The sequence below is a fragment of the Oncorhynchus nerka genome, linkage group LG24 (assembly GCF_034236695.1).
Source record: "Oncorhynchus nerka isolate Pitt River linkage group LG24, Oner_Uvic_2.0, whole genome shotgun sequence".
NCBI lineage: Eukaryota > Metazoa > Chordata > Actinopteri > Salmoniformes > Salmonidae > Oncorhynchus > Oncorhynchus nerka.
In genome coordinates, this window is record NC_088419.1 from 17,911,970 (window position 1) to 17,984,058 (window position 72,089).

Here is a 72,089-nt window from a genome sequence, read left to right on the forward strand (position 1 = left end):
AGTACATGTTCTGTTAGATCATAAGACGACCACTAGTACATGTTCTGTTAGATAAGGAGACGACCACTAGTACATGTTCTGTTAGATGTTAGTACATGTTCTGTTAGTTAAGGAGACGACCACTAGTACATGTTCTGTTAGATAAGGAGACGACCACTAGTACATGTTCTGTTAGATAAGGAGACGACCACTAGTACATGTTCTGTTAGATAAGGAGACGACCACTAGTACATGTTCTGTTAGATAAGGAGACGACCACTAGTACATGTTCTGTTAGATCATAAGACCACCACTAGTACATGTTCTGTTAGATAAGGAGACGACCACTAGTACATGTTCTGTTAGATAAGGAGACACCACTAGTACATGTTCTGTTAGATAAGGTTCTGTTAGATCGACCACTAGTACATGTTCTGTTAGATAAGGAGACGACCACTAGTACATGTTCTGTTAGATAAGGAGAGTCGACCACTAGTACATGTTCTGTTAGATAAGGAGACGACACTAGTACATGTTCTGTTAGATAAGGAGACGACCATGTACATGTTCTGTTAGATAAGGAGACGACCACTAGTACATGTTCTGTTAGATAAGGAGACGACCACTAGTACATGTTCTGTTAGATAAGGAGACGACCACTAGTACATGTTCTGTTAGATAAGGAGACGACCACTAGTACATGTTCTGTTAGATATAGGAGACGACCACTAGTACAGATAAGTTGTTCTGTTAGATAAGGAGACGACCACTAGTACATGTTCTGTTAGATAAGGAGACGACCACTAGTACATGTTCTGTTAGATAAGGAGACGACCACTAGTACATGTTCTGTTAGATAAGGAGACTAGTACATGTTCTGTTAGACTAGACATGTTCTGTTAGATAAGGAGACGACCACTAGTACATGTTCTGTTAGATAAGGAGACGACCACTAGTACATGTTCTGTTAGATGTTCTGTTAGATAAGGAGACGACCACTAGAACATGTTCTGTTAGATCATAAGAGACGACCACTAGTACATGTTCTGTTAGATAAGGAGACGACCACTAGTACATGTTCTGTTAGATAAGGAGAACATGTTCTGTTACGACCACTAGTACATGTTCTGTTAGATAAGGAGACGACCACTAGTACATGTTCTGTTAGATCATAGGAGTTCGACCACTAGTACATGTTCTGTTAGATCATAAGACGACCACTAGTACATGTTCTGTTAGATAAGGAGACGACCACTAGTACATGTTCTGTTAGATAAGGAGACGACCACTAGTACATGTTCTGTTAGATAAGTTCTGTTAGAGACGACCACTAGTACATGTTCTGTTAGATAAGGAGACGACCACTAGTACATGTTCTGTTAGATAAGGAGACGACCACTAGTACATGTTCTGTTAGATAAGGAGACGACCACTAGTACATGTTCTGTTAGATAAGGAGACGACCACTAGTACATGTTCTGTTAGATAAGGAGACGACCACTAGTACATGTTCTGTTAGATAAGGAGACGACCACTAGTACATGTTCTGTTAGATCATAAGACGACCACTAGTACATGTTCTGTTAGATAAGGAGACGACCACTAGTACATGTTCTGTTAGATAAGGAGACGAGACTAGTACATGTTCTGTTAGATAAGGAGACGACCACTAGTACATGTTCTGTTAGATAAGGAGACACCACTAGTACATGTTCTGTTAGATAAGGAGACGACCACTAGTACATGTTCTGTTAGATAAGGAGACGACCACTAGTACATGTTCTGTTAGATAAGGAGACTAGTAGTACATGTTCTGTTAGATAAGGAGACGACCACTAGTACATGTTCTGTTAGATAAGGAGACGACCACTAGTACATGTTCTGTTAGATAAGGAGACGACCACTAGTACATGTTCTGTTAGATAAGGAGACGACCACTAGTACATGTTCTGTTAGATAAGGAGACGACCACTAGTACATGTTCTGTTAGATAAGGAGACGACCACTAGTACATGTTCTGTTAGATAAGGAGACGACCACTAGTACATGTTCTGTTAGATAAGGAGACGACCACTAGTACATGTTCTGTTAGATAAGGAGACGACCACTAGTACATGTTCTGTTAGATCATAAGTCGACCACTAGTACATGTTCTGTTAGATAAGGAGACGACCACTAGTACATGTTCTGTTAGATAAGGAGATGACCACTAGTACATGTTCTGTTAGATAAGGAGACGACCACTAGTACATGTTCTGTTAGATAAGGAGACGACCACTAGTACATGTTCTGTTAGATAAGGAGACGACCACTAGTACATGTTCTGTTAGATAAGGAGACAACCACTAGTACATGTTCTGTTAGATAAGGAGACGACCACTAGTACATGTTCTGTTAGATAAGGAGACGACCACTAGTACATGTTCTGTTAGATATGTTCTGTTAGAGACGACCACTAGTACATGTTCTGTTAGATCATAAGTCGACCACTAGTACATGTTCTGTTAGATAAGGAGACGACTACTAGTACATGTTCTGTTAGATAAGGAGACGACTAGTACATGTTCTGTTAGATCAGTACATGTTCTGTTAGATAAGGAGACGACCACTAGTACATGTTCTGTTAGATAAGGAGACGACCACTAGTACATGTTCTGTTAGATAAGGAGACGACCACTAGTACATGTTCTGTTAGATAAGGAGACGACCACTAGTTCTGTTAGATAAGGAGACGACCACTAGTACATGTTCTGTTAGATAAGGAGACGACCACTAGTACATGTTCTGTTAGATAAGGAGACGACCACTAGTACATGTTCTGTTAGATAAGGAGACGACCACTAGTACATGTTCTGTTAGATAAGGAGACGACCACTAGTACATGTTCTGTTAGATAAGGAGACGACCACTAGTACATGTTCTGTTAGATAAGGAGACAGCCACTAGTACATGTTCTGTTAGATAAGGAGACGACCACTAGTACATGTTCTGTTAGATAAGGAGACGACCACTAGTACATGTTCTGTTAGATAAGGAGACGACCACTAGTACATGTTCTGTTAGATCATAAGTCGACCACTAGAACATGTTCTGTTAGATAAGGAGACGACCACTAGTACATGTTCTGTTAGATAAGGAGACGACCACTAGTACATGTTTCTGTTAGATCACCACTAGGTTCTGTTAGATACTAGTACATGTTCTGTTAGATAAGGAGACGACCACTAGTACATGTTCTGTTAGATAAGGAGACGACCACTAGTACATGTTCTGTTAGATAAGGAGACGACCACTAGTACATGTTCTGTTAGATAAGGAGACGACCACTAGTACATGTTCTGTTAGATAAGGAGACGACCACTAGAACATGTTCTGTTAGATAAGGAGACGACCACTAGTACATGTTCTGTTAGATAAGGAGACGACCACTAGTACATGTTCTGTTAGATAAGGAGACGACCACTAGTACATGTTCTGTTAGATAAGGAGACGACCACTAGTACATGTTCTGTTAGATATAAGGAGACATGTTCACTAGTACATGTTCTGTTAGATAAGGAGACGACCACTAGAACATGTTCTGTTAGATAAGGAGACGACCACTAGTACATGTTCTGTTAGATAAGGAGACGACCACTAGTACATGTTCTGTTAGATAAGGAGACGACCACTAGAACATGTTCTGTTAGATAGCTAGTACATGTTCTGTTAGACACCACTAGTACATGTTCTGTTAGATAAGGAGACGACCACTAGTACATGTTCTGTTAGATAAGAGACGACCACTAGTACATGTTCTGTTAGATAGTACATGTTCTGTTAGATAAGAGACGACCACTAGTACATGTTCTGTTAGATAAGGAGACGACCACTAGTACATGTTCTGTTAGATAAGGAGACGACCACTAGTACATGTTCTGTTAGATAACTAGAGATAAGGAGACGACCACTAGTACATGTTCTGTTAGATAAGGAGACCACTAGACGACCACTAGAACATGTTCTGTTAGATAAGGAGACGACCACTAGTACATGTTCTGTTAGATAAGGAGACGACCACTAGTACATGTTCTGTTAGATCATAAGACGACCACTAGTACATGTTCTGTTAGATAAGGAGACGACCACTAGTACATGTTCTGTTAGCTAAGGAGACGACCACTAGTACATGTTCTGTTAGATAAGGAGACGACCACTAGTACATGTTCTGTTAGATAAGGAGACGACCACTAGTACATGTTCTGTTAGATATAGACGACCACACATGTTCTGTTCTAAGGAGACGACCACTAGAACATGTTCTGTTAGATAAGGAGACGACCACTAGTACATGTTCTGTTAGATAAGGAGACGACCACTAGTACATGTTCTGTTAGATAAGGAGACGACCACTAGTACATGTTCTGTTAGATAAGGAGACGACCACTAGTACATGTTCTGTTAGATAAGGAGATGACCACTAGTACATGTTCTGTTAGATCATAAGTCGACCACTAGTACATGTTCTGTTAGATAAGGAGACGACTACTAGTACATGTTCTGTTAGATAAGGAGACGACTACTAGTACATGTTCTGTTAGATCATAAGTTGACTACTAGTACATGTTCTGTTAGATAAGGAGACGACTACTAGTACATGTTCTGTTAGATAAGGAGATGACCACTACTACATGTTCTGTTAGATCATAAGTCGAGCACTAGTACATGTTCTGTTAGCTAAGGAGACGACCACTAGTACATGTTCTGTTAGCTAAGGAGACGACCACTAGAACATGTTCTGTTAGATAAGGAGACGACCACTAGTACATGTTCTAGATACATGTTCTGTTAGATCACGACCACTAGTACATGTTCTGTTAGATAAGGAGACCCACTAGTACATGTTCTGTTAGATAAGGAGACGACCACTAGTACATGTTCTGTTAGATAAGGAGACGACCACTAGTACATGTTCTGTTAGATAAGGAGACGACCACTAGTACATGTTCTGTTAGATAAGGAGACGACCACTAGTACATGTTCTGTTAGATAAGGAGACGACCACTAGAACATGTTCTGTTAGATAAGGAGATAAGGAGACGAGTACATGTTCTGTTAGATACTAGTACATGTTCTGTTAGATAAGTTCTGTTAGATAAGGAGACCACTAGTACATGTTCTGTTAGATAAGGAGACGACCACTAGTACATGTTCTGTTAGATAAGGAGACGACCACTAGTACATGTTCTGTTAGATAAGGACATGTTCTGTTAGATAAGGAGACGACCACTAGTACATGTTCTGTTAGATAAGGAGACGACCACTAGTACATGTTCTGTTAGATAAGGAGACGACCACTAGTACATGTTCTGTTAGATAAGGAGACGACCACTAGTACATGTTCTGTTAGATAAGGAGACGACCACTAGTACATGTTCTGTTAGATAAGGAGACGACCACTAGTACATGTTCTGTTAGATCATAAGACCACACCTAGTACATGTTCTGTTAGATAAGGAGATGACCACTAGTACATGTTCTGTTAGATAAGGAGACGACCACTAGTACATGTTCTGTTAGATAAGGAGACGACCACTAGTACATGTTCTATTAGATAAGGAGACACTGTTACTAGTAGTACATGTTCTGTTAGATATAAGAGACACCACTAGTACATGTTCTGTTAGATAAGGAGACGACCACTAGTACATGTTCTGTTAGATAAGGAGACGACCACTAGTACATGTTCTGTTAGATAAGGAGACAACCACTAGTACATGTTCTGTTAGATAAGGAGACGACCACTAGTACATGTTCTGTTAGATAAGGAGACGACCACTAGTACATGTTCTGTTAGATAAGGAGACGACCACTAGTACATGTTCTGTTAGATAAGGAGATGACCACTAGTACATGTTCTGTTAGATCATAAGTCGACCACTAGTACATGTTCTGTTAGATAAGGAGACGACCACTAGTACATGTTCTGTTAGATAAGGAGACGACCACTAGTACATGTTCTGTTAGATCATAAGTCGACCACTAGTACATGTTCTGTTAGATAAGGAGACGACCACTAGTACATGTTCTGTTAGATAAGGAGATGACCACTACTACATGTTCTGTTAGATCATAAGTTCTGTTAGATAAGGAGACACTAGTACATGTTCTGTTAGATAAGGAGACGACCACTAGTACATGTTCTGTTAGATAAGGAGACGACCACTAGTACATGTTCTGTTAGATAAGGAGACGACCACTAGTACATGTTCTGTTAGATAAGGAGACGACCACTAGTACATGTTCTGTTAGATAAGGAGACGACCACTAGTACATGTTCTGTTAGATCATAAGTCGACCACTAGTACATGTTCTGTTAGATAAGGAGACGACCACTAGTACATGTTCTGTTAGATAAGGAGACGACCACTAGTACATGTTCTGTTAGATAAGGAGACATAGTGTTCTGTTAGATAAGGAGACGACCACTAGTACATGTTCTGTTAGATAAGGAGACGACCACTAGTACATGTTCTGTTAGATAAGGAGACGACCACTAGTACATGTTCTGTTAGATAAGGAGACGACCACTAGTACATGTTCTGTTAGATAAGGAGACGACTAGTACACCACTAGAACATGTTCTGTTAGATAAGGAGACGACCACTAGTACATGTTCTGTTAGATAAGGAGACGACCACTAGTACATGTTCTGTTAGATAAGGAGACGACCACTAGTACATGTTCTGTTAGATAAGGAGACGACCACTAGTACATGTTCTGTTAGATAAGGAGACGACCACTAGTACATGTTCTGTTAGATAAGATAAGAGGAGACATGACCACTTAGAGTACATGTTCTGTTAGATAAGGAGACTACTAGACCACTAGTACATGTTCTGTTAGATAAGGAGACGACCACTAGTACATGTTCTGTTAGATAAGGAGACGACCACTAGAACATGTTCTGTTAGATAGTACATGTTCTGTTAGATAAGACGACCACTAGTACATGTTCTGTTAGATAAGGAGACGACCACTAGAACATGTTCTGTTAGATAAGGAGACGACCACTAGTACATGTTCTGTTAGATAAGAAGACGACCACTAGTACATGTTCTGTTAGAAAAGGAGACGACCACTAGTACATGTTCTGTTAGATAAGGAGACGACCACTAGTACATGTTCTAGTACATGTTCTGTTAGATCATAAGACGACACTAGTACATGTTCTGTTAGATAAGGAGACGACCACTAGTACATGTTCTGTTAGATAAGGAGACAACCACTAGTACATGTTCTGTTAGATCAAAGACGAGGAGTTCTGTTATAGTACATGTTCTGTTAGATAAGGAGACGACCACTAGTACATGTTCTGTTAGATAAAGATAGAACATGTTCTGTTAGATCATAGGAGACGACGACCACTAGTACATGTTCTGTTAGATAAGGAGACGACCACTAGTACATGTTCTGTTAGATAAGGAGACGACCACTAGTACATGTTCTGTTAGATAAGGAGACGACCACTAGTACATGTTCTGTTAGATAGTACATGTTCTGTTAGATAAGGAGACGACCACTAGTACATGTTCTGTTAGATAAGGAGACGACCACTAGTACATGTTCTGTTAGATAAGGAGACGACCACTAGTACATGTTCTGTTAGATAAGGAGACGACCACTAGAACATGTTCTGTTAGATAAGGAGACGACCACTAGTACATGTTCTGTTAGATCATAAGTCGACCACTAGAACATGTTCTGTTAGATCATAAGACGACCACTAGTACATGTTCTGTTAGATAAGGAGACGACCACTAGTACATGTTCTGTTAGATAAGGAGACGACCACTAGTACATGTTCTGTTAGATAAGGAGACCACTAGTACATGTTCTGTTAGATAAGGAGACGACCACTAGTACATGTTCTGTTAGATAAGGAGACGACCACTAGTACATGTTCTGTTAGATAAGGAGACGACCACTAGTACATGTTCTGTTAGATAAGGAGACGACCACTAGTACATGTTCTGTTAGATAAGGAGACGACCACTAGTACATGTTCTAGTACATGTTCTGTTAGATAAGGAGACGACCACTAGTACATGTTCTGTTAGATAAGGAGACATAGTACATGTTCTGTTAGATAAGGAGATAAGTTCTGTTAGATAAGAGACCACTAGTACATGTTCTGTTAGATAAGGAGACGACCACTAGTACATGTTCTGTTAGATAAGGAGACGACCACTAGTACATGTTCTGTTAGATCATAAGACCACTAGTACATGTTCTGTTAGAGTACATGTTCTGTTAGCTAAGGAGACGACCACTAGTACATGTTCTGTTAGATAAGGAGACGACCACTAGTACATGTTCTGTTAGATAAGGAGACGACCACTAGAACATGTTCTGTTAGATAAGGAGACGACCACTAGTACATGTTCTGTTAGATAAGGAGACGACCACTAGTACATGTTCTGTTAGATAATGTTCTGTTAGATATAGAGACGACCACTAGAACATGTTCTGTTAGATAAGGAGACGACCACTAGTACATGTTCTGTTAGATAAGGAGACGACCACTAGTACATGTTCTGTTAGATAAGGAGACGACCACTAGTACATGTTCTGTTAGATAAGGAGACGACCACTAGTACATGTTCTGTTAGATAAGGAGACGACCACTAGTACATGTTCTGTTAGATAAGGAGACGACCACTAGTACATGTTCTGTTAGATAGCTACGACCACTAGTACATGTTCTGTTAGATAAGGAGACGACCACTAGTACATGTTCTGTTAGATAAGGAGACGACCACTAGTACATGTTCTGTTAGATAAGGAGACGACCACTAGTACATGTTCTGTTAGATAAGGAGACGACCACTAGTACATGTTCTGTTAGATAAGGAGACGACCACTAGTACATGTTCTGTTAGATAAGGAGACGACCACTAGTACATGTTCTGTTAGATAAGGAGACACCACTAGTACATGTTCTGTTAGATAAGGAGACGACCACTAGTACATGTTCTGTTAGATAAGTTCTGTTAGATAAGGAGACCACTAGTACATGTTCTGTTAGATAAGGAGACGACCACTAGTACATGTTCTGTTAGATAAGGAGACGACCACTAGTACATGTTCTGTTAGATAAGGAGACGACCACTAGTACATGTTCTGTTAGATGTTCTTAGTTAGATCATAGTACATGTTCTGACCACTAGTACATGTTCTGTTAGATCATAAGACGACCACTAGTACATGTTCTGTTAGATAAGGAGACGACCACTAGTACATGTTCTGTTAGATTAGTACATGTTCTGTTAGATCATGACGACCACTAGTACATGTTCTGTTAGATAAGGAGACGACCACTAGTACATGTTCTGTTAGATAAGGAGACGACCACTAGTACATGTTCTGTTAGATAAGGAGACGACCACTAGTACATGTTCTGTTAGATAAGGAGACGACCACTAGTACATGTTCTGTTAGATAAGGTTAGACGACCACTAGTACATGTTCTGTTAGATAAGGAGACGACCACTAGTACATGTTCTGTTAGATAAGGAGACGAGCACTAGTACATGTTTCTGTTAGATCATAAGACCACACCACTAGTACATGTTCTGTTAGATAAGGAGACGACCACTAGTACATGTTCTGTTAGATAAGGAGACGACACTAGTACATGTTCTGTTAGATAAGGAGACGACCACTAGTACATGTTCTGTTAGATAAGGAGACGACCACTAGTACATGTTCTGTTAGATAATAGGAGACGACCACTAGTACATGTTCTGTTAGATCATAAGACATGTTGTTCTGTTAGATATAAGGAGACGACCACTAGTACATGTTCTGTTAGATAAGGAGACCCACTAGTACATGTTCTGTTAGATACACCACTAGTGTTCTGTTAGATAAGGAGACGACCACCACTAGTACATGTTCTGTTAGATAAGGAGACTGTTAGATAAGGAGACACTAGTACATGTTCTGTTAGATAAGGAGACGACCACTAGTACATGTTCTGTTAGATAAAGAGACATGTTCTGTTAGATAAGGAGACACTAGTACATGTTCTGTTAGATAAGGAGACGACCACTAGTACATGTTCTGTTAGATAAGGAGACGACCACTAGTACATGTTCTGTTAGATAAGGAGACGACCACTAGTACATGTTCTGTTAGATAAGGAGACATGTTCTGTTACCACTAGAACATGTTCTGTTATAAGAGACCACTAGTACATGTTCTGTTAGATAAGGAGACTATACATGTTCTGTTAGACGACCACTAGTACATGTTCTGTTAGATAAGGAGACGACCACTAGTACATGTTCTGTTAGATAAGGAGACGACCACTAGTACATGTTCTGTTAGATAAGTTCTGAGACGACCACTAGTACATGTTCTGTTAGCATAAGGAGACGACCACTAGAACATGTTCTGTTAGATAAGGAGACGACCACTAGTACATAGTACATGTTCTGTTAGATAAGGAGACGACCACTAGTACATGTTCTGTTAGATAAGGAGACGACCACTAGAACATGTTCTGTTAGATAAGGAGACGACCACTAGTACATGTTCTGTTAGATAAGGAGACCACTAGACATGTTCACTAGTACATGTTCTGTTAGATAAGGAGACGACCACTAGTACATGTTCTGTTAGATAAGGAGACACCACTAGTACATGTTCTGTTAGATAAGGAGACGTACATGTTCTGTTAGATAAGGAGACGACCACTAGTACATGTTCTGTTAGATATAAGGAGACGACCACTAGAACATGTTCTGTTAGATAAGGAGAGTACATGTTCTGTTAGATAAGGAGACCACTAGTACATGTTCTGTTAGATAAGGAGACGACCACTAGAACATGTTCTGTTAGTTAAGGAGACTAGACATGTTCTGTTAGATAAGGAGACGACACTAGTACATGTTCTGTTAGATAAGGAGACGACCACTAGTACATGTTCTGTTAGATCATAAGACCACCACTAGTACATGTTCTGTTAGATAAGGAGACGACCACTAGTACATGTTCTGTTAGATAAGGAGACGACCACTAGTACATGTTCTGTTAGATCATAAGACGACCACTAGTACATGTTCTGTTAGATAAGGAGACGACCACTAGTACATGTTCTGTTAGATAAGGAGACGACCACTAGTACATGTTCTGTTAGATAAGGAGACGACCACTAGTACATGTTCTGTTAGATAAGGAGACCACTAGTACATGTTCTGTTAGATAAGATAGACCACTAGTACATGTTCTGTTAGATAAGGAGACGACCACTAGTACATGTTCTGTTAGATAAGGAGACGACCACTAGTACATGTTCTGTTAGATAAGGAGACGACCACTAGTACATGTTCTGTTAGATAAGTTCTGTTAGATAAGGAGACGACTACTAGTACATGTTCTGTTAGATCATAAGTTGACTACTAGTACATGTTCTGTTAGATAAGGAGACGACTACTAGTACATGTTCTGTTAGATAAGGAGACGACTACTAGTACATGTTCTGTTAGATAAGGAGACGACCACTAGTACATGTTCTGTTAGATACATGTTCTGTTAGATAAGGAGACGACCACTAGTACATGTTCTGTTAGATAAGGAGACGACCACTAGTACATGTTCTGTTAGATAAGGAGACGACCACTAGTACATGTTCTGTTAGATAAGGAGACGACCACTAGAACATGTTCTGTTAGATAAGGAGACGACCACTAGTACATGTTCTGTTAGATAAGGAGACGACCACTAGAACATGTTCTGTTAGATCATAAGACGACCACTAGTACATGTTCTGTTAGATAAGACGAGACATGTTCTGTTAGATAAGGAGACCACTAGTACATGTTCTGTTAGATAAGGAGACGAGAGTACATGTTCTGTTAGATAAGGACTAGTACATGTTTCTGTTAGATAAGGAGACGACCACTAGTACATGTTCTGTTAGATAAGGAGACGACCACTAGTACATGTTCTGTTAGATAAGGAGACGACCACTAGAACATGTTCTGTTAGATAAGGAGACGACCACTAGTACATGTTCTGTTAGATCATAAGTCGACCACTAGAACATGTTCTGTTAGATCATAAGACGACCACTAGTACATGTTCTGTTAGATAAGGAGACGACCACTAGTACATGTTCTGTTAGATAAGAGACGACCACTAGTACATGTTCTGTTAGATAAGGAGACGACCACTAGTACATGTTCTGTTAGCTAAGGAGACGACCACTAGTACATGTTCTGTTAGTTAAGGAGACGACCACTAGTACATGTTCTGTTAGATAAGGAGACGACCACTAGTACATGTTCTGTTAGATAAGGAGACGACCACTAGTACATGTTCTGTTAGATAAGGAGACGACCACTAGTACATGTTCTGTTAGATAAGGAGACGACCACTAGACATGTTCTGTTAGATCTAGACCTGTTAGATAAGGAGACACCACTAGTACATGTTCTGTTAGATAAGGAGACGACCACTAGTACATGTTCTGTTAGATAAGGTTCTGTTAGATAAGAGACGACCACTAGTACATGTTCTGTTAGATAAGGAGACGACCACTAGAACATGTTCTGTTAGATAAGGAGACGACCACTACACTAGTACATGTTCTGTTAGATCATAGGAGACACCACTAGAACATGTTCTGTTAGATAAGGAGACGACCACTAGTACATGTTCTGTTAGATAAGGAGACGACCACTAGTACATGTTCTGTTAGATCATAAGACGACCACTAGTACATGTTCTGTTAGATAAGGAGACGACCACTAGTACATGTTCTGTTAGATAAGGAGACGACCACTAGTACATGTTCTGTTAGATAAGGAGACGACCACTAGTACATGTTCTGTTAGATAAGGAGACGACCACTAGTACATGTTCTGTTAGATAAGGAGACGACCACTAGTACATGTTCTGTTAGATAAGGAGACGACCACTAGTACATGTTAAGGAGACGACCACTAGAACATGTTCTGTTAGATAAGGAGAACATGTTCTGACCATGTGTTCTGTTAGATAAGGAGACGACCACTAGTACATGTTCTGTTAGATCATAAGACGACCACTAGTACATGTTCTGTTAGATAAGGAGACGACCACTAGTACATGTTCTGTTAGATAAGGAGACGACCACTAGTACATGTTCTGTTAGATAAGGAGACGACCACTAGTACATGTTCTGTTAGATAAGGAGACCACACTAGACATGTTCTGTTAGATAAGGAGACGACCACTAGTACATGTTCTGTTAGATAAGGAGACGACCACTAGTACATGTTCTGTTAGATATAAGACGACCACTAGTACATGTTCTGTTAGATAAGGAGACGACCACTAGTACATGTTCTGTTAGATAAGGAGACACCACTAGTACATGTTCTGTTAGATAAGGAGACGACCACTAGTACATGTTCTGTTAGATAAGGAGACGACCACTAGTACATGTTCTGTTAGATAAGGAGACGACCACTAGTACATGTTCTGTTAGATAAGGAGACGACCACTAGTACATGTTCTGTTAGATAAGGAGACGACCACTAGAACATGTTCTGTTAGATAAGGAGACGACCACTAGTACATGTTCTATTAGATAAGGAGACGACCACTAGTACATGTTCTGTTAGATCATAAGACGACCACTAGTACATGTTCTGTTAGATAAGGAGACGACCACTAGTACATGTTCTGTTAGATAAGGAGATGACCACTACTACATGTTCTGTTAGATCATAAGTCGAGCACTAGTACATGTTCTGTTAGATAAGGAGACGACCACTAGTACATGTTCTGTTAGATAAGGAGACAACCACTAGTACATGTTCTGTTAGATAAGGTAACTGTTAGATAAGGAGACGACCACTAGAACATGTTCTGTTAGATAAGGAGACCACTAGACCACTAGTACATGTTCTGTTAGATCATAAGTCGACCACTAGAACATGTTCTGTTAGATCATAAGTCATGTTCTGTTAGATAAGGAGACACCACTAGTACATGTTCTGTTAGATAAGGAGACGACCACTAGTACATGTTCTGTTAGATAAGGAGACGACCACTAGTACATGTTCTGTTAGATAAGGAGACGACCACTAGTACATGTTCTGTTAGATCATAAGACGACCACTAGTACATGTTCTGTTAGATAAGGAGACGACCACTAGTACATGTTCTGTTAGATAAGGAGACGACCACTAGTACATGTTCTGTTAGATAAGGAGACGACCACTAGTACATGTTCTGTTAGATAAGGAGACGACCACTAGTACATGTTCTGTTAGATCATAAGTCGACCACTAGAACATGTTCTGTTAGATCATAAGACGACCACTAGTACATGTTCTGTTAGATAAGGAGACGACCACTAGTACATGTTCTGTTAGATCAAGGAGACGACCACTAGTACATGTTCTGTTAGATAACCACTAGTACATGTTCTGTTAGATAACTAGGAGACACCACTAGTACATGTTCTGTTAGATAAGGAGACGACCACTAGTACATGTTCTGTTAGATAAGGAGACGACCACTAGTACATGTTCTGTTAGATAAGGAGACGACCACTAGTACATGTTCTGTTAGATAAGGAGACGACCACTAGTACATGTTCTGTTAGATAAGGAGACGACCACTAGTACATGTTCTATTAGATAAGGAGACGAGCACTAGTACATGTTCTGTTAGATCATAAGACCACACCTAGTACATGTTCTGTTAGCTAAGGAGACGACCACTAGTACATGTTCTGTTAGATAAGGAGACGACCACTAGTACATGTTCTGTTAGATACACTGTACATGTTCTGTTAGATCATAAGACGAGCACTAGTACATGTTCTGTTAGATAAGGAGACGACCACTAGTACATGTTCTGTTAGATAAGGAGACGACCACTAGTACATGTTCTGTTAGATCATAAGACCACACCTAGTACATGTTCTGTTAGCTAAGGAGACGACCACTAGTACATGTTCTGTTAGATAAGGAGAAGACCACTAGTACATGTTCTGTTAGATAAGGAGACGACCACTAGAACATGTTCTGTTAGATAAGGAGACGACCACTAGTACATGTTCTGTTAGATCATAAGTCGACCACTAGAACATGTTCTGTTAGATAAGGAGACGAACCACTAGTACATGTTCTGCTAGATAAGGAGATGACCACTAGTACATGTTCTGTTAGATCATAGTACATGTTCTGTTAGATAAGGAGACGACCACTAGTACATGTTCTGTTAGATAAGGAGACGACCACTAGTACATGTTCTGTTAGATAAGGAGACGACCACTAGTACATGTTCTGTTAGATAAGGAGACGACCACTAGTACATGTTCTGTTAGATAAGGAGACGACCACTAGTACATGTTCTGTTAGATAAGGAGACGACCACTAGTACATGTTCTGTTAGATAAGGAGACGACCACTAGTACATGTTCTGTTAGATAAGGAGACGACCACTAGTACATGTTCTGTTAGATAAGGAGACGACCACTAGTACATGTTCTGTTAGACCACTAGAACATGTTCTGTTAGATAAGGAGACGACCACTAGTACATGTTCTGTTAGATCATAAGACGACCACTAGAACATGTTCTGTTAGATCATAGTAGTCGACCACTAGCATGTTCTGTTAGATAAGTGTTCTGTTAGATAAGGAGACGACCACTAGTACATGTTCTGTTAGATAAGGAGACGACCACTAGTACATGTTCTGTTAGATCATAAGACATGTTCTGTTACCACTAGTACATGTTCTGTTAGATAAGGAGACGACCACTAGTACATGTTCTGTTAGATAAGGAGACGACCACTAGTCTGTTAGATAAGGAGACGACCACTAGTACATGTTCTGTTAGATAAGGAGACGACCACTAGTACATGTTCTGTTAGATAAGGAGACGACCACTAGTACATGTTCTGTTAGATAAGAGAGACGACCACTAGTACATGTTCTGTTAGATATAGGAGACGACCACTAGTACATGTTCTGTTAGATAAGGAGACGACCACTAGTACATGTTCTGTTAGATAACAGAGATAAGGAGACGACCACTAGTACATGTTCTGTTAGATAAGGAGACGACCACTAGTACATGTTCTGTTAGATAAGGAGACGACCACTAGAACATGTTCTGTTAGATAAGGAGACGACCACTAGTACATGTTCTGTTAGATAAGGAGACGACCACTAGAACATGTTCTGTTAGATAAGGAGACGACCACTAGTACATGTTCTGTTAGATAAGGAGACGACCACTAGTACATGTTCTGTTAGATATAAGACGACCACTAGGACATGTTCTGTTAGATATAGGAGACGACCACTAGTACATGTTCTGTTAGATAAGGAGACGACCACTAGTACATGTTCTGTTAGATAAGGAGACACCACTAGTACATGTTCTGTTAGATAAGGAGACGACCACTAGTACATGTTCTGTTAGATAGTACATGTTCTGTTAGACGACCACTAGAACATGTTCTGTTAGATAAGGAGACGACCACTAGTACATGTTCTGTTAGATAAGGAGACGACCACTAGTACATGTTCTGTTAGATAAGGAGACGACCACTAGTACATGTTCTGTTAGATAAGGAGACGACCACTAGTACATGTTCTGTTAGATCATAAGTCGACCACTAGAACATGTTCTGTTAGATCATAAGACGACCACTAGTACATGTTCTGTTAGATAAGGAGACGACCACTAGTACATGTTCTGTTAGATAAGGAGACGACCACTAGTACATGTTCTGTTAGATAAGGAGACGACCACTAGTACATGTTCTGTTAGATAAGGAGACGACCACTAGTACATGTTCTGTTAGATCATAAGACCACACCTAGTACATGTTCTGTTAGCTAAGGAGACGACCACTATTACATGTTCTGTTAGCTAAGGAGACGAGCACTAGTACATGTTCTGTTAGATCTAGTACACTGTGTTCTGTTAGATCATAAGACGACCACTAGTACATGTTCTGTTAGATAAGGAGACGACCACTAGTACATGTTCTGTTAGATCATAAGACGACCACTAGTACATGTTCTGTTAGATAAGGAGACGACCACTAGTACATGTTCTGTTAGATAAGGAGACGACCACTAGAACATGTTCTGTTAGATAAGGAGACGACCACTAGTACATGTTCTGTTAGATAAGGAGACGACCACTAGAACATGTTCTGTTAGATAAGGAGACGACCACTAGTACATGTTCTGTTAGATAAGGAGACGACCACTAGTACATGTTCTGTTAGATCATAAGACGACCACTAGTACATGTTCTGTTAGATAAGGAGACGACCACTAGTACATGTTCTGTTAGATAAGGAGACGACCACTAGTACATGTTCTGTTAGATCATAAGTCGACCACTAGTACATGTTCTGTTAGATAAGGAGACGACCACTAGTACATGTTCTGTTAGATAAGGAGACAACCACTAGTACATGTTCTGTTAGATAAGGAGACGACCACTAGTACATGTTCTGTTAGATAAGGAGACGACCACTAGTACATGTTCTGTTAGATAAGGAGACGACCACTAGAACATGTTCTGTTAGATAAGTTCTGTTCTGTTAGATCAAGGAGACATGTTGTTCTGTTAGATAAGGAGACGACCACTAGTACATGTTCTGTTAGATAAGGAGACGACCACTAGTACATGTTCTGTTAGATAAGGAGACGACCACTAGTACATGTTCTGTTAGATCATAAGACGACCACTAGTACATGTTCTGTTAGATAAGGAGACGACCACTAGTACATGTTCTGTTAGATAAGGAGACGACCACTAGTACATGTTCTGTTAGATAAGGAGAGATAAGGAGACGACCACTAGTACATGTTCTGTTAGATAAGGAGACGACCACTAGTACATGTTCTGTTAGATCATAGGAGACACCACTAGTACATGTTCTGTTAGATCGACCACTAGAACATGTTCTGTTAGATCATAAGACGACCACTAGTACATGTTCTGTTAGATAAGGAGACGACCACTAGTACATGTTCTGTTAGATCATAAGACGACCACTAGTACATGTTCTGTTAGATAAGGAGACGACCACTAGTACATGTTCTGTTAGCTAAGGAGACGACCACTAGTACATGTTCTGTTAGTTAAGGAGACGACCACTAGTACATGTTCTGTTAGATAAGGAGACGACCACTAGTACATGTTCTGTTAGATAAGGAGACGACCACTAGTACATGTTCTGTTAGATAAGGAGACGACCACTAGTACATGTTCTATTAGATAAGGAGACGAGCACTAGTACATGTTCTGTTAGATCATAAGACCACTACCATGTTCTGTTAGATACATGTTCTGTTAGCTAAGGAGACGACCACTAGTACATGTTCTGTTAGCTAAGGAGACGAGCACTAGTACATGTTCTGTTAGATCATAAGACGAGCACTAGTACATGTTCTGTTAGATAAGGAGACGACCACTAGTACATGTTCTGTTAGATAAGGAGACGACCACTAGTACATGTTCTGTTAGATCATAAGACCACACCTAGTACATGTTCTGTTAGCTAAGGAGACGACCACTAGTACATGTTCTGTTAGATAAGGAGAAGACCACTAGTACATGTTCTGTTAGATAAGGAGACGACCACTAGAACATGTTCTGTTAGATAAGGAGACGACCACTAGTACATGTTCTGTTAGATCATAAGTCGACCACTAGAACATGTTCTGTTAGATAAGGAGACGAACACTAGTACATGTTCTGTTAGATAAGGAGATGACCACTAGTACATGTTCTGTTAGATCATAAGTCAACCACTAGAACATGTTCTGTTAGCTAAGGAGACGACCACTAGTACATGTTCTGTTAGATAAGGAGACGACCACTAGAACATGTTCTGTTAGATAAGGAGACGACTACTAGTACATGTTCTGTTATATAAGGAGACGACCACTAGTACATGTTCTGTTAGCTAAGGAGACGACCACTAGAACAAGTCCATGTTCTGTTAGATAAGGAGACGACCACTAGTACATGTTCTGTTAGATAGTACATAAGAAGGAGACGACGAGCACTAGTACACTGTTGTTCTGTTAGATAAGGAGACACCACTAGTACATGTTCTGTTAGATAAGGAGACAACCACTAGTACATGTTCTGTTAGATAAGGAGACGACCACTAGTACATGTTCTGTTAGATAAGGAGACGACCACTAGTACATGTTCTGTTAGATCATAAGTCGATAGTGTTCTGTTAGATCATAAGAGACGACCAGCTAGTACATGTTCTAGTACATGTTCTGTTAGATAAGGAGACGACCACTAGTACATGTTCTGTTAGATAAGGAGACGACCACTAGTACATGTTCTGTTAGATAAGGAGACGACCACTAGTACATGTTCTGTTAGATAAGGAGACGACCACTAGTACATGTTCTGTTAGATAAGGAGACGACCACTAGTACATGTTCTGTTAGATAAGGAGACGACCACTAGTACATGTTCTGTTAGATAAGGTTCTGTTAGAAGGAGATGTTCGACCACTAGTACATGTTCTGTTAGATCATAAGTCGACCACTAGAACATGTTCTGTTAGATCATAAGACGACCACTAGTACATGTTCTGTTAGATAAGGAGACGACCACTAGTACATGTTCTGTTAGATAAGGAGACGACCACTAGTACATGTTCTGTTAGATAAGGAGACGACCACTAGTACATGTTCTGTTAGATAAGGAGACGACCACTAGAACATGTTCTGTTAGATAAGGAGACGACCACTAGTACATGTTCTATTAGATAAGGAGACGACCACTAGAACATGTTCTGTTAGTTAAGGAGACGACCACTAGTACATGTTCTGTTAGTTAAGGAGACGACCACTAGTACATGTTCTGTTAGATCATAAGACGACCACTAGTACATGTTCTGTTAGATCTAGAACATGTTTCTGTTAGATGTTCTGTTAGAGACGACCACTAGTACATGTTCTGTTAGATAAGGAGACGACCACTAGTACATGTTCTGTTAGATAAGGAGACGACCACTAGTACATGTTCTGTTAGATAAGGAGACGACCACTAGTACATGTTCTATTAGATAAGGAGACGAGCACTAGTACATGTTCTGTTAGATCATAAGACCACACCTAGTACATGTTCTGTTAGCTAAGGAGACGACCACTAGTACATGTTCTGTTAGCTAAGGAGACGAGCACTAGTACATGTTCTGTTAGATCATAAGACGAGCACTAGTACATGTTCTGTTAGATAAGGAGACGACCACTAGTACATGTTCTGTTAGATCATAAGTCGACCACTAGAACATGTTCTGTTAGATAAGGAGACGAGCACTAGTACATGTTCTGTTAGATAAGGAGACGACCATTAGAACATGTTCTGTTAGATAAGGAGACGACCACTAGTACATGTTCTGTTAGATAAGGAGACGACCACTAGAACATGTTCTGTTAGATAAGGAGACGACCACTAGTACATGTTCTGTTAGATAAGGAGACGACCACTAGTACATGTTCTGTTAGATCATAAGACGACCACTAGTACATGTTCTGTTAGTAGTACATGTTCTGTTAGATAAGGAGACGACCACTAGTACATGTTCTATTAGATAAGGAGACGACCACTAGTACATGTTCTGTTAGATCATAAGACGAGCACTAGTACATGTTCTGTTAGATAAGGAGACGACCACTAGTACATGTTCTGTTAGATAAGGAGACAACCACTAGTAGATGTTCTGTTAGATAAGGAGACGACCACTAGAACATGTTCTGTTAGATAAGGAGACGACCACTAGTACATGTTCTGTTAGATCATAAGTCGACCACTAGAACATGTTCTGTTAGATCATAAGTCGACCACTAGTACATGTTCTGTTAGATAAGGAGACGACCACTAGTACATGTTCTGTTAGATAAGGAGACGACCACTAGTACATGTTCTATTAGATAAGGAGACGACCACTAGTACATGTTCTGTTAGATCATAAGACGAGCACTAGTACATGTTCTGTTAGATAAGGAGACGACCACTAGTACATGTTCTATTAGATAAGGAGACGAGCACTAGTACATGTTCTGTTAGATCATAAGACGAGCACTAGTACATGTTCTGTTAGATAAGGAGACGACCACTAGTACATGTTCTGTTAGATAAGGAGACAACCACTAGTAGATGTAACTGTTAGATAAGGAGACGACCACTAGAACATGTTCTGTTAGATAAGGAGACGACCACTAGTACATGTTCTGTTAGATCATAAGTCGACCACTAGAACATGTTCTGTTAGATCATAAGTCGACCACTAGTACATGTTCTATTAGATAAGGAGACGACCACTAGTACATGTTCTATTAGATAAGGAGACGACCACTAGTACATGTTCTATTAGATAAGGAGACGACCACTAGTACATGTACATACCAGCGGTCTCTCAGGTCCCTCAGGTTAACATGCAGGCAGCAGCACCACTGGAGCACTTGGTTTATCACCTGACTAACTAATTACATTCCTGCTCGTAATCAGATGACAAATTCAGCCCTATGCTCAGCTGTCAGGGTGAGTGATGGCTCTATGATGACTCATTACCACACCACCTACCTACAGACTAACACACACACACACACACACACACACACACACACACACACACACACACACACACACACACACACACACACACACACACACACACACACACACACACACAGGCAGTTAGGCTATCATGTGGTGGTAAAGACATGGAAGACCACAATGGTGTGAAGGAGAAGAAATACACCATTCCTACATGTCTGAGACTGTTTAAATAGTTAATGTATTTTACAGTTGTTTTATCTTCTCTGCCTTAAAATGAGATGCGTCTTTAAATTCTTAGGCAGATATTGTTAACATTTATCACTGTTCAGTTTCGTGCCGAAATAGTTTCAATTATCACTCCAGTCAATAGAATGATAATCGCAGTGCTTCATTTGTAAATTGGGAGATGGCTGAACAAAAATTGAGCCTGAGAGTACCGGAACGCATTTTTAAAAAATCACCTTTATAATAAAGTACTGTATTGCATGCATTACTATCGCATTTGCATACTGGCATAGAGCAGAAGAGGAACTTGCAGAAGTGGCACACATGGGTGGGGGGGTGGCGTAGGGTCAAGGGAACATGTGGCCTTTTATAAACATATTTCAAATAAGATATGGATCCTCTGTGGCTAAATTATAGGCCTACTCCTGCTGCAGTATTTGGAATGATTTAATTTCTATCTGAACAGACAGCAGTAATTCTATAGCTTTGTCAAATATATTTCAATTTATCAGGGGTGCTGCGGCACCTCCAGCACCCTTCCTGCAGCTATGATTCTATAAGGAATTAAATGATGAAGGGCAATGCTGGAGAGATGAGAATTACAGGCTCATGTCTGTCAGAGCAGAGAAAGGGAGAGAGATCATAGAAAGTGAATCTAGTCTAGTTCTGTGAGAGAGAGGCCTACAGGCACACTTCTCTGTCTCATCACAGCAATGGCCACGAGTTGGTCTACAGAGGCTACAATATTGCGCAAACCATAGGCTAACCCCTATGGTTTGAAAGGCTGGTAATGGCTCACATTAACACCATTATCCCAGAAACCCTAGACCCACTCCAATTTGCATACCTCCCAAACAGATCCACAGATGATGCAATCTCTATTACACTCCACACTGCCCTTTCCCACCTGGACAAAAGGAACACCTACGTGAGAATGCTGTTCATTGATTACAGCTCAGCGTTCAACACCATAGTACCCTCAAAGCTCATCACTAAGCTAAGGATCCTGGGACTAAACACCTCCCTCTGCAACTGGATCCTGGACTTCCTGACAGGCTGCCCCCAGGTGGTGAAGGTAGGTAGCAACACATCCACCGTGCTGATCCTCAACACTGGAGCCCCTCAGGGGTGCATGCTCAGTCCCCTCCTGTACTCCCTGTTCACCCAGGGAGTCCAGGATCCAGTCGTGCCTGCGTGGCCAGTCGTGCCTGCGTGGCCAGTCGTGCCTGCGTGGCCAGTCGTGCCTGCGTGCTGCGTGGCCAGTCGTGCCTGCGTGGCCAGTTGTGCCTGCGTGGCCAGTCGTGCCTGCGTGGCCTCGTTACTGTTATTTTTAACTGTTATTTTTTTCTTTACTTAAACCCTGCCCAAAACAAATCAATTCTTAGATTTGTTTAATTTATTTAACTAGGGAAGTCAGTTAAGAACAAATTCTTATTTTCAATGACAGCCTAGGAACAGTGGGTTAACTGCCTTGTTTAGGGGCAGAACAACAGATTTTTACCTTGTCAGTTCAGGGATTTGATCTTGCAACCTTTCAGTTACACATCCAATGCTCTAACCATTTGGCTACCTGCCACCTCAATATCAGGCACATTTTCACATGTCATGTTTTAGGGGGCAGGAGAATTACAGAGGAGTCAACTTCAATTAACTCTGATTGCTTTCATACCATGAGAGGTACCGTATCCTGGCAAATGGGTTCCGGAATGAAACTGAGAGGTGCACTGGATAATGAAAGGTCTGATTGAACCAGTTGAGGTCTCTCTCTCTCACGCTCTCTCTCCTACCCCCTCTCTATCTATCTCTCTCCTCCCCTCTCTCTTACCTCTCTCTCTCCTATCCCCCTCTCCCTCTATCCCTCTACATCTCCAGGCAAAGTCATAGGAATGTCCTAGGAGTGTTAATTAAATCTCAGCTCAGAGCTTCAGTCCACTGCACCTGATCAACACTGAGATCAACCTCAGAGATCCATGAAGAGGTTAGGGTCAAAGGTCAGGGCATCCATCCTCCTGGGCAGCTTCGTTCTGAACTTTAATCCATTTGTCTTCACAACAAGGCATGGCTCTCTGGTTGAAAAGGTAATTTGCTCCCCAGGTTGAACGAGACCTCTTTATCATCATAGAATACTGCTCTCACCACCGAAGAAACATAATTGCGGTGCTAGTTACCCTAGTAGGCCTTTATGATACTTTATGATGGTACCTTTTAATAGTGTTGTAGAATGAGATATTTGCCACCAAATTGTCAAAGAGACTATGGTAAGATTAATGTCAGTGGTGGAAAAAGTACCCAATTGTCATTCTTGAGTAAAAGTAAAGTACCTTTAATAGAAAATTACTCAAGTAAAAGTCACCCAGTAAAATACTACTTGAGTGAAGTCAAAGTATTTGGTTTTAAATACACTTAAGAATGAAAAGTAAATGTATATGCTCAAATATACTAAAGCATCAAAAGTAAGTATAATTAATTTCAAATTCCTTATTTAAAGAGCATCCCTGGTCATCCCCACTGCGTCTGATCTGAAGGACTCACTAAACACACATGCATCGTTTGTAAATAATGTGTTGGAGTGTGCCCATGGCTCGCCTTAAAATATATATTTTTAACAGTTGTGCCGTCTGGTTTGCTTAAAATAAGTGTGTGAATGGGACAATTGTCTGTCCTGCTAAGCATTCAAAATGTACTTTTGGGAGTCAGGGAAAATGTATGGAGCAAAAAGTATGATATTTTCTTTTGGAATGTAGTGAAGTAAAAGTTACCCCCAAAAACTACTTAAGTGGTATTTTTACTTAAGGACTTTACACAACTGATTAATGCACAGACTAAACAAGGAATATTGGGGTTATTTTCTCACTTGGCTTGTATGATAAACACACTGGTTGCTCTTTAATTGCCCTGGGCTATAGTATGACTTAACCCTCCCTCTGTCAAAGAATACCACCACGTCCTCATTAGGAGGTGATTTTATGGTGTGTAAATACAATACACCACTACGTCCTTATTAGGAGGTGATTTTATGGTGTGTAAATACAATACACCACTACGTCCTTATTAGGAGGTGATTTTACACTGTGTAAATTTAATACACCACTACACCATTATTAGTTGATTTTACACCGTGTAAATATAATACACCACTACATCGTCATTAGGTGATTTTACACTGTGTAAATATAATACACCACCATGTCCTCTTTATGAGTTGAATTTACAGTGTCTGAAATTGTTTGGCCGGGGTACACAGGGAAACAGGAAAATGTTAATTAACATCCACTGTCTGTGTGTCTGTGTGTGTCTGTGTGTGTGTGTGTGTCTGTCTGTGTGTGTGTCTGTGTGTGTGTGTGTGTGTGTGTCTGTGTGTCTGTGTGCAAGTTTATGTATACACAGGTGCGTGTGTGAGAGCTGTAACTGTGGTTGCCTCACACCAGCATATTCTCCACAGGTGAATCCAATCCAGTCACCTCAGCAGGCAGGCCCAGACAAAACATGCACTTATGGAAACAGCAATCGACCTCTCTGTCTGTGTTTCCAGGGAGGCTTGTGAGAGCGTGTTAGAGCTGTCTACATCGACCTACATGACTGGCCTGGTGTAAGTGTGTGTGTGTGTGTGTGTGTGTGTGTGTGTGTGTGTGTGTGTGTGTGTGTGTGTGTGTGTGTGTGTGTGTGTGTGTGTGTGTGTGTGTGTGTGTGTGTGTGTGTGTGTGTGTGTGTGTGTGTGTGTGTGTGTTAGAAGCCGGCTGGGGCATGTGAGATTTGGTTTTTCTGCTGAGGGTTTTACCCCTCTTAAAATATCAACAACATGGCTCGCAGCAATACATGAAACTGGGTGTGGAGAGGAGGGAAGGAGGGAAAGCCCTGAAGATAGGGCCGCGTCGCTGGGGAGGATGTGGGAGAGAGCGAGAGAGCGTGAGGGCAGAGAGAGGGAGAGAAACAGATAAATAGAGAAATATAGAAAGAGATATACAGAGGGCAGAGATACTGTATATCCCTTTCATACCAAGACGTTTTTCAGCCAAATTTACCAAAACTCCTTTTTTCTGCTTTTTCCTCATATCGGAAAGGTATTACCGGTATCAAAGCGGAAATGTTTACTTCCACCTAATGACATAGTAATCATTTCGTAAACTTCTGCCTGCGGCTTACTATGGAACATAACCGTGATGCTGAAACGGCATTGGCAAGCAGTATTTCAGTTTTAAGTTTGCGAGGCATGTCACTTCGCCAATCTCTTCACATAGTCCACCACTTACACATGCACCATTTTCTTAACCACAACTGGGTGGATCCATAAAGAAATATTGAGGGAATAAATATCACTGAATGACAAAAGTATTAGAATAAAGTAGGCTAATGCAAATAAAGGCATGTTTTACTGAAACTCCTAAAGTCATCCAATCGTCGTAATACATTTGAAGCAATAGCCTTTCCCATCTGGTCAACTGGATGATAACTTCAGCACTATTTTGATTGGGACAGCGGCATTGCGCTGCTTTGAGACAAGCATGGGTGTAAGGTTCTGTATTTATTTTCTTAGTCAACCTTGTTCTGTGTTCTGTGTTCTGTTTCGTTGTGTTCTTGAACATAGCCGTGTTTCTTTGTGTTCTTGAACGTAGCCCTGTCTTTCATTCTTGTTCATTGATTTCACCTGTGTTAGTTACTCACCTGGTCTCATCATCTCCTTATTTAGTTCAGTTCATTCTGTTTGTACCTTTGTGAGATATGGTTCATTTTGACTCTACTAAGCATTGTTTGTGAGAACCAGTTATAGCCTTCAGTCCTAGTTTTGATTCAACTGCCTGTTTGACTACCTGTGTATGACCATTGCCTGCCTGTGACCACGATTCCTGCCTTCTGCGAAATAAACACCTGCTGCACTCTGCATGTGAATCTACATATTTTTCTCCCGGAGTATTCATTACAATGGGGACTGATCTTAATCAATCAATGTCAGATTTTTGTATTCATGTTAAAGTTGAGATGAGTGCTGCTCATGATCATCTTGTCCAAACATTTTGTCGTGTTATTTAGTTTAACAAGTGGATTATTTTGCTCTTCACTCGCAGTCACTAAGCAGCCTAGGACTACTCCCTACCAAAAGCCTGTGACTTCACTGACTTGTCTCAATGTGATGTTTGTTTCACTGATCCTCCGCCTGTACACAGTAGGTTAAAACCTCTTAAGGATTACCCCCTTCTTTTTCAATTTACGCATAAAATAACATACCCAAATCTAACTGCTTGTAGCTCAGGCCCTGAAGCAACGATAACGATATTCTTGGTACCATTTGAAAGGAAACACTTTAAAGTTTGTGGAAATGTGAAAGGAATGTAATAGAATATAACACAATAGATCTGGTAAAAGATAATACAAAAGGAAAAAACAACCGTTCTTTTGTATTTGTTTTGTACCATCTTTGAAATGCGAGAGGCCATAATGTATTATTCCAACCAAGGTGCTATTTAGATTTTATCCTCTAGATGGCAGCAGTGTATATGCCTAGTTTTAGGCTGATCCAATGAACCATTGCATTTCTGTTCAAAATGTTGTATCAAGACTGCCCAAATGTAATTTGTTTCGTAATAACTCTTCATGTTCAAAATTATGCACTCTCCTCAAACAATAGCATGGTATTCTTTCACTGTAATAGCTACTGTAAATTGGACAGTGCAGTTATATTAACAAGAATTTGGACATCTGATATTGGCAGAAAGACATTTTCTTAGCTCAACTGTCCTATGGAATGGGCACCGATCCCGAATAACTTTTAATTGGTTTCTGGCTGGGCAAATAATTGTAGGTGATATAGCTCATGTATTATTTTGCTCATCAATCACTGATTTAGCACGCAATAATGTAGCCCAAATCAAGTGTTGGCCTATTATTTTGCCTATATTTTGAACTATATTTTTAATCACATGCATGCAACTCCAAAGGCCCGTGGAGGTTGTGGAATATGAACACGAGACTGACATGCTTTTTAAAATAGGTTTGCTCTTATTTTCTATGATAAAGATACTGTCAATATAAAACCCTATGCCTGCTCCCGAACAAAGTGGCTTGAGGGTAGTGAAGAGATTAAACGTGGATCAAACAAGCTTGGGCACTTCAAAACCTAACTTAAAATATATATATACACTGCTCAAAAAATAAAAATAACACATCCTAGATCTGAATGAATGAAATATTCTTATTAAATACTTTTTTCTTTACATAGTTGAATGTGCTGACAACAAAATCACACAAAAATTATCAATGGAAATCAAATTTATCAACCCATGGAGGTCTGGATTTGGAGTCACACTCAAAATTAAAGTGGAAACCACACTACAGGCTGATCCAACTTTGATGTAATGTCCTTAAAACAAGTCAAAATGAGGCTCAGTAGTGTGTGTGGCCTCCACATGCCTGTATGACCTCCCTACAATGCCTGGGCATGCTCCTGATGAGGTGGCGGATGGTCTCCTGAGGGATTTCCCCCCAGAGCTGGACTAAAGCATCCGCCAACTCCTGGACAGTCTGTGGTGCAACGTGGCGTTGGTGGATGGAGTGAGACATGATGTGAGACATGATGTCCCAGATGTGCTCAATTGGATTCAGGTCTGGGGAACAGGCGGGCCAGTCCATAGCATCAATGCCTTCCTCTTGCAGGAACTGCTGACACACTCCAGCCACATGAGGTCTAGCATTGTCTTGCATTAGGAGGAACACAGGGCCAACCGCACCAGCACATGGTCTCACAAGGGGTCTGAGGATCTCATCTCGGTACCTAATGGCAGTCAGGCTACCTCTGGTGAGCACATGGAGGGCTGTGCGGCCCCCCAAAGAAATGCCACCCCACACCATGACTGACCCACCGCCAAACCGGTCATGCTGGCGGATGTTGCAGGCAGCAGAACGTTCTCCACGGCGTCTCCAGACTCTGTCACGTCTGTCACATGTGCTCAGTGTGAACCTGCTTTCATCTGTGAAGAGCACAGGGCGCCAGTGGCGAATTTGCCAATCTTGGTGTTCTCTGGCAAATGCCAAACGTCCTGCACGGTGTTGGGCTGTAAGCACAACCCCCACCTGTGGACGTCGGGCCATCATACCACCCTCATGGAGTCTGTTTCTGACCGTTTGAACAGACACATGCACATTTGTGGCCTGCTGGAGGTCATTTTGCAGGGCTCTGGGAGTGCTCCTCCTGCTCCTCCTTGCACAAAGGCGGAGGTAGCGGTCCTGCTGCTGGGTTGTTGCCCTTCTACGGCCTCCTCCACGTCTCCTGATGTACTGGCCTGTCTCCTGGTAGCGCCTCCATGCTCTGAACACTACGCTGACAGACACAGCAAACCTTCTTGCCACAGCACGCATTGATGTCCCATCCTGGATGAGCTGCACTACCTGAGCCACTTGTGTGGGTTGTAGACTCCGTCTCATGCTACCACTAGAGTGAAAGCACCGCCAGCATTCAAAAGTGACCAAAACATCAGCCAGGAAGCATAGGAACTGAGAAGTGGTCTGTGGTCACCACCTGCAGAACCACTCCTTTATTGGGGGTGTCTTGCTAATTGCCTATAATTTCCACCTGTTGTCTATTCCATTTGCACAACAGCATGTGAAATGTATTGTCAATCAGTGTTGCTTCCTAAGTGGACAGTTTGATTTCACAGAAGTGTGATTGACTTGGAGTTACATTGTGTTGTTTAAGTGTTCCCTTTATGTTTTTGAGCAGTGTATATATGACAGCGGTTCAACACGTTCCTGTGACACAAGTTGTGGAAAATGTCTGTATTCCATTACATTCTTACTACAAAATATGTGTCTTGACTGGGACCGGGGTATGTGTGACTTGTCTGTTTTAATGAACTATTGTTTAAATGAATTCGGATTTAACATAATTCAACTGAAATATGATGGATTTATTTTTGATGGTGTATATTCAGTGGATTTATTCAAATAGACACCCACCAAGATCTGCACACCACCACAACCATTCCTCACTGGCATGCCAGCATGCGCACGGGAGGTATAAAAGGCGTATGCAGGCAAGAATGTGCTAAATATGGGCCTGTTTGTAAGGGGGTCATATAAACATGTCCTACATTTTTTGTACAGGCAACAATACCATGAATCCCATGTGAAAGCATTAAGAGAGACAAAATAGACAGGCAGAGAGGAGAGACTGAGGGGTCAGAAGAAGAGACAGAGAGAGAGAGAGGGAGAGTGGTGAGAGACAGCGAGAGAGAGAAGAGTGGTGAGAGACTGAGTGAGACAGAGTGAGTGGAGCGAGAGAGGGTGAGAGACTGAGGGGTCAGAAGAAGAGACAGAGAGAGTGGGGAGAGACTGAAAGAGACAGAGAGTGGTGAGAGACTGAGTGAGAGAGAGAGGTGAGAAACTGAGGGGTTAGAAGAAAGAGAGCGAGAGAGAGGTGAGAAGAAAAGAAAGAAGATATGGCCTGGCCGTGACTAATACTCTCAGGTAGAGGATGGATTTAGAGATGAGGCTGACAGCTGACTCACTTCCTGTACAAGTTCATTCATCACTCCCTCCCGTCTTTTGATGCAACGTCTCCCTCCGCATGACGAAGTATGGAGCGTTGCTAAGCACAACACAGATGGCTAAATTAACTTTTTGAACTTCCTGCGAATTAGAGAGACAGAGGGGCATACAAGGACAGTTCTTGCAAAGCAAGAGTTTCATTTTAAGTTCAGATTTCCACAGAAGGGAGATTTGGCTGTAAACCATCGGAGGAGGAGTGCCGATTGAGCAGCTCATAATGAGATCATAATAGAGCATACCATTTCTGTGAGACAGGTTTTCTCCCCTCCCAGCATTGTTTCTCCTCAGCTTGTTACCCAAAACCCTGACAAACTTTTACAGATGCACAATCGAGAGCATCCTATCGGGCTGTATCACAGCCTGGTACGGCATCTGCACCACCCTCAACCGCAAGTCTCTCCAGAGGGTAGTGAGGTCTGCAGAACGGATCACCGCGGGCAAACTACCTGCCCTCCCTGACACCTACACCACCCGATGTCACAGGAAGGCCAAAAAGATCATCAAGGACAACAACCACCCGAGCCACTGCCTGTTCACAACGCTATCATCCAGAAGGCGAGGTCAGTACAGGTGCATCAAAGCTGGGACAGAGAGACTGAAAAACAGCTTCTATCTCAAGGCCATCAGACTGTTAAACAGCCATCACTAACACAGAGTCCGCTGCCTACATTGAGACCCAATCACTGGCCACTTTAATATTGTTTACATAGCTTACATTACTCATCTCATATGTATATACTTTATTTTATACCATTTATTGCACCTTGCCTATGCCGCTCTGCCATCGCTCATCCAGATATTATTTGTACATATTCTCATTCACCCCTTTAGATTTGTGTGTATTAGGTAGTTGTTGGGGAACTAGAAGCACAAGCATTTCACTACCCTTGCATTAACATCTGCTAACCATGTGTATGTGACCAAAAACATTTGATTTGATTTGATTCAGTGAGGCAGGTTTTCTCCTCCCAGCGTTCTCTTCTCAGTGAGGCAGGTTTTCTCTCCTCCCAGCATTCTCTTCTCAGTGAGGCAGGTTTTCTCTCCTCCCAGCGTTCTCTTCTCAGTGAGGCAGGTTCTCTCCTCCCAGCGTTCTCTTCTCAGTGAGGCAGGTTTTCTTCCCTCCCAGCATTCTCTTCTCAATGAGGCAGGTTCTCTCCTCCCAGCATTCTCTTCTCAGTGAGGCAGGTTTTCTTCCCTCCCAGCATTCTCTTCTCAGTGAGGCAGGTTCTCTTCTCCCAGTGTTCTCTTCTCAGTGAGGCAGGTTTTCTTCCCTCCCAGCGTTCTCTTCTCTATGAGGCAGGTTTTCTTCCCTCCCAGCGATCTCTTCTCAGTGAGGCAGGTTTTCTCTCTTCCCAGCGTTCTCTTCTCAGTGAGGCAGGTTCTCTCTCCTCCCAGCGTTCTCTTCTCAGTGAGGCAGGTTTTCTCTCTTCCCAACATTCTCTTCTCAGTGAGGCAGGTTTTCTCTCCTCCCAGCGTTGTCAACTGCTCTTTGTGTGGTGTGGGAGTTGATGTGGGGGGCACTCCAATCGCTGCTTCCTCCTCACACAGCTTGTGCAACGATACGATTAGAGCAAAGCCTATACCATGACTCCTTTTCTTCACCATATTAAAAAGAATTCAGTGGGAGAAAACAGTCATCAGTAGATACCATGTAATAGTTAAGACATCCTCAGGTTACGAAACAGCCCTAGATCCTAAACAGACTTTTACCTTGATAAACACTTCTTAAACAGAGCCTGAACTGTAGCGTTATTCTAACTTCATACAACGAGTGGGTCTAATACTGAATGCTGATTGGCTAAAGCTCTTTCCAGCTGGTGTCTATTAAGTTACCACTGGCCCCATCTATGATGTTAAAATGCCCATTTACTCTGTTCCATCTGACTACACAATTCTCTGTCTCATCAACCCAGCCAAGTAATTTATAAACTTGATCTCCACTATAAAAAGCATCTAGACATTCTCACCTTTCTTTATGAATAACATTTAGTTTTCAACAGCCTAGATTTGTATAAATCTTGCTCTCTGTCTCTCCAACATTTGCAGCATTGTTTTAATATTCAAATCTCCTGCTGTCCCATAGTAATAAATGAGTCGGGACGAGACAGACAAGCAGACAGCGTTTCTCAGCCAGTCGAAATCATGAATCAGCCGGCATCATTTTCATGGATATATACAGTGGGGAAAACAAGTATTTGATACATTGCCGATTTTGCAGGTTTTCCTACTTCCAAAGCATGTAGAGGTCTGTAATTCTTATCATAGGTACACTTCAACTTTGAGAGACAGAATCTAAAACAAAAATCCAGAAAATCACATTGTATCACATTTAAGTAATTAATTTGCATTTATTGCATGACATAAGTATTTGATCACCTACCAACCAGTAAGAATTCCGGCTCTCACAGACCTGTTAGTTTTTCTTTAAGAAGCCCTCCTGTTCTCCACACATTACCTGTATTAACTGCCCCTGTTTGAACTCGTTACCTGTATAAAAGACACCTGTCTATACACTCAATCAAGACTCCAACCTCTCCACAATGGCCAAGACCAGAGAGCTGTGTAAGGACATCAGGGATAAAATTGTAGACCTGGACAAGGCTGGGATCGGCTACAGGACAATAGGAAATCAGCTTGGTGAGAAGGCACAAATGTTGGCGTAATTATTAGAAAATGGAAGAAGTTCAAGATGACTGTCAATCACCCTCGGTCTGGGGCTCCATGCAAGATCTCACATCGTGGGGCATCAATGATCATGAGGAAGGTGAGGGATCAGCCCAGAACTACACGGCAGGACCTGGTCAATGACCCGAAGAGAGCTGGGACCACAGTCTCAAAGAAAACCATTAGTAACACACTATGCCGTCATGGATTAAAATCCTGCAGGGCACGCAAGATCCCCCTGCTCAAGCAAGCGCATGTCCAGGCCCGTCTGAAGTTTGCCAATGACCATCTGGATGATCCAGAGGAGGAATGGAAGAACCTTATGTGGTCTGATTAGACAAAAATAGAGCTTTTTGGTCTAAACTCCACTCGCCGTGTTTGGAGGGAGATGAAGGATGAGTACAACCCCAAGAACACCATCCCAACCGTGAAGCATGGAGGTGGAAACATCATTCTTTAGGGATGCTTTTCTGCAACGGGACAGGACGACTGCACCGTATTGAGGGGAGGATGGATGGGGCCATGTATCGCGAGATCTTGGCCAACAACCTCCTTCCCTCAGTAAGAGCATTGAAGATGGGTCGTGGCTTGGTCTTCCTGCATGACAACGACCCGAAACACACAGCCAGGGCAACTAAGGAGTGGCTCCATAAGAAATCTCAAGGTCCTGGAGTGGCCTAGCCAGTCACCAGACCTGAACCCAATAGAAAATCTTTGGAGGGAGCTGAAAGTCCGTATTGCCCAGCGACAGCCCCGAAACATGAAGGATCTGGAGAAGGTCTGTATGGAGGAGTGGGCCAAAATCCCTGCTGCAGTGTGTGCAAACCGGAAAACAGGAAAAGTATGATCTCTGTAATTGAAAACAAAGGTTTCTGTACCAAATATTAAGTTCTGCTTTTCTGATGTATCAAATACTTATGTTATGCAATAAAATGCAAATGAATTACTTAAAAATCATACAATGTGATTTTCTGGATTTTTGTTTTAGATTCCGTCTCTCACAGTTGAAGTGTACCCATGATAAAAAAAAATGACAGACCTCTACATGCTTTGTAAGTAGGTAAACCTGCAAAATCGGCAGTGTATCAAGTACTTGTTCTCCCCACTGTACAAAGAAATGTCAATTGAAAAAAGGTCAAATGAAACAAAGTGCAGCTAGTTTGCAGTCTTAACAGCTTCAGTTTGAAGTGATTGTGTTAGCTGTGTTGTTGGCTAGCTCTTCTGAACAATAGTATCCTGACAAGGGGGCACATTTTCAATGCCAGGCGAAATCACGCCTCATTAGCTCATTGTTATGGATGTACCCAAATAAATGTCACTAGAAAACAGCTTAATCAACTGCAAATACAGCTACTTTGCTGTACTTTGCTGTTATTCTGGCTTCACTTTTTGACATGACTGCAAGTTAGTCGTAGTTGGTTAGCTAGCAAACAAGGGATAAGAACTGGCAATGGAACATTTAGAACGAACGACTAGGTCACGTCCACAGATACAGAACATGTCACGTTCTGACCTTAGTTCTTTTGTTATGTCTTTGTTTAGTATGGTCAGGGCGTGAGTTGGGTGGGTTGTTCCTTTTTCTATGATTTGGGATTTCTGCGTTGTCCCTGATTGAGAACCATATTTAGGTAGCCTGGTTTAACTTTTGAGTCGTGGGTGATTGTTTTCCGTGTTAGTGCCACACGGGACTGTTTAGTTTGTTTCAGTATTTTACGTTGATATTTTGTAGTTTAGTGTTCTTGCAAATAAAGTAACGTTATGGACACTTACCACACTGCAAATTGGTCCGATCTCTTACTCCTCGTCAGAAGAAGAGGACGAGCGTTACAGAATGAAAGGACTGAACCATTGGTTTGAGGCTCTAGCAACCGAACCGATAGAACGAACGACCAGCTGGCTATTTCATCCTAGTGGAAGAATGAAATAGTGTGAATAAATTAATAAAAATACATTATTTTATGAAAATATCTCAATCATTATTTGAAAATGTTGGTGTCCCGTTGTACAAAAGTGATAATGCCCTTCTTGGGCCTAACAACACAGTGCAAATATATCCTCCAAACACCAGCTTCTCGGGCATTATCACTTAAATAGCCCAGCCATATGAATTAAAACACCTAAGGTATGAATAATGATGGTACAGGGGGAATTAATAGGGATCACCAATGGATCCCTACCCAAAGAGTTGCCTCGGTGGCTCCTCTCCCCCAGTCTGTATGACACAGAGACTATGACACAGATTAGCCCCCAGGCAGGACACATGGGAGGGAGAGAAGGGTCTGAACATGTTCCTTCCCCCTGGTGTGCTAATCAGACCCAGGGCACGTCCCCCCCCCCCCCCCCGCTGTCTCCCTCCATGTGTCAAGCAGGCTGACACCTCTGTAGGGACCCCGATCCCTGAAAATTGGCCTATTGAATTACAGCTTCCTCACTGGCCCTAAGTCATTCCAAGTCTCTCGCCCTCCGCAGCCGATCTATCAGAGTTAGTCAGTGGGATCGTTCATCTCACCACCGGGTAAAGGAGTCACAACCGTACATCACTCAGCCAGCCGGGTCCTCTGTGAAGCTGCAGCAAATTCAGAGAGAGGAGGAGAATACACTGATACGGTGTGGTGGGGATCGACCACTGGTCAATGTTCCTGACCGCTTCCCAAATGTCCCTATTTTCTATGTAGTGCACTACTTTTGGCTCTGATCAGAAGTCTAAAGTTGTGCAATATAAACAGGAATAGGGTGCCATTTCGGCCATGGCTCTGTCTCTCAGTTGACCAGAGAACACCAGACCTGTGCTCTCTGAGGCTCGGCCCTATCCCCTGCGACTCTCCCTCTGGCTCAGGTTAATATGCATCAGCCAATGGTTGCCAGGGGTTGGGCAGTAAAATCAATCCCTCTCAGGTCAGTTAGGGTCATCTGAGGATGGGGGGGAGAAACACTCAGACCTAACTAGATTATCACCATCCACCTGGGCAACTCATTCTCTATGTGAAAAATACAGTGTAAGATATAAACTATGTCCAGAATGGAACCCTATTCCCAACATAGTGCACTACTTCTGACCAGAACCCAATGGGCTCTGGTTAAAAGTAATGCACTATAAAGGGAATAGGATGCCATTTGGGACACAAGCAGTTTCTTCAAATGATTCCAAGCTCATTCCTAAAGGGCCATGGCGTCATAAATTGCCTGCAAGGCTGTACCACGTACCTTGCCGTACATGCTCTCTATTTATAAATGTACCCAGAATGCATCGGTGATTTGTGCAGTGTAAATAAATCAATACTTCCTGCTTTCTGGCCCACTGAGGCTACATAAATAACTAGGAACACTGCCTCCACTTGTTAACGCAGAAAAAGATGGTGACACCTAGAGATCTATAGCTTGGTAGCCTAGATCTGTTTGTGTTGTCTTGCCAGCTCCTATGGACTATGTTCATGACTATAGGCCAGCGGAGGCTGGTGGGAAGAGCTATAGGAGGACGGCCTCATTGTAATGGCTGGAATGGAATGAATGGAAAGTAGTAAAATGTGGGTTCCATAGGTTTGATGTGTTTGATTCCTTTCCATTTATTCCATTCCGGCCATTACAATGTGCCCAACCTCCAATGAGCCTTGTTCATCCACTGCTATAGGTAGTTGGCAAGCCTGGTCCCCGATCTGTTCTTGCTGTTGTGCCAACTCCTGGGACCAGGCTAGAAGATCCCAGATCTGTTTGTGTTGTCTTGCCAACTCCTAATGCATGGTCATGACCACAGATAGTTGGCAAGCCTGGTCCCAGATGTGTTTTGTGCTGTTGAGCCTCCTCCCAGAACCAGGTTATAGGAGATGGCACAGTGCAGCATAATGCCCAAATGACCCTTACCAACTTTTCTCTCCGGCAGTTCAGATAATATGATAATTTCAATATTTTGAGCAGCATTATTGTTATTATTATGCCTATACTTGATTACCCAACAGATGAAGCAGATCAATTGGGTTGTCTCTCAAAGGGCACCCAATTCCCTTTATAGTGCACTACTTTTGACCAGAGCCGTATGGGCCCTTGTGAAAAATAGTGGACTATAGCGGGAATAGAGTGCCATTTGGGACGTAGCCTTGGATTTGAAAAAGCCCCATCAGGTTATGACCTATCAGTGAAAACTGTTGTATAAATGTAGAAGGCAGATGTTCGATGTCGGTTCAATGGTTGCCTTGTCCCTCCATTAGTTCCGTTACAACAGAAGTTTGGATGTCGTCCCAGACAAGAGCTGCCATTATTTCTTACCAAGCTTTGTCCCGCCAATGCTAAAAAACACATTTGGGCTGCATCCAAAACGGCACCCTATTCCTTACATAGTGCTTTACTTTTGGGCCCATAGAGCACTATGTAGGGAATATAAGGCCATTTGGGACACACATTTGAATTCTCCACAGCAAATTCACATTAACATCATAATCTATATTGTAGAGTCATAAGGGCAGTGTGGATGGATAGACTTTTCTGAGATTCTGGCTGGCGCCTCTTAGCTCAGTACACACAGACACTTGCATGTGTGTGAGCAGTGCTGCTGCCGTCAGAGTGTACATCCCAAATGGCACCCTATTCCCTATATAGTGCACTATTTTTGACCAGAGCCATACCGGTCCAGGTCAAAAGCTGTGTACTAAATACAGGAAAACTTGAGCGGTGCTGCTGTAGTCAGAGCTTAGTGTGTCTGGGTGAGTCCGCTAGCTACTCAGCTACTGGATAGATGTGACATCATTTCCTGGAGTGGAGCCAACAGGCTTATTGCTCTGCCTTGCATTGCCTTACCCGAGGGCCAGGACTTTAGCGCAATGAGCTAATCGCATTTTGGGCTCTGCCGTTTTCTTTTCTTGCGCAAGCAGCAGAGGAAGTATGAGGCTCCATCCCAAATGGCACCCTATTTCCTACATAGTGCACTACTTTTGACGAGAGCCCTAGAGCTCTGGTCAAAAGTAGTGCACTAAATGTAGAATATGCAGCCCATCCCTGATGGTTGCAGAGGACATGGCAGTATCGCTCTCTGAGAAGACATGAGGTGGGCTCAGGACTGAGTATCTATGCTGCAATTCTCTCATTGTACCTCTACTACTTTGACTCACATGCCTGAGTGTACCAACAGAATGAACATCAGCCTGACATCAGCTTTCATCTTCTAATGCACTGACCCATTCCAACACAGTGTAACAGTGGGTCCCTGGGTGACCATTTCATATAAATCACTCTTGGACCGAAGTGAGAGCCCCTAAGTGTTCATGCCTCATCAAGAGCTGAATTTCTCTACTCAATTTACCCCGCGCCACTGCCAAAATGAAAGCACATTTCTCCTTTACACGCTGACTTTGTAGCTCTCCTTTGTACTGCCCATGCAGTTATAGAAGGCAGAATATATTACCTACCTACCGCTTATACAATAGTGATAGAGGAAAAACACATTTTGTTTGTTGACAATCATTATAAGGTCATTGGTTTACTTTGCTGTGATCAAGCCACTTGACAAGATGACTATGTTGTATGGTTTGAAGACATATGAACAAATGATGCAAATGAGGTGGCAAACAAGTCAGGCTTAGTGTACTGCACAGTCATTTGAGAAATGTTGTGACTAAACATAACAAAAATAAGAATAAATGATATTACCAAACCAAGATAAATGACATAAAACACAACGGGAAAAGACTTTGGAGTACCTGAAGTGATATCATGGTCAGAAAACCCCATTCATCTCTATCATTCATTGAAGTTGATGGGTCATTTATAACAAAACGTTTGAATATTGGCAATCATTTCCATGACTATTTCACTCGTGAAAAAACTTAGAAGTAAAATGACAACATTGAACAGTGAACCATCGTATTTTAAATAATATTGAAATAATCTCATAATGAAAGAGAAGGTTTGAATTTGGTCAAGTTCGTGTGGGAGAGGTGGAAAAAATATTGTTATCCATCAATAATGATAAGCCACCAGGTATAAAAGACGTTGATGGAAAAACTATTGAGAACAGTAGCAGACTGTATTACCACCCCTGTTTGCTATATCTTTAACCAAAGCCCAGAGGAGTGCGTGTATTTGACACAGAAATCAAGTGTACTAGTTATTGAGGCTCTGGGTTTGTCCCATCTGGATTACTGTCCGGTAATATGGTCAAATGCAGTAAAGAAAGATCTGGAAAAGCTGCAGCTAGCTCAAATCAGAGCCCTTAACTGCACATGGAGAACTAACATCAACAACAATTTTTTTATTTTACCAGGCAAGTCAGTTAAGAACAAATTCTTATTTTCAATGATGGCCTAGTGGGACAGATTTTGTACCTTGTCAGCTCGGGGATTTGAACTTGCAACCTTTCGGTTACTAGCCCAATGCTTTAACCACTAGGCTACCCTGCCGCCCCAGACACATTTGTCCACATTTTAGCACCTGCCTCTTTGCAAATGAGTGGAATCATGAACAGTGGTTTGTTTGTTCTTTTCTCCTGCCTCCTCCTGATGTGCCTTTTTAGCAGCACATTCACCACTCTCTTAAACGGCTAACTCTGCCCTCTCGCGGCCCGGGCAGAGGGCCAAAGACGTGAAACGAACTTCCCCAGCTCGGAGTTCGCTCAATAGAGAAGTAGGCAAAACTAAAGATGCTGTTGACAGTGTGTATGGAAGATGCCGAACAAAAGGCAATTTTAAAACCGTCCCTCGACTCCTGCCGTGTCTACAGACATCTTCCAAACAAACAAAAAAAAACGACTTTCGGAGAATGAGTGCACAACAGGTAAATAGTCTGTCAGTCAGTTGGCCAGCTGCCGGTAGAGACGTCTATTACAGTAACGTTGAAGGGCTCTGGCTAATATTACTTAGCCAGCTAGAAGGATGAAGTAAGAAGCTAACGTTAAACGGAACCTACCTCAGCAGGAGCAAAAAATGGTCTACTAAGTTCTCATAATAACTTTGCTTTACACAGAGTAGGCTACTGAGACAGACACTAATGTGTCGCTCAGTGGTGAGGCTGAGGCAGGCTGCAATGCATGCAGGAGTAAGCAGAGGAGACAGAAAGAGAGGTTAGTACGGTGGTTCCCCACATGGGGTCCCCTGAGAAAATCTGTACTAATCTTATCAAACAAGTAAAAAATATAACCACTGTTTCAATATGAACATCTCCACATGGGCCTACATCTTCCCTATAGGCCTACATTAAAATATAGCCACTATGTTTCAATATGAACATCTCCACATGGGCCTACATCTTCCCTATAGGCCTACATTAAAGTATAGCCACTATGTTTCAATATGAACATCTCCACATGGGCCTACATCTTCCCTATAGGCCTACATTAAAATATAGCCACTATGTTTCAATAGGGGATCCGAATAAACCAACAATAAACCAATAATATGAATCTAAGGTTGCATTTGACTCATGAACATCCTATAGCCCAGCTCACAATCAGAATAGTTCTATGATGGAGGTCTCAGGCAGAGGGGTGAGTCAGAGGGGTGCGGCAGAGGGGTGCGGCAGACGGGGATGAGGGGTGAGGGGTGAGGCAGACGGGGATGTAGAGGGGGAGTTAAACGGGGAGGCAGTGGGGGGAGAAAGAGGGTGCGGCGGAGTGTCAAGCTCTATTTAGCCCAGTGGGTGGTCACATGGTGGGGAGAAAAGAAAACGCTGTTGTGCAGAGCAGGTCTGTGTCCCAAATGGCACAAAATAAGAATTTGTTCTTAACTGACTTGCCTAGTTAAATAAAGGTAAAACAATTATTATAATAATAATAACATGGGGCCCTGGTCAAAAGTGGTGAACTATATAGGGAATAAGGTGCCTTTTGGGATGCAGGGAGAGTGCTGCCCTGTCTATCGTTTCCCGAATGTACAGGAACAGGAAGTGACTCAGCAGCCTCTGATCTCTGTGGTCTGCCTCACCAGGGCTGGCTGGCTGGGGAACAGGGATAATGATGCCAAGCTCACCGTGGGTGTTTACTGGGTAATTGGTGCACTTGCTCTGAGGTTGAGACTCCATGTTCCACACTGTAGAAGCTAGACCAAACAACATTGCTACAAATGAGTGTTTGGTATCAGATCGAGGAGCCACAGTTAAACGCAGACAGAGATAATGTTGTATTTTTGTCAAGGATGTATACATTATTTTAAACTGGGTGGTTCGAGCCCTGAATGCTGTTTCGCTGAAAGCCGTGATATGTCAGACGGTATACCAATTATGTTGGTAACCAGTTTATAATAGCAATAAGGCATCTTGGGGGTTTGTGGTATATGGCCAATATACCACAGCTAAGGGCTGTATCCAGGCACTCTGTGTTGCGTCGTGCATAAGACCAGCCCTTAGCCATGGTATATTGGCCATATACCACACTACCTCGGGCCTTATTGCAACTGTCTAGGCAACAAGCTTGCCTGTTTATTGTCTCATACTGTAGCAGGAGTGGTGGTACACCGTTTCAAACAAGCACATCGAGTGAAGCACATAAAATAACACATAAATGAATGAGGGATGAATAAAAAAATGAATAAAGGAATGAGTGAAGACATAAAGGAAGTTATGTTTTATGTCTAGTAGTGCTCCAGTGTTGTGGATGCATCAAACCTCAATTATTAGGTGTACACAGTACTTTAAATGTTGGAGCTATAGTTCCCACAGATTGTTTTTTTTGTATTTTTATTAATCTCCCAATATGATCAACTGCAGTTATAGCAGTGTGGTGCATGCCAGATCCCTGTGATGTATCACCCCTTTTCAAAGGCACATAACCGGATTATCATACTATGATAAGACTCCCGTCCTCATCTCTCTTCTCTCCACCAAACCTGTGTCTGCCAAGTTCATAAATAATCATTATATGATAATAAAACCAATATTTATTTTCTTTATTCAGAAATTGTCATCATCAGGATGGTTTATGCTCCCTAGGCTCCCAGGGAGGAAGTGGATGGAGGTTCAGGTCGGCTCTGGCAGTCTCATTAGCAGGAGGGCCTGATCTATAGGGTGTACAGGAGGACGCTGGGCCACTGGGCCGCTCACTGCACCAAGATGGAGAGTGTACTACTCATGTTTCCCAAATAGCACCCTATTCTCATTATTGTGCACTACGAGTAGTACACTATATAGGGAATAGGGTTCCATTTGGAAGGGCCCTATGGTGTACTGCAGAGGAGACCCTTCATCCTACCTTTATGAACTCCTGACTGGCGACAATCCTGGCTCGAAGGACCATGAAAAATAATGGCACCTTGCCCCAAGTTCACTGACTGCAAGGTGGTACTGTTTTTCATGGTCCTTTGAGCGGGATAGGAAAAATGTTTTTGTTTTATTTTACCCCATTTCACAAACGTGTATCCTCACAAATAGATTCAATTTATAAAGTATTTTGAAAAGATAGTTGACAGTACTAGTAATTTATGAGCTGAATCAAATAATTACAATAAAAGTAATTCAATTCTGTGGTCTGTCCACCAAGGGTTAATGCTATTCATTGTGGGCTTTATTTCCCATCACTGTTCTTGTATTAGTGCAAAGTAGATATCTCCAATCCTCATTTGAATGTGAAGTGTAGACCACACCATGTATAGCAATGGAATTTCAGGCTATTAATATGTGTAACATGCAGATGTGTATTATAGTACATGCCTGTACCGACTCATTGATTACATTTGTATTATCAAACACTCCTTGTATTCGGAGCAGCCGGTACTTTTTCGGATATTTCTCCAGGAGCCTTATCTCCATTTCCAAACACCCTGGGTAGTGTGCTTCCATATCATGTCTGCATCCCAAGTGACATCCTTTTGCTTACATAGTGCACTGGTCAAACCTCATAGTGCTCTGGTCGAAGTACTGCACTATGTTGGGAATAGGGTGCCATATGGGACACAACCCATAATTATAATCACTAACACATTTTCCCAACAACCCATTAAAATGATCCTACAACAAAGAGAATACGAAATTAGCTGTTCTGGAAATTGGATTGTGTGTGTGGGAGTGAATACCCATGAGTTTATAGATTTCCAAGCTGAGAATAATATTTACAAAATATACCAGGGAGAAGTTTTTTTGCACGCAGATATAAATATTAATCTGTACCTGTAGTGTAGTGTGTGTGGGACTTGAATATCAGTTAGATTTCCCCCCCCCACCTTTATTTATACAGGTAAGTCAAATGAGAACAAATTCTTATTTACAATGATGACCTGCTTGTTTACAAAGATGACCTGCCTATTTACAAAGACGACCTGCTTATTTACAAAGACGAATAGTTTAATATGGTAATGTGTCAAGTCAAGTGAAATCATGCAGTCAGAGAAGAGATAAATAATGGGGAATCTAGTGCCAATAAGATAACTAAGGGTAACAATTTATTTGAAGGGTACCTACATAACACATTCATAACCCATACATAACACATTCATAACCCATACATAACACATTCATAACCCATACATAACCCATTCATAACACATTCATAACCATACATAACACATTCATAACACATTCATAACCCATTCATAACACATTCATAACCCATTCATAACACATTCATAACCATACATAACACATTCATAACCATACATAACACATTCATAACCATACATAACACATTCATAACACATACATAACACATTCATAACCCATACATAACACATTCATAACACATTCATAACCCATACATAACACATACATAACACATTCATAACACATTCATAACACATACATAACACATTCATAACACATACATAACACATTCATAACACATACATAACAAATTCATAACCCATACATAACACATTCATAACACATTCATAACCATACATAACACATTCATAACCCATACATAACACATTCATAACACATACATAACACATTCATAACCCATACATAACACATTCATAACACATACATAACACATTCATAACACATACATAACACATACATAACACATTCATAACCCATACATAACACATTCATAACACATTCATAACCATACATAACACATTCATAACCCATACATAACACATTCATAACACATACATAACACATTCATAACCCATACATAACACATACATAACCCATACATAACACATTCATAACACATTCATAACCCATACATAACACATTCATAACCCATACATAACACATTCATAACACATACATAACACATTCATAACCCATACATAACACATACATAACACATACATAACACATTCATAACCCATACATATCACATTCATAACACATACATAACACATTCATAACCCATACATAACACATACATAACACATACATAACACATTCATAACCCATACATAACACATTCATAAGCAGTACATACGCATTTCATGAAAGTCATTACATTTACATTTAAGTCTTTCCACCTGTCTCTTATCCAGAGCGACTTACAAATTGGTGCTTTCACCTTATGACATCCAGTGGAACAGCCACTTTACAATAGTGCATCTAAGTCTTTTAAGGGGGGGTGGGTGAGAAGGATTACTTTATCCTATCCTAGGTATTCCTTAAAGAGGTGGGGTTCATAAATTCATAAAAGTTTCTGCCAACAACCGTAAATAGGTACCCTTCAAAGAAAGTGTTACCTCTGAAGTCAACTTACTGTAATGTTGGCATCAGTATATGTACTCTGGTCAAAAGTATTGCACTATAGAGGGAATAGAGTGGCATTTGGGATGCATCCTGTGTGTCTGCCTGCCAGGCTTTTCCACCCAATGAGTCACCCCCTATCATCTGTATGGATCATGATGCATGCTTACATCACCTTCTATTACACACACACACACACACACACACACACACACACACACACACACACACACACACACACACACACACACACACACACACACACACACACACACACACACACACACACACACACACACACACACACACACACACACACACACACACACACACACACACACATTACATTACCAGACTGGGAGACACACTGCTCTGATCTGCAAGACAGACAGAAACAGAGAGGCTTCTTAAAAAGTGTGTCTGCTCACGACATCTGTAATAATGTGTAGTTATAGTGCAAACATAGGCATCTCACAGCTCACAAAAGAGTATATGCCTAGATCTGATTAAACGTTCCATTACCATTGAGAATACTGTGTATACAGATATCGCCATGTTGTGAGCGCAACAGTCAATCAGACTAATATTGTCAATGTCTTTTTTCAGATTACTACCATGTGGCTATAGTGCTATAGTGCCTTCAGAAAGTATTCAAACCACTTTACTTTATCCACATTTTATTGTGTTACAGCCTGATTAAGTGTGTCACTGATCTGCACACAATATCCCATAATGTCAAAGTGAAAATTAGTTTGCAGAAGTTTTTTTTTCATAAAAAATGCAAAGCTATACTGAACAAAAATATAAACGCAACATGCAACAATTTCAACGATTTACTGAGTTACAGTTCATATAAGGAAATCAGTCAATTGAAATAAATTCATTAGGCCCTAATCTATGGATTGCACATGACTGGGCAGGGGTGCAGCCATGGGTGGGCCTGGGAGGGCACAGGCCCACCCAATCTAAGGTAACGCCAAGTAATTTAGTCTCCTCAACTAGATTCAGCTGAGGTCTAGAACTTAGAGAAGGATTTGTACCAAATAAAATGCTCTTAGTTTTAGAGATGTCCACCCAATCCAAAACAGACTGCAAGGGTTTCAGTGATTTAATAAGCTGTGTAGGGCTTAGAGAGGTGCCCTGCGGTACACCACAATTTACATGTTTGAGAAGCTTCCATTAAAACCTCTTAAGGATCCGCCCCTTTTTCTAATTTTCACCTAAAATGACATACCCAAATCTAACTGCCTCTAGCTCAGGACCTGAAGCAAGGATATGCATATTCTTGATTCCATTTGAAAGGAAACACTTCGAATTTTGTGGAAATGTGAAATGAATGTAGGAGAATATAACACATTAGATCTGGTAAAAGATAATACAAAGAATAAACCATGCATTTTTTTTCAGCATCTTTGAAATGCAAGATAAAGGCCATAATGTATTACTCCAGCCCAATTTAGATTTTAGCCACTAGATGGCAGCAGTGTATTCACAAAAGCTTAGACTGATCCAATGAACCATTGCATTTCAGACTGCCCAAATGTGCCTAATTGGTTTATTAATAACTTTTCAAGTTCATAACTGTGCACTCTCCTCAAACAATAGCATGGTATTATTTCACTGTAGTAGCTACTGTAAATTGGACAGTGCACTTAGATTAACAAGAATTTAAGCTTTCTGCCAATATCAGATATGTGTATATCCTGGGAAATTGTCCTGTTATTTTACAACCTTATGCTGTCAACATTCCCACGGGGGACCCACCGATCCTGTAGAGGTTAAAGAAAACCTCAGTTCTATTAGAAAGATTGCCATATCGTAGATTCAGAGCTGAGGTTGAACCAATCATCAGTAATTTGTGTCAGTGCAGTACATGTTGAGTGCCCTTCTCTATAAGCATGCTGAACGTCTGTTGTTCAGAGAAATAGCATTGTATTTGGTCAAACATCATTTTTCCAACAGTTTGCTAAGAGCTGGCAGCAAGCTGATAGGTCTGCTGTCAGAACCAGTGATGGCAACTTTACAACTCTTGGGTAGCGGAATGACTTTGGCTTCCCTCCAGGCCTGAGGACAAATACTTTCCTTTAGGCTCAGATTAAATATATGACATATAGGAGTGGCTTTGGAGTCAGCTACCATCCTCAGTAGCTTTCCACCTAAGTTGTCATTGCCAGGAGGTTTCTCATTATTGATAACAATAATTGTTCGTCATCTCCCACACTAACTTTACAGAATTCACGCTTGCAATTGTTTTCTTTAATTATTAGTTTTTTATGCATGAGTACGATGGCTCACTGTTTGTTGTTACCGTGTCCTGCCTACCTTTTCCCACTTTGCCAATGAAATAATATAAAATTATTGGCAACATCAAATGGTTTTGTGATGAATAAGCCATCTGATTTGATGAAAGATTGAATTTAATTTAATTTAAAGTACTCCAATGTTTTTGTTCTATCATTCTTTATATCATTGATCTTGGCTTCATAATACAGATTATTCTGCCTTTTGATGAGTTTAGTCACATCATTTTTCATTTGCAGTAAGTCAGCCAGTCAAATGTGCAGACAGACTTATCAGCCACTCCTTTTGCCCCACCTCTTTCAGCCATACAGTTTCTCAATACCTCATCAATCCATGGAGATTTAACAGTTCTAACAATCAGTTTCTTAATAACAGGATTATGTTTATCAATAATTGGAAGAAGCAATGTCATAAATTCATCAAGTTAAGCATCTGGGTGCGCCTTCTTAATCACATCAGATTAACAAATATTTTAACGTCATCCACGTAAGAGTCACAGCAAAATCTTTTGTATGATTTCTTAAACATTATTTTAGGCCCAGCTTTTGGAACTTTGGCTTTCCTGGATATAGCCACTATATTGTGATCACTGCACCCAATGGGTACGGATACAGCTGTAGAAAAAAGTTCTATGTGATCAATACATGTGGATGATCTTCATCCTGTAGTGTTTGTAGGGTGGGGCCTGGTAGTTTGATTAATAACCTGAACCAGATTACAGGCACTGGTTACAGTGAGAAGCTTCCTCTTGAGCGGACAGCTTGATGAACAACAGTCAATATTCAGGTCCCCAAAAAAGTAGACCTCTCTGTTTACATAACATATACTACCAAGCATTTCACACATATTATGTAGATACTGACTGTTAGCACTTGGTGGCCTATAGCAACACCCCAAAAGAAAAGCCTTTAAATGTGCCAAGTGAACCTGCAACCACAACACTTCAATAACACTTGACATAAGACCTCTAAGCATTACAGGGATAAAGCTCTGAATATATACAGCAACACCTCCCCCGTAACAATTCCTGTCTCTTCTATAGATGTTAGATCCTTGTATTGCTACTGCTGTATCATGAAATGAATTATCTAAGTGAATCTCAAAAATGGCTAATATATTGTTATCTGTTAGCAAGTTATTGATTTCATGAACCTTATTTCTAAGGCTACATACAGTTGAAGTCGGAAGTTTACATACACCTTAGCCAAATACATTTAAACTCAGTTTTTCTAAATTCCTGAAATGTAATCCCAGTAGAAATTCCTTGTCTTAGGTCAGTTAGGATCACCACATTATTTAAAAATGTGAAATGTCAGAATAATAGTAGAGAGAATGATTTATTTCAGCTTTTATTTCTTTCATCACATTCCCAGTTTGTCAGAAGTTTACATACACTCAATTAGTATTTGGTAGCATTGCCTTTAAATTGTTTAACTTGGGTCAAATGTTCCGGGTAGCCTCCCACAAGCTTCCCACAATAAGTTAAGTGAATTTTGTCCCATTCATCCTGACAGAGATGGTGTAACTGAGTCAGGTTTGTAGGCCTCCTTGCTCGTATATACTTTTTCAATTCTGCCAACAAATTTTCTATAGGATTGAGGTCAGGGCTTTGTGATGGCCACTCCAATACCTTGACTTTGTTGTCCTTAAGCCATTTTGCCACAACTTTGGAAGTGTGCTTGGGGGTCATTGTCCATTTGGAAGACCCATTTGCGGCTTTAACTTCCTGACTGATGTCTTGAGATGTTGCTTCAATATATCCACCTGTCATCAATTTTGTGAAGTGCACCAGTCCCTCCTGCAGCAAAACACCCCTACAACATGATGCTGCCATCTCTGTGTTTCACGGTTGGGATGGTGTTCTTCGGCTTGCAAGCCTCTCCCTTTTTCCTTCAAACATAACGATCGTCATTATGGCCAAACTATTTTTGTTTCATCAGACCAGAGGACATTTCTCCAAATAGTATGATCTTTGTCCCCATGAGGTTCAATTCTCGGGCCGACTCTTTTCTCTGTATATATCAATGATGTTGCTCTTGCTGCGAGCGATTCCCAGATCCACCTCTACGCAGACGACACCATTCTATATACTTTCGGCCCGTCATTGGACACTGTGCTATCTAACCTCCAAACGAGCTTCAATGCCATACAACACTCCTTCCGTGGCCTCCAACTGCTCTTAAACGCTAGTAAAACCAAATGCATGCTTTTCAACCGATCGCTGCCTGCACCCGCATGCCCGACTAGCATCACCACCCTGGATGGTTCCGACCTTGAATATGTGGACATCTATAAGTACCTAGGTGTCTGGCTAGACTGCAAACTCTCCTTCCAGACTCATATCAAACATCTCCAATCGAAAATCAAATCAAGAGTCGGCTTTCTATTCCGCAACAAAGCCTCCTTCACTCACGCCGCCAAGCTTACCCTAGTAAAACTGACTATCCTACCGATCCTCGACTTCGGCGATGTCATCTACAAAATGGCTTCCAACACTCTACTCAGCAAACTGGATGCAGTCTATCACAGTGCCATCCGTTTTGTCACTAAAGCACCTTATACCACCCACCACTGCGACTTGTATGCTCTAGTCGGCTGGCCCTCGCTACATATTCGTCGCCAGACCCACTGGCTCCAGGTCATCTACAAGTCCATGCTAGGTAAAGCTCCGCCTTATCTCAGTTCACTGGTCACGATGGCAACACCCATCCGTAGCACGCGCTCCAGCAGGTGTATCTCACTGATCATCCCTAAAGCCAGCACCTCATTTGGCCGCCTTTCGTTCCAGTACTCTGCTGCCTGTGACTGGAACGAACTGCAAAAATCGCTGAAGTTGGAGACTTTTATCTCCCTCACCAACTTCAAACATCAGCTATCTGAGCAGCTAACCGATCGCTGCAGCTGTACATAGTCTATTGGTAAATAGCCCACCCATTTTCACCTACCTCATTCCCATACTGTTTTTATACTGTTTTTATTTATTTACTTTTCTGCTCTTTTGCACACCAATATCTCTACCTGTACATGACCATCTGATCATTTATCACTCCAGTGTTAATCTGCAAAATTGTAATTATTCGCCTACCTCCTCATGCCTTTTGCACACATTGTATATAGACTGCCCCTTTTTTTCTACTGTGTTATTGACTTGTTAATTGTTTACTCCATGTGTAACTCTGTGTTGTCTGTTCACACTGCTATGCTTTATCTTGGCCAGGTCGCAGTTGCAAATGAGAACTTGTTCTCAACTAGCCTACCTGGTTAAATAAAGGTGAAATAAAAATAAAAAATAAAAATGAGCATTTGCAAACCGTAGTCTGGCTTTTTTATTTCTGTTTTGGAGCAGTGGCTTCTTTCTTGCTGAGCGGCCTTTCAGGTTATGTTGTTATAGGACTTGTTTTACTGTGGATATAGATACTTTTGTACCTGATTGCTCCAGAATCTTCACAAGGTCCTTTGCTGTTGTACTGGGATTTATTTGCACTTTTCACACCAAAGTACTTTCATCTCTAGGAGACAGAACGCGTCTCCTTCCTGAGCAGTATGACGGCTGCGTGGTCCCATGGTGTTTATACTTGTGTACTATTGTTTGTACAGATGAATGTGGTACCTTCAGGCATTTGGAAATTGCTCCCATGGCTGAACCAGACTTGTGGAGGTCTGCCATTCTTTTTCTGAGGTCTTGGCTGATTTCTTTTGATTTTCAGTCTGTCCCTGTCAGGCAAAGAGGCACTGAGTTTGAAGGTAGGCCTTGAAATACATCCACAGGTACATCTCCAATTGACACAAATTATGTCAATTAGCCTAACAGAAGCTTCTAAAGCCATGACATAATTATATGGCATTTTCCAAGCTGTTTAAAGGCACAGTCAACTTAGTGTATGTAAGCTTCTGACCCACTGGAATTGTGATACAGTGAATTATAAGTGAAATAATCTGTCTGTATACTATTGTTGGAAAAATTACTTGTGTCACGTGCAAAGTAGATGTTCTAACCGACTTGCCAAAACTCTAGTTTCTTAACAAGAAATTTGTGGAGTGGTTGAAAAAATTGTTTTAATGACTCCAACCTAAGTGTATGTAAATTTCCGAGTTCAACCTTATATTAATATGGGCTATTGTAGATAAGCATAATATGGAAAAGAGCAAACAAAGCAAGAGACAAATATATTCATTCAGCAGTCCATTATTCAGTTGGTGTGAGTAGGTGTGTGTGTGTGTATGTGTGCTGCAGGGTTGAAGCTACGAACCCATAAGCTTGGCTCTCTCGCCCATTCCAGGCTTTTGGGAGAGAGGGTCGACAATGAACCTGTCATAGTGAATGTAAGCAATGTCCCCATGTGCTCTGGCAGCTTTCATGGCTGTGAAAAGTTCTTAGTTCTTTCCTCTTCTGGCGCACAGCTTCAGGATGGTCCACATTGAGCTAGTTAAACGTTCCTCTCAAGTTCTTGGCTCTTTCCAGAACAACTACCTTGTCCTTTAACCTCAGGAATTTGACCACTATCAGCCTGTGCCTGTCCCCTGGGCCTGTGGTGGGTTTTCCTGTTCTGTGGGTGAGCTCCCCTCAATCTTCCTGTGGTCCATCTATGTGGAGGCTCCTTAGAGGAGAAAGGGAAGGACCATCCTCCTCAGTGAAATGTCATAAAAAAATAAATAATGAAACATTAAAACAGTTATCATTTTTAGATGAATCTACAGTCGTGGCCAAAGGTTTTGAGAATAACATAAATATACATTTTCACAAAGTTTGCTGCTTCAGTGTCTTTAGATATTTTTGTCAGATGTTACTATGGAATACTGAAGTATCATTACAAGCATTTCGTAATTGTCAAAGGCTTTTATTGACAATTACATGAAGTTGACGCAAAGAGTCAATATTTGCAGTATTGACCCTTCTTTTTCAAGACCTCTGCAATCCGCCCTTAACTTCTGGGCCACATCCTGACTGAGTTTTTGTTTGTCCACCCGCCTCTTGAGGATTGACCACAAGTTCTCAATGGGATTAAGATCTGGGGAGTTTCCTGGCCATGAACTCAAAATATCAATGTTTTGTTCCCCGAGCCACTTAGTTATCACTTTTGCCTTATGGCAAGGTGCTCCATCATGCTGGAAAAGGCATTGTTCGTCACCAAACTGTTCCTGGATGGTTGGGAGAAGTTGCTCTCTGAGGATGTGTTGGTACCATTCTTTATTCATGGCTGTGTTCTTAGGCAAAATTGTGAGTGAGCCCACTCCCTTGGCTGAGAAGCAACCCCACACATGAATGGTCTCAGGATGCTTTACTGTTGGAATGACACAGGACTGATGGTAGCGCTCACCTTGACAAGCTTTTTTCCAGATGCCCCAAACAATCGGAAAGGGGATTCATCAGAGAAAAAACTTTACCCCAGTCCTCAGCAGTCCAATCCCTGTACCTTTTGCAGAATATCAGTCTGTCCCTGATGTTTTTCCTGGAGAGAAGTGACTTCTTTGCTGCCCTTCTTCACACCAGGCCATCCTCCAAAAGTCTTTGCCTCACTGTGCGTGCAGATGCACTCACACCTGCCTGTTGCCATTCCTGAGCAAGCTCTGTACTGTTGGTGCCCCGATCCCGCAGACGGTCCTGGCTTGCTGGACTTTCTTGGGCGCCCTGAAGCCTTCTTCACAACAATTGAACCGCTCTCCTTGATTTTAGGTGCAATCTTACTGGCAGCAATATCCTTGCCTGTGAAGCCCTTTTTGTGAAAAGCAATGATGACAGCACATGTTTCCTTGCATGTAACCATGTTTGACAGAGGAAGAACAATGATTCCAAGCACAACCCTCCTTTTGAAGCTTCCAGTCTGTTATTCGAACTCAATAACGATGACAGAGTGATCTCCAGCCTTGTCCTCATCAACACTCACACCCGTGTTAACGAAAGAATCACTGACATGATGTCAGCTTGTCCTTTTGTGGCAGGGCTGAAATGCAGTGGACATGTTTTTTTTTTTGTGATTCAGTTCATTTGCATGGCAAAGAGGGACTTTGCAATTAATTGCAATTCATCTGATCACTCTTCATAGCATTCTGGAGTATATGCAAATTGCCATCATACAAACTGAGGCAGCAGACTTGTGGAAATTAATATTTGTGTCATTCTCAAAACTTTTGGCCACGACTGTATACTAAATACATTCATATGTCACCAAATAGTTGGTTAAAATACACTCTTTTGCAATGAAGGTCTACAGTAACTTCAACAGCACTGTCTGGGCTAGCACCATGATGTAGCCAGAGAACAACTAGCTTCCATCCTCCTCTGGCTAAATTGACTTCAATACAAAATCTAGGAGGCTGGATAGATGTAGGATCAGAGAATTAACCTAGTGTGTTGTATTGGGATTGTGCCACAGAGCATTATGGGGGTTCTATGTGTTGTTCTATGTGTTGAGTGAAGAGTGATAGTTGAGCATTTTTGGGATATTATTCCATTCAATTTAGTTTATTCAAATTACAGGAGATGGAGGAGGTATATTTTACATTGTTCTCTTGGGTTTAGAACTTTATTTTGGTGTCCAGTTAGTAAAATGTATTTAAATTTGCCTTGCTAACTTTGTTAGCTAGCTACAAGCGCGAGTGTGCAGTTTTTGGCCAACGCTGCTGAAAATGTTGTGGACTTTTTGTTGAAGAACCCCTTTCATTCTCTGGTATACACAGAAAATATGCAAATTAGGGAGCCTATCATCAAGCCGCCTGTAATTGCACATTAAGATTCTTTACATGCTGAATATCTTTTCTGGGATGTCGAAAACATTTCAGAATGATTTGATAGCTTCCATCGCATCATCCATTAAAAGTTCGATTAAAAAGAGAGGTTGATGCAGCACATTTTTTCGCATGCGCTCAAGTAGGCTTTGCACTTTCCTCCGGTATTCATTTAGCAAATATGATAACATATAATCACTCAGGACAGACACAAGCAAACACTCATGACATAAATGTTGCAGCAGCCTGGGCGACACCTAAACATTAGAAATCTGACATGCTTTGTGGGATGACAACTAGACAATTTTTCCTTCTGATCAACTGTAGGCTACTAATAAGAGCAGCTGCAAACAGCCTATGTGCCCTGTCCATCTGGTCAAGGGAAACTAATTGGTAACGTTGTGTATTTATACCTCTCATTCAGCCCCCCTTCACAGTAGACGCCTGAAACAACGCTCTAAAGACTGTTGACGTCTAGTGGAAGCCTTAGGAAGTGCAAGATGACCCATATCCCACTGTATATTCAGTTGGAAACCTACAAACCTCAGATTTCCCACTTCCCACAAGTGTGCGTCAACAGTCCAGTGCCACCTGTGCCGGCTCCACGCACCAGCCAGCCAGTGCACCTCCCCAGTCCGGTACGTCCTGTGCCAGTTCCCCGCACTCGCCCTGAAGCGCGTGTCACCAGTTCCGGTGCCACCTGTGCCGGCTCCACGCACCAGGCCTCCAGCGTGCCTCACCAGCCCGGTACGTCCTGTGGCGGCTCCACGCACTTGACCTGAGTAGCGTGTCATCAGTCCGGTGCAACCTGCTCCGATGCCCAGTCCAGGCACGGTGTCCAGTCCCACTCCATGGCAGGAGCCTTCCTCTGTGCCCAGTCCCGCTCCAAGGCCGGAGCCTCCCTCTGCACTGGTGCCCAGTCCTGGCACGGCGTCCAGTCCCGGTCCAAGGCCGGAGCCTTCCTCTGCGCCGATGCCCAGTACAGGCACGGCGTTCAGCCGGGGTCTGGGCGGGGGCTACAGCCCGCACCGGAGCCGCCACCGGTATGGTTCCCAATTAGAGGCAGCTGATTATCGTTGTCTCTAATTGGGGATCATATTTAAGTTCTCCATTGTTCCCACCTTGGTTGTGGGATATTGTTTTTGTATGTGCTTGTTGCACCACGTAGTCACGTTTCATTGCTTATTATTTGTTTGATTGAGAAGTTTCACTTTAAATACATATGTGGAACTATAATCACGCTGCACCTTGGTCCGTCCATTACAACAAGTGTGACAGTTCTCAATGGTAATCCCGCCCACTTTGGTCTTTGTTATCGTAGCAACCTAGGTAATGCTGTTACTCCACAGTTCCAGACAGGGCAGGTGGCAGGGACAACAACAAACATCAGGGACATAGACAGCCACAATCTGCGGTCCCAGCCATAATGGAGTGTCACTGGTTGCGTTCAAGCCCTCAAGTAGTAGCAGTCCTAGTAGTCCTAGTAGCAGTCCTAGTAGCAGTCCTAGTAGTCCTAGTAGCAGTCCTAGTAGTCCTAGTAGCAGTCATAGCAACTGATGCCAACCGCGTTGTGGGATACAAACTCAAAAGGTAGCTAGCTACTAAGAAACTTTACAATAGAACAGATGGCGCCGACAGAGAGGGCTGCCTTGCTTCTAGTCCTTAGGAAACTTTGCAGTATTTTGTTTTTTATGTATTATTTCTTACATTGTTAGCCAAGAAAATCTTAAGTGTTATTACATTCAGCCAGGAAGAACTATTGGACATCAGAGAGACGTCAACTTACCAGCACTACGACCAGGAATACAACTTTCCCAAAGCGGATCCTTTAACCGAACCCCCCGGGCATTTGAACTGATTCCAGATGCTGACCCAAAACAACGCCGCCGGAGAAGAGGAAGACGGAACGGTCTTCTGGTCAGACTTCGGAGGCGCGCACACCACCCACTGCTTCCGAGTATATTACTCGCTAATGTCCGGTCTCTAGATAACAATGTCGACAAAATCTGGGCAAGGGTTGCTTTCCAGAGAGATATCAGGGATTGTAACATACTCTGTTTCAAGGAAGCAGGAATCTCTCTGGATATGCTTTTGGAGTCGGAACAGGCACCTGGATTCTTTGTGGGTCGTGCCGACAGGAATAAACAGGGCGGGGGTGTATGTTTTCTGATTAGCGACTCAAGGTGTAAGTGTAACAACATACAGGAACATACAGTAAGATTGCACTGACAGAGATGGTTGCCTCACTTTGCATTCTTAGGAAACTGCAGTATTTTTTACAATTTTTATGTCTTATTACATACAGCCAGGAAGAACTATTGGATATAAGAGCAAGGTCAACTTACCAACATTACGACCAGGACCAAGTGGATCCTCTGTTCGGACCACCACCCAGGACAATGGATCTGATCCCAGTAGGCGACCCAAAACAACGGCCTTCAGAAGGGGCAGACGGAGCAGCCTCCTGTTCAGGGTCTGTAGACATACAAATCGCTCACCGCTCGCGAGTATACTACTCGCCAATGTCCAGTCTCTTGCCAACAAGGTAGATGAAATTCAAGTAGGGTTGCCTTTCCGAGATTGTGACATTCTCTGTTTCACAGAAACATGGCTCTCTCTGGATATTTTGTCATAATCAGTTCAGCCACCGGGCTTCTCCATGCATCGTGCCGACAGAGATAAAGACCTCTCGGGGAAGAGGAAGGGCAGGGAGTGTATGCTTTATGATTAACGACTCATGGTGTAATCATAACAACATACAGGAACTCAAGTGCTTCTGCTCACCCGACCTAGAATTACTTACAATCAAATACCGGCCATTTTACCTACCAATAGAATTTTTGTCAGTTATAGTCACAGCTGTGTACATTCCACCTCAAGCGAACACCAAGACGGGCCTCAAGGAACGTCACTGGACTCTATGTAAACTGGAAACCATATATCCGGAGTCTGCATTTATTGTAACTGAGGATTTTAATTAAGTAAATTTGAGAACAAGGCTACCTAAATTCTATCAGCATATTGATTGCATGATTCACAGGGCTAATACTCTCGATCACTACAACTCTAACTTCGCGATGCATACAAAGCCCTCCCCCACACTCCCTTTGGAAAATCCGACCATGACGCCATCTTGCTCGTTCCGTCTTATAGGCAGAAACTCAAACAGGATGTACCAGTGACGAGAACCATTCAACTCTGGTCTGACCAATCAGAAGCCATGCTTAAGATTGTTTTGATCACCCCTGACTGGAATATGTTCTTGTCAGCCTCGGAGAACAACATAAACCGAAACGCTAACTCGGTAAGTGCATTTATTAAGAAGTGCATTGGAGATGTTGTAACCACTGTGACCTACGCTAACCAGACACCATGGATGGATGCCGGCATACATGCAAAACTGAAAGCGCGACCCACTTCATTTAATAATGGAAAGAGGTCTGGAAATATGGCATAATTTAAACAGTGTAGTTATTCCCTATGCAAGGCAATCAAACAAGAAGAATACCGGTACAGGGACAAGGTGGAGTTGCATTTCAACGCCTCAGACATGAGACGTATGTGGCAGGGTCTACAGGAAATCAGAGACTACAAAAACAAAAACAGCCACATCACGGACACTGACGTCACACTTCCAGACAAATTAAACACCTTACTTGCCCGCTTTGAGGATAATACAGTGCCACCCTCGTGGCTCACTAACAATGACTCCCCCTCTCCTTCTCCCTAGCCGTGTCCTCAAAGCATGTGCAGACCACCTGGCTGGTGTGTTTACGGACATATTCAATCACTCCCTATCCCAGTCTGTTGTCCCCACAAACTTCAAGATGGCTACCATTGTTCCTGTACCCAAGAAGGCAAAGATATCTGAATTAAATGACTAACGGACTTACTTCCGTTGTCATGAAGTGCTTTGAGAGGCTAGTCAAGGATCATATCACTGCCACCTTACCTGCCACCCTAGACCCACTTCAGTTTGCATACCGCCCCAACAGGTCCACAGATGACATAATCGCCATCACACTGCACACTGCCCTATCCCATCTGGACAAAAAATAATACCTATGTAAGAATGCTGTTCATTGACTACAACTCAGCATTCAACACCATAGTACCCTCCAAGCTCATCAATAAGCTTGAGGCCCTCGGTCTCAACCCCGCCCTGTGCAATTGGGTCCTGGACTTTCTGATGGGCCGCCCCCAGGTGGTGAAGGTAGGAAACAACATCTTCACTTTGCTGATCCTCAACACTGGGGCCCCACACGGGTGTGTGCTCAGCCCCCTCCTGTACTCCCTGTTCACCCATGACTGCATGGCCATGCATGCCTCCAACTCATTTGTCAAATTTGCAGATGACACAACAGTAGTAGGCTTGATTAACAACATCGATAAGACAGGCTACAGGGAGGAGGTGAGGGCTCTTGGAGTGGGGTGTCAGGAAAACAACCTCTCACTCAACGTCAACAAAATTAAGGAGATGATCGTGGACTTCAGGAAACAGCAGAGGGAGCATCCCCCTATCCACATCGACGTAACAGCAGTTGAGAAGGTGGAAAGTTTTCAGTTTCTCTGCGTCACATCACGGACAAACTGAAATGGTCCACCCACACAGACAGTGTGGTCCAGATGGGATAGGGCAGCAACAACGCCTCTTCAACCTCAGGAGGCAGAATGAAATTTGGCTTGTCACCTAAAACCCTGACAAACTTTTACAAATGCACAATTGAGAGCCTCCTGTCGGGCTGTATCACTGACTGGTATTGCAATTGCACCGCCCACAACAGCAAGATTCTCCAGAGGGTGGTGCGGTCTGCACAACGCATCACCGCGGGCAGGTGCCCTCCAGGACACCTACAGCACCCGATGTCACAGGATGGCCAAAAAGATCATCAAGGACAACAACCACCCGAGCCACTGCCTGTTCACCCCGCTACCATCCAGAAGGCGAGGTCAGTACAGGTGCATGAAAGCTAGGACAGAGAGACAGCTTCTATCTCAAGGCCGTCAGACTGTTAAACAGACATCACTAACACAGAGGCCGCTGCCTACATACAGACTTGAAAACATTGGCCACTTTAATAAATGGATCACTAGTCACTTTAATAATGCCACTTTAATAATGTTTACATATCTTGCACTGCTCATCTCATGTATATACTGTATTTTATACCATCTGTTGCATCTTGCCTATGCTGCTCTGTCATTGCTCATCTATATATTTATATGTATATATTCTTATTCTATTCCTTTACTTACGTTTGTGTGTATTAGGTATTTGTTGTGGAATTGTTAGATTACTTGTTATATATTGCTGTACTGTCGGAACTAGAAGCACAAGCATTTAGCTACACACACAATAACATCTACTAACCATGTTTATTTGACCAATAAAATTGGATTTGAAAACAACACACTTCCCATAACTAGCAGCCGAGCTCTCCCTCATTCCCGCGTTCAACAGGAAATTACGTGTACATCACAACAACGTCACAGTAGTAAAGGCCAAATTAAATATTTTATATTTTTTTGTTGTTGCTATTTTACTAGAGGATGTAACATTACACCTGACACCCTGCCATAAATCCCCTTGCCATAATCTCTCTCTCTCTCTCTCTCTCTCTCTCTCTCTCTCTCTCTCTCTCTCTGAGTTTTTCAAATTTCGTTATCCAATGCCCAGATAATATAATTCACCAATAGTTATCATACATTAGTTATGTTCTAAAATAACCAGTGGTATGGCTGTGGTGAAATTGAAAAAACAACTATGTACTGTATGCATATAATAACATTGTGTATGAAATAGGTTTTTGTATTCTGCAACTGTGTTATACCACATGCAATATACTGTATGCCTGCGGTTATATCCCATCAATAAAACATGGTACAAATTAAATGCTTCTGATTGGCCGTTCTAAGTATATGTGTTGACAGAGAGCTGCATATATTTGTGTCTGAATTACCTCATTAAGTTTCCATTTCTCTCATATGCACGGACTGGATGCATCCCAAATGGCAACTTATTCTCTATATAGTGCACTACTTTTGACCAGTATCTTATGGGCCCTGGTCAAAAGTAGTGCACTATAAATGGATTAGGGTGCCATTTGGGACATGCACCTAAATGCCAAGGACATTTCCCCACACACGCTGATCATATCATATGTGACAGTCAAAAGGATTCTACCGGCTGCTAGAGATGGTAGCCATGCCTACATGTTGTTGCATTGAAGCTACAATTGAAAACTGGCCCACTGAGAATACAGATAAATTGACACAGAAATGTATTGCCATCATTTTCATATCTAGCTATATTGATTATATACGCTCACAGCTGGGGACGGTTGTCATCGTATGTTTCTGTCTGAGAGTACCAGGGTTGGGTACGTTACTTTCTAAATGTAAATCCTTTGCAGTTTATGAGTTACCTGTCCAAAATCAGTAACGTAATGTGGATTACCCAAAATCAGTCAAGTATTCTGATTACCTTCAGTTACTTTTAGATTACTTTCTGCTTTAGAGGCAAATCGAAGAATACAAAAATGTATGTGACCAATTGAACGACATCTATTGCAGGATAAATCAATGTTAAAGTTTACATACTGTAGCTGGCCATATACAGTATATGGATGTTACATTTTGCTATGGGTTGGTTATATAGGCTTCTTCTAACCCATCGCTTTTTACTACATATGATTAAATTACATATGATTAAATTACATATGATTAAATTATATCTTTACATTAAAACCCTAAATCTATCAGAATTCCAGTCATTCCAATAAATGTTATACCCCTTGTTCTCCAAGAATAAGACTTGGAAATATGGAAGTATAGATTAGACACATTTCTTTACCTGAGCACGACCACAAAACGAAGGACTTACAGTATTAGCCAGCCCTACTCTGTTGTTTATGATTTTGTTGTCATGGAGGACTGAATGGGCTCATTGATTGAAAAACATGAGCCCAATCAGTTTAAAAACAAATGCTGCGCTCGTGGAATGGCATGCTTTGAGCGCTACTGAAAGTGCTATTTACATGTGAACAATGAATGCCATATGCTGCATTTTCTATAGGCCTATTGTTGACCTTTTTGTTGGTGACACTTTGATGTCTTGATAGTATGCAGCTGTTTAAAGAGCAATTCCACAGATGAAATAATAACAAAATGGCTACCCCGCCAAGCTGAGGGATGGGCCTGAAGAAATGTAACCACTCTCAGATTAATAGACAGAGCTATGGATGCAAGGATGACCATCCATGATATCAACATTATTGTTTTAATCATATTATGACGCTATACAGTGTTTGTTTACATTTACTTGGGGTAAAACAAGCTTATATTTTGGGTTCTCATGGAGTGTGACAGTTGAACTAAGCTCATAAACTCATATTCTTCAACAATCAATGGATATGTATATATATATATACACACAGTACCAGTCAAAAGTTTGGACACACCTACTCATTGAAGTGTTTTTCTTTATTTGGCTATTTTCTACATTGTAGAATAATTGTGAAGACATCAAACCTATGAAATATCACATATGGAATCATGTAGTAACCAAAAACTAATCAAAATATATTCTTCATTTTAGATTCTTCAAATTAGCCATCCTTTCCCTTGATGACAGCTTTACACACTCTTGGCATTATTCTACAATGTAGAAAATAGTAAAAAATAAAAATAAAAACTGGAATGAGTAGGTGTGTCAACTTGACTTGATATATATATATCTACATTTTATATATATATATATATAATTTACAAGTCCAAAAATGGATGTAGCAACTACAGATTGCACTTTTAAGTCTATCAAAAGTGTGGGAGTTTGAGCATGTGTCCATTAGGACTATGGATTTACATTTTTTATCAGCATAATTTAGATTGAGCAATAAAATCCCTACTTTTATTCCATAGGCTGGGATCCACACTATGCAGCTGTTACAAGAACACATTTTTCACTGGCTGTCCATTGGTTTAAATAACAATGATGGATAGGCAGCTTAAACTTCTTGAATTCAACCATTATTGGGTTTAAATAGACATTTAGATTTGTGAACACCTATCACAAATAGTGAGAGAGCAGCCGTGTGATTCACATCAATATGTAGATATCAATAATAAGTCATATCCGTAATGCTGTAGACTGCTGTCATCCTTGCCTCCAAGGGTTTATTCAAGTTGGATAATCTTTGTATGCAGACAGCTGTCGCACGTTTAGAAGACATAGCTTGGACTGTAGCCTACAAAGACATTTGTGGGTCGTCATAGTGGTTCTCTGACTTGCGGTCAGACTCGCTCAGCCAGAACAAATTTAAATTTCATCCTTTCTGAATTTATAAGTTATCCTCTAAGTAATCATCTAGTTTTTCAAAAGTATCTGATTACAGTTACCTTTTTTTTGTAATCCATTACACGTAACTGATTACATGTAATGTAATCCATTACTCCCCAACCCTGGAGAATATGGTATTGTATGTATTGCCATAATTTTCATATCTAGCTATATTGATTATATAAACGTTCATAGGTGGGGATGGTTGTCACCGTATGTTTCTGTTCTAGGTGTTTCTGTTCTAGGTGTTTCTGTCCTAGGTGTTTCTGTTCTAGGTGCTTCTGTTCTAGGTGTTTCTGTCCTAGGTGTTTCTGTTCTCTGTGTTTCTGTTCTCTGTGTTTCTGTTCTAGGTGTTTCTGTTCTAGGTGTTTCTGTTCTAGGTGTTTATGTTCTCAGTGTTTCTGTTCTCTGTGTTTCTGTTCTAGGTGTTTCTGTTCTAGGTGTTTCTGTTCTAGGTGTTTATGTTCTCAGTATTTCTGTTCTCTGTGTTTCTGTTCTCTGTGTTTCTGTTCTAGGTGTTTCTGTTCTAGGTGTTTCTGTTCTAGGTGTTTCTGTTCTAGGTGTTTATGTTCTCAGTGTTTCTGTTCTCTGTGTTTCTGTTCTCTGTGTTTCTGTTCTAGGTGTTTCTGTCCTAGGTGTTTCTGTCCTAGGTGTTTCTGTCCTAGGTGTTTCTGTTCTAGGTGTTTCTGTTCTCTGTGTTTCTGTTCTAGGTGTTTCTGGTCTAGGTGTTTCTAATAACCAATGACTGTCCAGACACTAGATATGCATTACAACTTCTTGTGATGATGATTCTACCAAATGACACATATGGAATATAAGGAAACATATGTACACTCTGAGTCTACAAAACATTAAGAACACCTTGTCTTTCCATGACATAGACTGATCAGGTGAATCTGGGAGAACTTTATGATCCCTTGTTGATGTCCCTTGTTATATCTACTTTAATCAGTGTAGATGAAGGGGAGGAGACAGAATAAAGACGGATTTTTAAGCTTTTGACTTTTGACACTTTGTAGAGTCCATGCCCCGACAATTTGAGTTTGTTCTGAGGGCAAAAGGGGGTTCAGCTTAATATTAGGAAAGTGTCCCTATTGTTTGGTATACTTAGTGTACATAAATACGTAACATATAAGGAAACAAATACCTAATACTTAAAAATAAAAAAAACATGCAAATGGATAGTTTCCATGATGTCTAAATGATTCACTGTGTAGTCAGGCTATAAAAGTCTGAACAGCCATGTAACCCCAGTGAATACCATGATGCAATTAAATCATCTTGATGAGTAGAGGCCCCATAAATAAAACCTCATATTATTTGGGTGACAGAACACAGGTCAATTACAGTTGTGATGATGTTTATCTCAGGCCAAATGATTGATCTGCTCTTTTGCGTTTCTGAATAAGTACGAATTATCCTCGTTGTAATGCTATTTGTGTAATCATAATTTATTCCCAAATCAAATTTGATTTGTCACATGCGCTGAATACAACAGTGAAATGCTTACTTATAAGCTCTTAACCAACAATGCAATTTTAAGAAAAAAGTTAAAAATAAGAATAACACATAATTAAAGAGCAGCAGTAAATAATAATAGCGGGGCTATATACAGGGGGTACCGGGGCTATATACAGGGGGTACCGGGGGCTATATACAGGGGGGTACCGGGGCTATATACAGGGGGTACCGGGGCTATATACAGGGGGTACCGGGGCTATATACAGGGGGTACCGGGGCTATATACAGGGGGTACCGGGCTATATACAGGGGGTACCGGTACAGAGTCTATATACAGGGGGTACCAGTACAGAGTCTATATACAGGGGGTACCAGTACAGAGTCTATATACAGGGGGTACCAGTACAGAGTCTATATACAGGGGTACCAGTACAGAGTCTATATACAGGGGGTACCAGTACAGAGTCTATATACAGGGGTACAGAGTCAATGTGGAGCTATATACAGGGTTACCAGTACAGAGTCAATGGGAGGCTATATACAGGAGTCAATGGGAGCTATATACAGGGGTTACCAGTACAGAGTCAATGTGGAGCTATATACAGGGGGTACAGAGTCAATGGGAGCTATATACAGGGGGTACAGAGTCAATGGGCTATATACAGGGGGTACAGAGTCAATGGGAGGCTATATACAGGGGTTACCAGTACAGGTCAATGCTATATACAGGGGTTACCAGTACAGAGTCAATGGGAGGCTATATACAGGGGGTACCAGGGTCAATGTGGAGGCTATATACAGGGGGTACAGAGTCAATGTGGAGGCTATATACAGGGGGTACCGAGTCAATGTGAGACTATATACAGGGGGTACAGAGGGGCTATATACAGGGGGTACAGAGTCAATGGGAGACTATATACAGGGGTACCAGTACAGGCAGCAGTATAATAATAGGGGGTACCGGGGCTATATACAGGGGTTACCAGGGTCAATGCTATATACAGGGGTACCAGAGTCAATGGCTATATACAGGGGGTACCGGGCTATATACAGGGGGTACAATGTGGAGGCTATATACAGGGGGTATACAGGAGTCAATGTGGAGGCTATATACAGGGGGTACCAATGGGGCTATATACAGGGGGGCTATATACAGGGGTACGTGGGGCTATATACAGGGGGTACCGGGGCTATATACAGGGGGTACCGGGAGTCAATATATACAGGGGGTACCGGTACAGGGCTATATACAGGGGGTACCGGGGCTATATACAGGGGGTACCGGGCTATATACAGGGGGTACCGGGGCTATATACAGGGGGTACCGGGGCTATATACAGGGGTACCGGGGCTATATACAGGGGGTACCGGGGCTATATACAGGGGGTACCGGGGCTATATACAGGGGGTACCGGGGCTATATACAGGGGGTACCGGGGCTATATACAGGGGGTACCGGGCTATATACAGGGGGTACCGGGGCTATATACAGGGGGTACCGGGGCTATATACAGGGGGTACCGGTACAGAGTCAATGTGGAGGCTATATACAGGGGTTACCAGTACAGAGTCAATGTGGAGGCTATATACAGGGCTTACCAGTACAGAGTCAATGTGGAGGCTATATACAGGGGTTACCAGTACAGAGTCAATGTGGAGGCTATATACAGGGGTTACCAGTACAGAGTCAATGTGGAGACTATATACAGGGGTTACCAGTACAGAGTCAATGTGGAGGCTATATACAGGGGTTACCAGTACAGAGTCAATGTGGAGACTATATACAGGGGTTACCAGTACAGAGTCAATGTGGAGGCTATATACAGGGGTTACCAGTACAGAGTCAATGTGGAGGCTATATACAGGGGTTACCAGTACAGAGTCAATGTGGAGGCTATATACAGGGGTTACCAGTACAGAGTCAATGTGGAGGCTATATACAGGGGTTACCAGTACAGAGTCAATGTGGAGGCTATATACAGGGGTTACCAGTACAGAGTCAATGTGGAGGCTATATACAGGGGTTACCAGTACAGAGTCAATGTGGAGGCTATATACAGGGGTTACCGGTACAGAGTCAATGTGGAGGCTATATACAGGGGATACCAGTACAGAGTCAATGTGGAGACTATATACAGGGTTTACCAGTACAGAGTCAATGTGGAGACTATATACAGGGTTTACCAGTACAGAGTCAATGTGGAGACTATATACAGGGGGTACCAGTACAGAGCAGCAGTAAATAATAATAGCGGGGCTATATACAGGGGTTACCAGTACAGAGTCAATGTGGAGACTATATACAGGGGTTACCAGTACAGAGTCAATGTGGAGACTATATACAGGGGTTACCGGTACAGAGTCAATGTGGAGACTATATACAGGGGGTACCGTTACAGTCAATGTGGAGGCTATATACAGGGGTTACCGTTACAGAGTCAATGTGGAGGCTATATACAGGGCATTACGGTACAGAGTCAATGTGGAGGCTATACACAGGGGTTACCGATACAGAGTCAATGTGGAGGCTATATACAGGGTATTACGGTACAGAGTCAATGTGGAGGCTATATACAGGGGGTACCGATACAGAGTCAATGTGGAGGCTATATACAGGGGGTACCGGTACAGAGTCAATGTGGAGGCTATATACAGGGTATTACGGTACAGAGTCAATGTGGAGACTATATACAGGGGGTACCGGTACAGAGTCAATGTGGAGACTATATACAGGGGGTAACGGTACAGAGTCAATGTGGAGGCTATATACAGGGTATTACAGTACAGAGTCAATGTGGAGACTATATACAGGGGGTACCAGTACAGAGTCAATGTGGAGACTATATACAGGGGGTAACGGTACAGAGTCAATGTGGAGACTATATACAGGGGGTACCGGTACAGAGTCAATGTGGAGACTATATACAGGGGGTAACGGTACAGAGTCAATGTGGAGGCTATATACAGGGAGTCAATGTGGAGACTATATACAGGGTATTATGGTACAGAGTCAATGTGTCAATGTGCGGTGTCGAGGTAATTGAGGTAATTATGTACATGTAGGTAGAGTTATTAAAGTGGCTATGAATAGATAATAACAGAGAGTAGCAGCAGCATAGTGGGGGGGGGGACAATCCAGTACCGCTTGCCGTGCGGTAGCAGAGAGAACAGTCTGTGACTAAGGTGGCTGGAGTCTTTGACAATTTTTAGGGCCTACCTCTGACACCGCCTGGTATAGAGGTCCTGGATGGAAGGAAGCTTGGCCCCGGTGATGTACTGGGCCGTACGCACTACCCCCTGTAGTGCCTTGCAGTTGGAGGCCGAGCAGTTTCCATACCAGGCAGTGATGCAACCGATGGTGTAGCGGTAAACCTTTTGAGGATCTATGGATCCATGCCAAATCTTTTCAGTCTCCTGAGGGGGAATAGGTTTTGTCGTGCCCTCTTCACGACTGTCTTGGTGTGCTTGGACCATGTATGCTTGTTGGTTATGTGGAACATGAAGATCTCAATCTGCTCCACTACAGCCTGCCGATGAGAATGGGGGCGTGCTCGGTCCTCCTTTTCCTGTAGTCCACAATCACCTCCTTTGTCTTGATCACGTTGAGGGAGAGGATGTTGTTCTGGCACCAAGTTAAACAATTTAAAGGCAATGCTACCAAATACTAATTGAGTGTATGTAAACTTCTGACCCACTGGGAATGTGATGAAATAAATAAAAGCTGAAATAAATCAGTGTCTCTACTATTATTCTGACATTTCACATTCTGAAAATAAAATGGTAATCATAACAGACCTATGACAGGACATTTTTACAAGGATTAAATGTCAGGAATTGTGAAAAACTGAGTTTAAATGTATTTGGCTAAGGTGTATGTAAACTTCCGACTTCAACTGTATTGCAAAGCTTACTTTGGAAATGTATAAGATGACAACAATAAGAATCAAAATTGTCAACTGCACAACAGTAACAACAATAACCAAGGGTCAAAATAACCATACATTGAACAATAACAATAAGCATACAGTAGAGGACATGTGCAGGTTGATTGGTCTGTCAGACACTGTCCCTCAATTTATGGCAGGCAGCAATGTAGTGCGCTGCCAACCCACAGGTCTCTGACCTCGTCATTGTCGGTGATCAGGCCTACCGCTGCTGTGTCATCAGCAAACTTAATGATGGTCTTGGAGTCGTTTCTGGCCGTGCAGTCATGAGTGAACAGGGAGTACAGGAGGGGTCTGAGCACGCACCCGTGAGGGGCCCCCGTGTGGAGGATCAGCGTGGCGGATGTGTTGTTACCTAACCTTACCACCTGGGGGTGGCCCGTCAGGAAGTCCAGGATCCAATGGCAGAGGGAGGTGTTTTGTCCCAGGGTCCTTAGCTTAGTGATGAGCTTTGAGGGCACTATGGTGTTGAATGCTGAGCTGTCGTCAATGAATAGCATTCTCACATAGGTGTTTCTTATGTCAAGGTGGGAAAGGGCAGTGTGGAGTGCAATAGAGATTGCATCATCTGTGGATCTGTTGGTGTGGTATGCACATTGGAGTGAGTCTAGGGTTTCTAGGACAATGGTGTTGATGTGAGCCATGACCAGCATTTCATGGCAACAGACGTGAGTGCTACAGGTCTGTAGTCATTTAGGCAGGTTACCTTAGTGTTCTTGGGCACAGGGACTGTGGTGGTCTGCTTGAAACATGTTGGTATTACAGACTCGGACAGAGAGAAGTTGAAAATGTCAGTGAAGACACTTGCTAGTTAGTCAGCGTAGGCTCGGAGTACACATTCTGGTAATCCGTCTGGCCCAGCGGCCTTGTGAATGTTGACCTGTTTAAAGGTCTTACTCACGTCGGCTGCGGAGAGCGTGATCACACAGCCGTCCAGAACAGCTGATGCTCTCAATCATGTTTCAGTGTTACTTGCCTCAAAGCGAGCATAGAAGTTGTTTAGCTCGTCTGGTAGGCTCGTGTCACTTTGAAGCTCTCGGCTGTGCTTCCCTTTGTAGTCTGTAATGGTATGCAAGCCCTGCCACATCCGACGAGCATCGGAGCCAGTGTAGTACGATTCGATCTTAGTCTTGTATTGACACTTTGCCTGTTTAATAGTTCGTTGGGGGGCATAGAGGGATTTCTCATAAGCTTCTTGAAAGCGGCAGCTTTACCCTTTAGCTCAGTGCAAATGTTGCCTGTAATCCATGGCTTCTGGTCGGGGTATGTACGTACAGCCACTGTGGGGACGATGTCCTCAATGCACATTGATAAAGCCAGTGACTGATGTGGTGTACTCCTCAATGCCATCGGAAGAATCCCGGAACATATTCCAGTCTGTGATAGAAAAACAGTCCAGTAGTTTAGCATCTGCTTCATCTGACCACTTTTTTATTTACAATAGTTGCCCATATTCCTTATGTTAATTAATACGCTCATTTGCATGCACAAAATCAGACCATTTACCAACAGTGGAGAGGGAGATAAAAAAAAAACAGTTGTCAAATGTTTGGAGCCGTAATTAATCCCTTCACTTCCTTGAATGTTTTGGAGTGCCATAAAAGCTACATAATCAACATTAACAAACCTTTTGTTTTATATTCATTGAATCAGACTTCACTTTGGCTCAATGGATTCATTGTTTGTTTACTAGCGTCAGTGTATGAAAATGAAAACAGGCAGTGAATGAAAATCATTGAAGCTCCACCACAGAGCGCAACATCACTCAAAACAACCACTTTGCATACACTAGCCTACTTTCACTACGCCTGTTTGATTTGAGTCCTAAATAAAATATCAAGGTTTCTAGTGAGACAAAAGACGGTTGCTCCCTCAGTCGTATTTATCATGAAAGCAGCAAGTCAGACAGACTGCTGAGATCTCTGACAGCTTTCACACCCTTAGCAACGCCAAAAAGTCAACACTGACTTTGGGAGACCTTCCCCAGAGCTTGCACCCTTGCTGTGCTTCATGCATGTTAATGGAGGTGTGGGTGGGTGGGTAGACAGACATACTTGAGCTATTGTGAACGTGAAATTTGAAAGACTGTCTGTAAAATATGGAGCAGGTGTTTTCTGTTCTCTGAAATAGTGTGCATGTATAATATACTGTGTATACAGTAGGCAGCTTAAAGCTTAATGAGAAGAGTGCAATTACAACTCTCTCTCTCTCTCTGTCCCAATCCTCTCTCTCTCTCTCTGTCCAAATCCTCTCTCTCTCTCTCTTTCTCTCTCTCTCTCTCTCTCTCTCTCTCTCTCTCTCTCTTTCTCTTTCTCTCTCTCTCTCTCTCTCTCTCTCTCTCTCTCTCACTCTATCTCTCTCTGTCCCAATCCTCTCTTTCTTTCTTTCTCTCTTTCTCTCTCTCTCTCTCTCTCTCTCTCTCTCTCTCTCTTTCTCTCTCTCTCTCTCTCTCTCTCTCTCTCTCTCTCTCTCTCTCTCTCTCTCTCTCTCTCTCTCTCTTTCTCTTCCCACTCCTCTCTCTCTCCCTCTCCCCTCTCTTTCTGTCTCTCCCTCTCAATTCAATTAAATTCAATTTGCTTTATTGGCATGACGTAACAATGACCATACAGTTGAAGTCGGAAGTTTACATACACTTAGGTTGGATTAAAACTTGTTTTTTAACCACTCCACAAATTTCTTGTTAACAACTAGAGTTTTGGCAAGTCGATTAGGACATCTACTTTGTGCATGACACAAGTAATTTTCAAACAATTGTTTACAGGCAGATTATTTCACTTATAATTCACTATATCACAATTCCAGTGAGTCAGAAATGTACATACACTAAGTTGACTGACTGAACAATAACAATAAGCATACAGTAGAGGACATGTGCAGGTTGGTTGGTCTGTCAGACACTGTCCCTAATCTTATGGTTGGCATCAATGTAGTGCGCTGCCAACCCACAGTTCTCTGCTCTCTCTCCCTTTGTTCCCTCCCCTCTCTCTCTGTCCCCCTCCTCTCTCTCTCTCTCTCTCTCTGTCCCCATCCTCTCTCTCTCTTTGTCCCCCTCCCCTCGCACTCTCTTTCTCTCTCTCTCTGTCCACCTCATCTCTCTGTCTTTGTCCCTCTCCTCTCTCTCTCTCTATTTGTCCCCTTCTCTCTCTCTGTCTTTGTCCCCCTTCCCTCGCTCTCTTCGTCCCCCTTCTCCCTCTCTCTCTTTGTCCCCTCCCCTCTCTCTTTGCTCCCCTCCTCTCTCTCTCTCTCTCTCTCTCTCTCTCTCTCTCTCTCTCTCTCTCTCTCTCTCTCTCTCTCTCTCTCTTTGTCCCCCACCCCTTTCTCTCTCTGCCCCCTTCTCTCTCTCTGTCCCCCTACTCTCTCTCTCTCTCTGTCCCCTTCCTCTCTCTCTCTGTCCCCCTTTTCTCTCTCTCTCTCTCTCTCTCTCTCTCTCTCTCTCTCTCTCTCTATATATATATATATGTCCTCCTCTATTTATCTCTCTATTCTTATTTTTTCCTCATCTCTCTCTCTCCACCTCTAAAGCCCATCCCATCTGTATCATGTTGGAAATCAAACCCCCTCTGACAATTACATCATGCTGCTCCCAACCAGACACTGAACCATTGAGAGCCACGGTCAATGTCGTTGGCCACCAACCAAGGTGCTTACACCGAGGGTGAGCCAGCAGCACAGTCTGCAGATGCTCCCACCAATATAATTAGGTTATGCATGCAGTCACATTCACATGCACACTCACTGACGCTCTAAAAGTACATAGTACACACCATTCAAATCCTCTTATAGAGAATTGATCCTGAAGTGAATCACTATAGCTGACATCATTTTGGGTGACATCATTTTCTCGTGCGGTGTAGAAAGAAAAGCGGATTCAGGTTGACTGGCGATGTAAATGAAATGGAGGGTGAAAGTCCTAATTCTGAGTAATGTCCTGTCACTACTCATTGTCAGGCAGTAGAGAGGCAGAGGAGAAACCAGACACTGAAGAAAAGAAATGAAATCACCATCATCACAACCTCACAGACACACCTCCCTCCCTTTCTTCTTCTCGCATACAGAGGTTTTCACTCTGACTCTCTGTCTGCACAGTAACATACTTTTTCTCGAGTTAAGTCTGACCGTAAGTGTGTGTGTTTCATTTATTTTGACTACCATGGTAATGGAAAGACTATGGTTTTATGGAATTTTATGCAAATATTGGAATTATCCCGTCAATTTGGGAGGCATCCCCAGTCTACACAACGCTACTAAATAGAAGCCTGATGTCATTTCTAATGTTGGGAGGAGGATATATGTTCGGTGTTGCAGACAGTCAGACAGGGAGAAATCCCCTGGTAATGAATAAAAACACCTTACTCCCCCCTCTTTGTCTCCACTCGTACAAACAGCCCCCTGCCATGGGGTTGACGATACAACACGGGAGGCACCCGTTCCATAACACCTCTACTGAACTAATGAGGTGCCCCCCCTCCCCCTCCTCCACATCCCCCCGTCTCAGAAGCAGCATCACATTAGTGGAAACCAAGGCTGTTCTCAGGGCAGGTTGCAGCTAGATATGTTCGAGTCACGTCGGGGACCATTTTTGCATTTTAGGTATCCCTAACTATTTTCCTAACATTAACCTAATTCTCCTAACCTTTCACGTTAATTATCCTAACCTGCCATGTTAATTCTAACTAACCTGCTGCGTAAGTTTTCCTAACCTGCTATGAAAAGTCA